The sequence below is a fragment of the Ambystoma mexicanum genome, chromosome 2p, assembly GCF_040938575.1.
Source record: "Ambystoma mexicanum isolate Mex_15411 chromosome 2p, UKY_AmexF1_1, whole genome shotgun sequence".
Lineage (NCBI taxonomy): Eukaryota > Metazoa > Chordata > Amphibia > Caudata > Ambystomatidae > Ambystoma > Ambystoma mexicanum.
Window position 1 is genome coordinate 395,068,960 of NC_090923.1, and position 72,089 is coordinate 395,141,048.

Genomic DNA, 72,089 nt, shown 5'->3' on the forward strand with positions numbered 1-72,089 from the left:
TACTCTTGATACCCTATCTGCTGCTGCTTTTACCCTTTCAGCTTCTCTCTTTTGCTCCTCACTCCGTTCCCTTAATTTTTCCAATTCGTCCTTACCTTCTTTCTTTTTCCTCACTCTCTCTCTTTCCTCCCTCTCAAGTTGTTTGATCAGTTCATTCTGCTCATCCCTTAGTTTTGCTAATCTTTCCTCCAAAATCTCTTCCTTCTGCCGTAGTAGCTCCTTTCCCCTCATTTCACTCTCTCTTGCACTATCCTCGTTTGTTCTCTTTACCGCCTCCCTTTCTTCTCCAGTTAGTGAGCCTCGTAATTTCAATAATATCTGTGCAGCTACCCACTCATCGTTTCCTATCTCTACAGTCTGCTCTTCTCTAATCCTCCCGTCCCCCATTGGTATCTTCCCATGAGCCACATATGGTGGAGGGCTGTATGCCGGGTTTGAGTATCCTTCAGCCGCCCTTAACTGTCCTTCTATTTCTCCTAATTCTCTTAAAGGGTACAACCCTCCTCCCTCTGTTTTCACTCCCGGTGTTATGGGTATCTCATTGCTCGGTTCCTTTTTTATGTCGTCTGATTTGTCAATCTTTTCTCCTCCCTGTCTTTCGTTCCCCGTATTCTTTGTGCTTTTGCACTCCTTTTCCCCACCCGTTCCTTCTTTCTTAATCTCCTTTTCTTCCGGTGTTTCCCCCATAGTGAACATTCCATTTGGTCCTGGTCGAGACCCCTGGAACATCCTCCATAAGTTAAACACCTCCACATGGTTTGCCAACTTCTTCCCCTTGTATGTATTGTGCAGATGGTTTAGTAGTGAATGTTGGGCATATGGATCGAAACTACCATTAGGCGGCCATGGTGTTAACATTTTGTTGTCTGTCCCCTGGGTCCACTCTATGCTGTACTTAATTAACTTCTCCCTATGTGGTGGCAGTGTGGTGCATATGTGTTGTAGTGGGGTAGTGAGGGTGTTCCCCCACCCTCCCGACCCTCTCCCGTATGACATAGTGGCACTCCCCTTGTTACCCTTCCCCTTACTAGCAGTTTACAATATACAACCTTGTATTGCTTACCTCGCCCCGCAAGTGTGGGGACTTACGACAATCCTTTGACAAATTATGCAATAATAATAAATATGATGTTATATTATATTCCTTCCCCTACGGCCCCCTGCGGCCGAAGCGCACGCAGCCCCCTGCGGCTGCGTACCCCTTACGACGATCTTATACAGTCGTCCTGTTTCTCCGTTCTCCTCCCCCTTTTACACTTGCCGTGGCCGGCGTTCTCCGTGCGCAGCCACGCCCCTTTCCCCTTCTCCTCTTTCGATCCACTGGTTTATATTTTATCTCCGTATCAGCTCCTTTATCATGTTTCTCTTCCCCACCACTCTCAAACCCAAAGTTCCTTGTGCTCGCTATATCCTATTAAATCCCTACTGGTGACGTCACCGATTTCTTCGAGCTACTGGTACATTCTTGTTATGTTCTTTAAGTTCAAAATACACTTGCAATCTACCCCGCTAACCCTACAGCTGTCTTCCTGTCTCTCCTGGAACAAGGTAATCTCATCAATAATATAACCGGACTGCGCACGCTGCGTCGCCTCGCGTGTGATACGCCCCTCAACAGGAGGGCTTAACCAGCCAATTATCTTCCGTTTTGGGCAACTATGTAACTAGCTACCGCCCACAGGGAAACGTCATCTACCTATCGAGTTTCTTGCTCGAACAATAGGGAACCTCATCTACTCATTGATCAATAAATGTCAAATCGTAGGAAACCACACACCCCCACCCTCACACGTAGTCGCGACTTAGGCCAATCAGTGTCTTACGAGCGGTCGCATGTGATGTTTTCGTGCTCCGCCCCCCTCTTTCTCGTGACGTAGCCAATTGCTCTCGCACTCGTTTCGCTACCATTCATTCCATTAGCAACACTAAATTGTTTAAACCTTCGCCGCGCATCTGTACAACACCTCCCTCCTCCCTTATTTACTTCCTCCCCCTCCCTCACAATTTCACATTGCTTGTTGTGCGTGTCATGCTCACCAAGTTCTCTCGATGCAGGGCCGCTCGACTGCGTGCACCCCTCCAAGCGGCTCGCCACCTCCCCTCGTCTGGACCACGTCTGGACACTCGCCGACCGCGGGCGGGATACTTCTCAACCGGCTCCCGAGGGCCAATATCCGGATTGCGCTGTCCGGTCCTCTCGCAGCTCCGCGATGGTCCTGTAGTCCTCAGAAGGGGGCAACGGCAGAGGGGGCCGCGCCGCCGGGCCTCCTCGCAACGGGAGTGCCTGGAAAAATTAAAAATAAAAGTCGATCTTAAACAGATCTCAGCAGTGCCTCCAACTTGTCGGGGGGAAATTCTGCCGGGGTCGGCCGGGCCGTCCGCAGACCTCCGGGCAGGGAGGCCCCAACTCCTCCCGTATATCCCAGATGAGATAGAGTATGAGACACACACAAGGAGCAAGGTGACTCTGCTGTTTATTTATGCAAAACGGCAGGGATGGGTCAAGGAGCGTACGCGTTCGTCCTGACACACACACAATCGTGGGGCTCGCAGGCCCTTTTTACTGCATTATGACGCGCTACTTGCGTCACTTCAAAAAGTTAACAAAAAACCTATCGCCACTCTTAATTGGTTGCTCGAGTGGTAGGGTTAGTATAGTACACATATAGAGAATGATATTAGTGGACAAGGTGTAGTCAGGTGATATATGTGGGTTGTCCCTACAATTAGATACATAAGAATTGTTACATGAAGACTCCTGAGGATTGGCTAATGTTACTGACGTCTGAGATAAGAGCCCCATGTTCTGATTGGTGCACCCGTGAGCTTCCCAGCCTGGGACCACCGTTGTTCCCAGCTCTCGGTGTACCTGTGATTGCAACAATGTTTCAATATGGGTACGTGCAGACAATGTGAGGATTTATTCATAGGTGGAAGACTGACCGCTCCCACTGTAGCAGGTGTCCATTGAGCCTTTCAAGTGTATTGGCCTGTGTCTCGTAGCGAGGGACCCAGACGCCTTTTTTCTCCTGGGCTTTGGCATCTCGTCAGGTTCGGCTTGGTCACGTGGGGAGGGACCGTGAAAGAGGCAGAATTCTGCACAATTAATATTGCTTTTCCTACTGCGCGTCTGGTTTAATTTGCCGGCGTGACTTTAACGTTGGGGCGCGGAGTGCGAGGTTGCAACATCGTGCCTTTGATGATTTGTTCTTGGAATGTGAGTTTGCAACATTACGACCTTGGCTGGTTGCTCCACTGGGTTCTTTCTGCAGGATCAGCAACCTGACTCGTGCTTTGTTAATGTCCACAGGAGCTCTTGGTTGAGGCCTACTTGGGCCTGGTGCGTAATTAGTCCGTTTGGTGCATAGGTGCTTTTAGGTTATAATAGCATATATTTCCATGACCAGTATCGTGTTTCCATTATACCTCTTATGGTGTTAATGGGTTTCAAGAGAAGCGTGAGCAAGCGTTATAGATGAGTTCATGATGCGTCTTGCGTGTCTGCATTCTGAAAGCCTATGTAAAAATAATAAAGATGCACGTCCGTGAATATGCCTGTCGCCTACGTCAGAGCACTGAGTATGTTCTTCGTGTAGATTGGTGTGGAAATGTTCAGTGTGTATACTTGTACAGAAGTGCTTCCCGTTGTCTAGGTCGTCATGGCATCTCTAACGACGTGTGGATTTTAGTCTAGCTGATCCGAACCGCAGGTGTCGGCATGGCCAGTGCGGGCTGTTGGGCAGGCAGATGGACACATCCGTATGTTCCTGTACCAGGGTACCTGGTCGTCTGGTAAATGGACAAACTCTTCTCGCGGCGGGTGTCTGGGCCGTGATCCTCTAGGCCAAGCGCGAGAGGTGAAGGACGGGAGCCTGGTCTTCCATTCTCCCACTTCACTAGTGCACTTACGTTGTGGGATGTGAAGAGTCGTTTTCTTCAGTTTGTTGTCTTCCAGGAGAGTGGTTGTTGTCTTTCAGGAAGTTGTTCCTCGCAGCAATTGGGAATTAAGAAAATGAGAGGGTATCTATGGTAATAGCAAAGTAATTGTACTACAAGAAGACATTATTTTGCAATGTAAGAGGAGTTGTTGGAAGAAGAGTTAGTAACATTGGATATGATTACTAGTATGGTTGTAACACTGGTGTGGCTGCAGACGGGTTGCCATCAGAATTGTTTGGCTGCTGGCTTCCCCGTATCACTAGGGCATTACAGGTCATGTTAGTGGAAAACGTTAGTCTCTATTCCTGTGGAGTTGCATAGCACTGTGTGGTAATGGTGACATGGGCGCACTGGCAGCATTGGTAATGGAGCCAGTGGTGCCATGATAAGTATGCCCTATGGGGCTGGAATTTTCAAAGTGTTGGAGTTGTTGTTGCACTATATGTATTAGAAATGGGGCACTGCAAGTCCCAGTATGCAGAGAAAAATCGAGAAGCCAAAAAGCATGCACAGATTAGAAAAGAGAATGGTAGGTAGCAAGTATGCATGTGTGGGAAAGTTAATGAAATTACACACACTGAGTGTTATTGCAGTATGTTGGAGAAATCATTTCCATTTTGTTTCATTTATTTAGTAAATATTACACAAAGCACTGTTGTAAATGTACAGATGTGTTTATTTGTATTATTTGAAATGGTACTGAAATTAATTGTTTTAACTGCATTTGATTTTTCCATTTTTCATTCATGGTACATGCCATGCTTTAGTGACATACATGCAGTTTTCGTTGTGAGTGTGCACTGTGGGAGTTTTACTCCAGCTTTGCTAGTGGGAGAAGTGGTTTCAAAAGTGACAGAATGAAAGAAGAAAATAACAGTTTGTACATTAGAATTGGTGATATGGGCAAGCGTGCATGTCTTGGTAATATATTGAAGTTTCACATAGGATCTGCATTTAAACATGCTTTGGAAATGTTTCAAATGTGTTTTTTTTGTTTCACAAAAAAGACAAATAGAGTGCTGCTGAAATTGCAAATATGTGTTTTGAAAGTGTTATGAAAATCTTCATTTAAAAAAGTTTGCAACTACACATCATTGCCATTTGATGTCAGGAGGTGAGACACACGATATTATGATTTTTGAGAAGGTTAGTGCCAGATAAGTGGTAGGTACACTGTTGATTTGCATTTGTAAAGGAGTTGGAAATGTAATTTTAAAAATATATGCATACCTGTACTTTGTGTTGATAGATGCAGATGTGAATGCATTTTCAAGTAGAAACCTTGGAGAGTTTTACAGTAGTTTTTGATGCAGGTGCTTGTGAAAAACATGAGACCTGTACTCTAAGTGCTGAACTGTACATTTGAGATGACAGAGTTAGATGCAGAGTTCTTGGATGTGATTGGTGGATGGATGTGTGACTGCTTAACAGTAGCCAGTGAGGGAGTGCTGCAAAGATTGTATTGGAAAGGGAAGACTGGCTGCCCTGTGTTTTGAGGTCTGTGGACACTGCTCAAGTCCACAGACAGGGTGTGCCACATCCAGTCTTTTCAGGATGCCTGGCATGGAAAAAAAGGACTGTGGGGATTAGACAATCAGGTGTCTGGTTGTGCTTTATAGGAAGAGAAGGTAATTGTTTTTGTCATTACTGTGTGTAGTGAAGATGTCTGTGGTTGGAGAGATGGAGAGAGTCAGTGTGTGGATGGTGGGATATTGTTTCATGACTAATCTGCATAGGTATACAGAGATATATGGCATTTCTGCCAACCTTGGATTGGAGGGAGTGGAGGCTTTGCGGAGTGGTGTGCCTGGGAGAAATTTGCAGGGTATATTTGCACTTTGTAAAAAATATGGCTGTTTTCAACAGTCCAGATGTCCCTGTGGTGGATTGTAGAGGACTGTATTTGGGGTTTGTTAGTGGAATAACTTTGCAGGCTGCAGTGAAGGAGTTGCTAAAGGCACTAATGCAGCTCTTTCCATGTGCAAAGGTCATAATTTCCCAAATACCACATAGGGCTTAATGGACCTGCCCCAATGTCTTCTGTCCTCAACAAGACACGGGAAGGCATCTTGTCAACCAAAGCAAATCTTCTTTTTTGTGCGCTGTTAGGATGTCATTGTTCCAAAATGGAGGATGGTGCACGTTATTTTTTTGTGATGGCATCACTTTTACCGATTGTGGCAATGCAATCTTTGTTACTAATATTCAAAATGCAATTAGAAAGTTGTTGTAAAATCATGTACAGTGCATTTAGTAGATGAAGCTGTAACAATCTGAAAAGCCGCAAAAACAAATTAAAAAAAGGCTCTTTTCAGAGCCACTACTAAAGAGTAAATACCTTACCTTGTGTTTGATTTCACTCACCACCCCCTCGAATTGGACAATCTGTCCACGGACACTGTGGTAGTCCGCATACAGCATATGCCACATCCCGATCTTTTGAGGATGCCAGTCATGGAAATGGACTGTGCATCCAGGGGATTGGCCAAGCAGGTTTCTGGGTGTGGTTTGCAAAGAGGGAGTGTGGCAGAAGATATGTTTGCTGAGAGGAGGGCAGATGGCTATGGCTGTGTCTTTCAGTAAGCAGAGTGTGTGAATTTTGGTGGAGCCATGGATCCATTGGTTGCAGATTTATGCAGACAAGTGTGGAGTGGGTGAACATCTTGGATTTGATCATGTTGATGTGAAATGGTATGGAGTGTTCAGCATTAAGGGGCTGGACTTGCTCCCATGTTGTGTTCATTTGGTCATGCTCCAACATCCGGACATTATCATTGTTCATTGTGGAGGGAACAGTTTAAGTCATGTAACTGGAATTTCACTGCAGTTTGTAATGAAGGAGACATTTGGCAAAATGATGGAAATGTTCCTGAGCTCTCGCCTAATTTTTTCTCGCATTGCCCAGAGACAGATGTGGCTGCGCTCCAGTTCCTTTGGTCCGCATATGGAGAACGAGTGGCGCAATGTCAACAAGGATGTGTGTGCATTTTTGGGAGATGTTGCCATGACGTCTTTCCATAATGAAAATCTTAAATTTGATATTTCCAATATTTTTCGCAGAGATGGAGTACATCTTACTGATGCTGGCAAATAGGTTTTCCTCAAAAATTTTAAAATGCTTTAAAGCACTTTTGCAGTAGGTGGCACAATAAAAGGATGGCAAAAACACAATGGCCCTCATTACGACCCTGGCGGAAATCGAAAAACGATGGCGGAAATGCAATACCGCCATCGAATAGCGCTCGGTGCGACTATGACCCGTCACCGCAAAGTACGAAGCCATTAGCGACACCGTAGTGAACGCCAACGCTAACTGCACCAAGTACGCGCGCGCGCGCCATGCCAAACCGTAAATACCACCATGGCGCAAGGGTACGCGAATTCCGACCCTAGCGGACAAGTACCTAACGCCATCAAGCACGGCGGAAAGTACCATTCCGCCATGGTGAGAAGTACGGCATCGCGAATCAACCGTAAACGGCCCCACTGAGTGCCTGTACACCGCTCCCTGCCCACAAAGTACAACTCCCCGTAGGTGCAATGAAGTCACAATGCAACCAGTGAAATGTACAAGTCACCCATGCATGCCAACGAACAAAAGATTCACAAGAGGGGCCAATGGGAGCTGCAGGGCACAATGGCACGAATACAGAAGCCATTCCAATGGACATGACCACAGTCCCCCCCCAAGAAACGCACGCAAACACAGGCACCTGTGACCAGCAATATTCCGAAAATCACATCATTCCACCAGTCCACCTGGCTGACCGGCATCTGTCACACAAAACCCAATCCCCCGCCCCTGAGCATGACAACATTCAAACAGTCATATTGGCAGCCCCCATCCCTGACCTCACTGGGCTTCGTAGGCAAACGCGCCCAGCACAGTACCACGCAACTAAACTCCGAAGCTGGAACCCAATGCAGGTCTCCTCACAATACATCGCTCCCCAAATAGGAATATGCCACATCACTCGCAAAGAAGAACGCTACACGGCCCATATCAGAATAGAAATTTAATGCACAACAAAATCACCAAGCCCATACAGCCATTAGGCCATGAACTCCAAAACACATTTCACCATTGTGGGCTGCATCCGCAAGAAATGACCAGCTACTACTTGTGTGACGCCCTGTTCCATCATGGTACACAGAGCCACATTCACGTACGAAAAGGCAACATGGAAGCGCACAGAACCGCAGGGCCGTCCCAATGGGGAGGCACTAGTCCAGCTGAAAGGCCGAAATGTTGCTCCGAGCCACTAGTACTGCGTAAGGGCATGTGGCCCATTGGCGATCGTCCCATAAGATCGTAATGCTGCTCCACTGATTAACACGAAGCAGCAGGTGTCGGGAGTAAAAGCCATCTGCAGGAGTGGCATACAGATGGCAGTGGCAAAAGGGGAGGAGATACCTGTCAACCAAAAGAAAAGAAAAAGAACAGAATGGCCATCAGAACTACATTCGAACAACTCACTTCAATGATCACACTAAATCCACAGCCATATGCATGCTAGCCCACTCCAAAGGATCATCACCACCCCAAAACCACTTGCGACTCATAACCATCTATATCGAGGTGTAAACACCATCACAAACGAGTGTACCTGTGCATGCGTCTGTCAAAACAGAATCCATCAGATGGGAATGTTAACGTGCATGGACACAAGTGTCTGAAGGCGCGTCGAGACAGGGAGGGCTCAACAAGGCCAGATAGACGATGGTCCCACTATGGCAGCCCTGCATCACATAGCGCAGGGGAGGCGGATAGATTCCAAGAAGCCCTGTACATGGCAAACTCTGTATCAAATCATCTGCCCATGCATCCATTCATCATTCCCTCATCCCGGTATAAAAACGCCTGAATATTTATTCACATAACATTAGAAATATCCATTGAGTCTGTGCGTTATGCAGCCTGCAAAATCCACAGTGCCCCAGCCCGTAATTCCAGTGTTGTGAAGTAACATGTATTTGGGAACGTCCGGCCTCATCGCCCACGTCGCTATTGCGCATCCCAAACTATTCATATCAATCATTGCATCCTCGCCATGGCCCCTGTCTCAAGGACATTGAACAATAGAATGTTATATTTGCAGTCAGACCTGTGGGCATCTCCTCGCCGCTAGCTGAAAACCGAAAGCGCCGCCCTTCGAATTCCTCATTTGCAACATCACGTCGAAAAGGTATCTGTGGCCGTTTGAAATCACAAATTAATCCATCTAGTGCGGCTGTGTGTGAAAATGGCAACTGCCTTCACCCACAAATGGGACGCCCCGCCCGTCGGTGCAACTCGGTACAGTGATGCATGAGGGCCCACCGTTACTCGAGTACTACGTTCCACTGACCCTTCACAAGTCTGTTCGCGACTGCAAAGATTGTATGTGAAACAATGGGACCATAGCCGAATGTACATATCAACAAATGTTACACGGCCATCGGGTACAAATACATGATTGCTATAGCAAGATGCCATTACTCGAATTGCAGCGTTGTGTGTGGGACGTGCTCGGCCAAAGGGGAGAGCAGCTTGCACAGGTGGAATGAATCACCACAGGTGGAGGCCATACAGCCTGAAAACACATAAATTGCACACCCAGTCTCCTCCCACAACCACACCCACTCCGAAATGCTACCGGCAGGACTCGCGATGTTGGCCCTGGGGGACCTGATAGCACTGCAAGTACTCCAACTCCAAGAAGAAGACGAACACCAACTACAACCGGCCGCACGGAGGGGACGCAGGAGGAGGAGGAGGCCAAGGCAGGCCAGCAAGGGCCGCCAGCACAGCCACTACCACCACGCAGGCAGCCCGCAATCCCACGCCTCCGAGCACATCCGTTCAACCTCACTGATGAGCAGATCCACACCCTCTACCGTTTGGACCGGGACACCATAACCGCCATTGTGGACATGACACAGGCTGACCTTGTCAGCATGATAGATAGCCCAACCGCCATCCCACCCCTACTGAAGGTGGTGTCTGTACTACACTTCCTGGCCACAGGCCCCTACCAGCACAAAGTCGGACAGTTGCATGGCATTTCTCAGCCACTGTTCTCACGGACACTATTGCAAGTGCTCGATGCCCTCCTGCAGCACGCAGACGACTACATCTCTCTACCACGCTCGGATCAGGAAATTACCAACACAAAAGTGGGATTCCATGCACTTGCCGGCATACCGGGTTGCATTGGTGCCATCGACTGCACCCATGTGGAATTGGTCGTCCCACATGCCATGGAGGCCCAGTACCGCAACCGAAAACAATTTCATTCCCTGAATGTACAAATGGTGTGTGACTCCAACAGGATCATTACACATTGTTGTGCCCGATTCCCTGGATCAACCCATGATTCTATGGTCTTGAGGAACTCTACAATACCACGCTACATGGAGCGACACGCAGGGAACAGATCCTGGCTACTCGGTGAGTCTCATTACATGCATGATAATGTGGGGTATGTGATTCGGCAATGACCTGGCAGGAAGGGGGGGGGGGTGTGCGTACGTAGCAATGGCATTCCACATCATACGTTTATCGTCCACATACAGGTGATGCTGGATATCCACTGAAGAGATGGCTCCTCACACCAGTCCGGAACCCACGGGACCAGCATGAGGAGGACTACAACCATGCCCACTCACGTACCCGTGTAGTCATTGAACAGGCATTCGGCCTACTGAAGACTCGTTTCCGCTGCCTCAGCAGGTCTGGCGGGGCACTCCTGTACCGCCATGAGAAGGTTGCAAAGATGGTCATGGCATGTGTCATGCTCCACAACATGTGCGTACGTAGAAATGTGCCCATGCCCCCTGACGCAGAACTGCAAGCACCTGAAGATGGTCATGATGAGGGTGGGGATGTGGCAGCACCTCAAGGAGTCTGCGAGGCACCGGAGGGCCGTGACATTCGTCAGCATCTCATTGATGCATGCTTCTAGCACTCACGCCTGGTGGCTGATACATGGACACGGTACTCGTGGCACTGTGTGTGTCTGGTACATGCACAATATGGACTGTACGCCTATGATGGCCTAGTACACAAAGATCATTGTCCACACATCTCATTGGTTGATCGTGCACTGTTTATGGCATATGTGATATCATGTTGAACACCCTATCGACCCGCCACCCAAGTGAGCCCAAAACACCCCCTCCACCCTCCTACCTCCCCCCGAACACCAGTGTCCAAAGATGCTCATTGTCAGTGGGCAGTCGCTATTGCAAGCCCCCTCTGCGGGTATCAGGGGCACCCCTGCCTGTGGAGCGCAGGTTCCTCCCAGATCTACGTTGGGGGCTGCCCTGGACGGAACTTGCAACGGATGATGTCTCTGCCTGCTCACGTCCATGCATGTCCCTAAGGGTTTGTGAGAGCTCAGTGAGCACACGGCGCACTGCGGCAAGTTCGGCACATACGTCTTTGGACGTCGCATGCAGTTCCCCCCTCAGGCTCTCGGTGCTTCTCTCCATTTGGACTCTCAGGCTCTCGGTGCTACTCTCCATTTGGACTCTCAGGCTCTCGGTGCTACTCTCCATTTGGACTCTCAGGCTCTCGGTGCTACTCTCCATTTGGACTCTCAGGCTCTCGGTGCTACTCTCCATTTGTGCCCTTAGTGTCTCTGTACTCCTCTCCATTTCTGCCCTAAGTGTCTCAGTTGATGTTTCTATGTCTACCTTAGTGCCCCCACATTCATCGGCATGGTCCTTGAGGAGCGTGGCCAGTTGCTGCTGTTGCACGATTAACTGGTCGAGGGACTGTTGCCTCTGCTGGGCCATGGCCATTTGCGGGGGTGTCACAGAGGGGCTGGTGACCTCATGTTGCCTTGCCACAGGGCTTGTGGGGGATGGCCAGTCGTCGTCTTGTGGGTGCCCCTGCGTGGTATCCTCATGTTGTACGGGATGGGACAGACAGGGGGATTGGGACAGGTCATGGATGGATCTGACTTCGACATCCCCGTCTTCTGTGTCGGAGCATGCTGCCATCAATGGGGTGTCACCTATGGTGCTGCTGCCACCAGAGGCAGTGCCTTCTGTGGCATCCGTTGGGGGGACCTGTGGTGGTGGTGTTGTGGGCATGCTGGCTGCTGGGGTGCCTGTTGATGTTCCCTCCTCTGTGCTGCCACCTGATTTGTGCTGCTGCCGTGTCTTGATGCGTGCAGCTGAGGTGGAGGGTCTTTGGCCGTTGGTCTTGGCCCTCTTTGCAGGTGTGCTGGTAGGGGTGTCCTGATGCTCGTCGTTTGGATCGGACCCTGTGGTGGAGTAAAGGAGGGCGAGGGTTATTAATGGGTCTGTGGGAATTGGAATGGCATTGTATCACATGCATTGGGGTGGTACCTGAGGGTGATTTGGGTCGGGGCCTTGGAGGTGCTTTCATTTGTGTGTGGAGTGAGGGTGCAGTTGTTTGGCAGCCTGCAGTTAGGGTGTGCCTGCTGCACGTGTAGTGGGTGTTTTAGGGGTTTTTAATTATTTATGTATTTATTGTGAGTTTTAAAGTGCGCTATCAGGCCGATGTGTGTGGACGTTCTCCTGGACATGTGTTTCTGTTGCACTATGTGGACACATGGTACTTCACATGATTGGACATTGTGGATTTAGCATTGTTTTATTTGGCCCACCTACCTGAATCTTCGGATGTCTGCACTCCTTTCTCCATCCCTCCGACTCCCTCTATGCTCTCCATTCCAATGGTGGAGGCACAGATTTCTTCCCAGGGGGTCAACTTGATGGGTGATTCAGGACCTCCCCCGGTGGCTGTGGCAATGTTGCGGTTGGCAGAAAGTATGCTACGGACGCGTATCCGCAGGTCGTCCCATCGCTTTCTGCATTGCTGTGGGTTGCGGGGTGCGGTCCCCACCGCACTTACCCGCTGTGCCACCAGAGCCCATATGGCCTTCTTGTTCGCAAGTGCCGTCCTGGTCATTTGCGTGGAGAAGACGACGGCAGCATTCTCCTGGAGGGTCTCTGTTAGCACGGTGAGTTCCTCACGGGAGAAGTGGACCTGCCGCTTGCGGTCGCACGCTTTCTTCGCTACTTTTCCCATTTTTCTTGGTTTCGCTAGGGTGGATGACGGGTTGGGGTGTGTTTCAGGGTAGTGTTTTTAGTGGTTGTGTGGATTTTGTGGTTTTATAGGTGTACGGCGGGATGTTTCCCGTTCCGGGCCCATGTTTTTACTTCCGTTTCCGTATATTTACGGTCACCGTACTTTCCGGTTGGCGCTCACTGCGGTGTCCGCTAAGATGGGTGGCGGTATTGCACCTAGGGCGCCGTACGGCGGCGGTGTGGGCCGTTTTGGGGTCATTTCCGCCATCGCGGACTTTGCACTTCCGCCATGGCGTGGTGCTCGTGCCCGATGGGTCGGAATGGGCCGCACTTTGCTCCTTCGTGCAATGGCGGAAACGCTATTTACGCTGTGGCGGTCCGGTCAGTCACTTTCCGCCAGGGTCGTAATGAGGGCCAATGTCTAAATACATTAAAAGATAAGTTTCAGAGCGACCACTTTCCCACGCAAAAGAGTGCTATGTTTTTGATGCCTAACCCGCCAAAATGTTTCAATGGACTTCTCAGGCTGCGTAGGTGCATGCACCTTTTTTTAGTATTTCTATTTTTGAACTGTGAAAAGTGGTTCTGTAAAAGAACCTTTTTTATAGATTTTTTGTGTTTTATAATTTTTGGGGCTTTTTTTCACAGGCCACACAATGGAGGGAAGAAAAGGGAGGGTAGGTAAGGGGGACCAACCACAGGGAAGAAGGGGCATGTGGAGAGATGAAGATTTTGGGCAGGCTTTACTTAGGTAGGAGACAGTGGGCCTCATTACGAGTCCGGCAGTAACCTGCCGGTTTTTCCGGCTCGGTTACCGCCGGACTCGTATTACTATTCCGCCTGCGTGATTCCTGAAATTACTGGGGCATTACAACCCTGGTGACCCGGGAATTCCGGAGGCAGAATTCGTTAAATCCCCATTCCCATTGAGTCCCATAGGACTCAATGGGAATGGGGACCATGGAATGGGGACCATGGAAACAGCAGCACCATCTCGTGATGTGCCGGTGTTTCCACGTCTGCCTGCAGGCGGGTGGTGTTAAACCCGCCAGGTCAGACCTGGTGGGAATGACACTTCCGCCTGCAGGACTCGAGATCACCCGGTATGGAAACAACAGTGGTGGCGGGTTTAACGCCACCGTTATTTCCATACCGGGTGACTCGTAATGAGGCCCAGTGTTTCTTGTGTTGCCGGACCGCAGGTTCAAAAGCACTTTGAAACTGCTTTCCATTGCAGAGTGGTGTTTCACAGTACATACAGAGCACTGTGACCCTCGAAAAGTAAGGGTAGACTGTGTAAAGTATGGGCCTACGAGGCTTCCGCAGGGTTCCTCTTCCCCACCTACGAGGCTTCTGCAGGGTTCCTCTTCCCCACAGGAGTGTCTTTTGTGGTGGCAGGAGCAGATGATGAGGATGTGACAGTGGATGTCAACCTACTGGCCCCTTCGAAAGTTACAACCTTCTGCACTGCTGCCTTGTGATTTGACCATAGGTGTCACTGCATGGAGATGGTTCCGTAGCTATACAGACCAGGTTTTCCATGACTGAGTACAACTTTGCACTCAGTTCATCTAACCCTGTCTGCATGTGCCTTAGGTACACCCCCCCAACAGTGGTAAAAAGCCTCCACACCCAAGAGTCATGCTGGCAGTTGGTGAGAGGGATTTCTACTACCGCATGTTCTTCCTCCTCTTGATCGCCCTTTGCATCACCACTCTCCAGGCTCTACAGGTGGGTCAGCTGCAGTAGCCATGGATGCCATTCTGTACAGAAGCACAAAAGCAGAAACAGCAATATGCAGCAGGTTCTCACGTCTGGACAGCCAGAAACACAATGAGGAGCAGCAGTAGGTGTGTCCCTTTTAGGGGTACTGTCCGAAGACCACGTGACTGTCTGCAGACAGTTCAATCCCGGGTAGGGCTCAAAAAGTTACAAACAGTCACCAGATCAACCAGGACATGGTCTGGGACCTCTTTAAGAGTGACGTTTCAGCTTTAAAAAAAACATGTATTGGCCAAAAATGCCCTTTTTAACTGTCCAAGGGTATGTACAGTGTCCGCGGATACTCCTGAAGTGCAGCATCAGTGCAGTCACATGATGACGTCCCTAGATATCCGCAGAGAGGATGGCTGACCTACGGACACCTATTGCCTGGGCTACTGTGTGCACATGTGTCCAAGTGTACGTAGGACAGAGATGGGGTGCCCAAACTAATTAAAAGTACGACATGACTTTGCTGACAGCTCCGGACAGGCGCAGTGTTCGGTGACCCATGAGATCAGATGCATATGCATACAAGTGTCTGTAGGACAGAGGTGGGGCCCCCGAAATAATTAAATGTGGGACACGATTTTGCAGACAGATCGGGACAGGCACAATGTTCGGGGACACAACAAGATCAGATGCGCATGCATCCAAGTGTCCGCAGGACAGGGTGCTGCCACCAAACGAATTAAAAGTGTGACACAGCATTGTGGACAGCTCCAGAAAGGCGCAGTGTTCAGGGGCAGAGCGAGAACAGATGCGCCTGCATCCAAGTGTCCGTAGTACAGGTATGGGTACTCCGAGCTAATTAAAAGTGCAACACGTCTTTGCAGACAGATCTGGACAGGCACAATGTTCGGGGGCACAGTGCGATCGGGTGCGCATGCGCCCAGGTGTTCGCAGAACAGGGTCGGTGCCCCTGAACTATTTAAAAATGCAACACAACCTTGCAGATATCTCCGGACTGGTGTGATATTTGGGGGCATCTGCATTTTGATTACGGACATCCCGGTTACTCACGCTGTCCGCGGACTCCAAATGGGCCTTTTCTTTGTTTTAAACACAATCACAAACTAACAGCACACACATACGAATTTATTAGGACAAAAAAATAGATCGGGTAGCAGCATGGGAATCATATATGGGAAATTGGGGTTTTCTACAGACTGTTCACTATGGGAGGAAGGGGTTGAGGTTTCATCATAGTGTCTTTGAATTAAGGAATTTGATGGGAATGATTGGTTGGGGCAGGAGGAATGGGCACAGGTGCAAGTGGGGCAGTGGTCTGTCTTTTCCCATCTTGTTGGTCATTTACCAGTAATTCAGTGCCAGTGTATTCATTTGCACTATGTACTGTTAAAGAAATGAAGATGCTTTAGTACATGTCAAACAATTTACATCACATTTTCTGGTTTAAAAATGGTAAACAATACTTACAAGGCATGTACATACAACAACCTGTAATGTTACAGGAATAAATGTAGTAGACATTACTTTTTGTAAGGGTTTCTTCTGAGAAGCTTGGAGCTGCTTGTGAGTGTGTAGGCAAGGTTGCACTAAGGTAATATTTTTAGATGTACAGTGCATTGGTGCATTCCATTACGTTGTGCAACCTATGAAACTGTACTTCAGGTTTCTTAAGTACAGAATTTGTATGCATACTTCATTTTTGAATGTGCTACATACATTTGTTTTTGTTTAAAGTACATGTGTTTGCTCATAGCAGAATATAATAATGTAAGGTAATCCTTGTAATTTTGGCCAGTGTGAATGCTGTCCGATGGCCGAAGATAGTCACACAGTCCGCGGACACTGTGGGTATCTTGTTAGGGCAGGGGGGTCAGTATGATGCAAGGGACGTGTAGAACACATGAAATTCAGTGAAAAAACCTTGTTAAAGGGACTTTATGGTTAGGGAGCACTAACAGAAACCTATTAAATTCAATGGAAAAGGTTTCTTAAAGGGATACAATGGTTATAAGTAAAATCGTAAAACCCCAGAAATTCATCAGTTATGGTAAAGGAAAGCAATCATAAGTCACGCAACCACTGTGCACTGCTAGGACTAACACCCACGACATGAAAGATGACATGACAATGATCACGTTCTTACAAAGGGTTATTTTTTATAATTTAGGTAACAAGGTGTTATGGGTGATTGTGAAATGTATGCACAAATGTTACAGTGTTCTTTGGAATAGAGGAAGCTATTCATACAAACACATTCATACAAACACATACAACATGGCTGCAGTTTACACTGTAGAAGTTCTTCTAATTTTGCTTTGTGAAATCAGGAAAGATATCCTTGCATAGTTTGTAGTAATGTTAAGCATGGAATACATACGTAACATGGCAAGATCTAGCACATATGTGTCTCAGTTCAAACAATAAATACAAAGAAATAACTTTAGTTGCAGGGATGTTAAGGTGAGTAAATAATGAAACAAACCCCGAAATTCAGCTAAGGCCACCTTAACTTTGTGTCCCATGTGGCACATCCTATTACCAAAATGATGATATCACAGAACACATCATTGATGACATCATTAATGACATGTTGTATGAGAACACAGATGACATTACAAATCACATCACTGGTGACAACACTAATTGCATTGAATATAACTGATGACATAACAAATCGAATTAGAAATAACATAATTTATAGGTTAGCTCATGAAAACTTTGAGCACTAGCTGGTGCCCATTAATATGTTAAATATGTTAAAATATACCATCTGCATAGCTCAGAACCATGGCCACTGGCTATTATTGTGTTGAAGACCATGGCTACTAGCTGGTTAATGTATATAATAACAGTTGACACGGCTGAAAGCCATAGCAAGTGGCAGCTTAGTATTCTATTATACACAGTGGGCACAGCCAGAGGTTATTGCTTATTGCATCTTAATATTGTAAAATATACAGTGGACATGGCCAAAAGATGTACAAATTGTTCAAGGTCAAAGGCCATGGCTAATGGCCCATGTATATGTTAGAATATATAGTCGACACAGCCAAAGATAGTGGCAACTGGCCTGTATTGTCCTAATGTCCATGGCTAGTGCCTGAATAGTTTATATAATTTACAAATCTGTACCACTGATTATGTGTACTACTGGTAAAGGCCAAAATCTATGGTTGGTAGACTGTTAGTGTTTTAAAATATTCATGCAAATGCACTGTCCATAACTAAAGGCCATGACTAGTACCCATTCATGTGTTAAAATATATTTGGCCAAGCACACTAACCTTATAGCCAGTTATCTTTGTAATGTAATTAGTGTTGTCATCAGTGATGTGATTTGTAATGTCAGTTTTCTCATACAACATGTAATTAGTGATGTCATCAGCCATGTGATCAGTGATGTCACCATTGTGGTCCTAGGCTGCGCAACAGGGGGCATGAACTTAAAGTGAGATGAATTTCCGGGGTTTTGTTGCATTGCGTTCTCACCTTAACATTCCTGCAACTAACTTTTTTTCCTTGAATTTATAGTTTTTGTTACAACTTAACTTCTCTGCAACTAAATTTTTTTCCTTGAATTTTAAGGGTTTCGTGGTTCCATTCACAAAGTTGCATATTTTTAAATATTTTTATTTGTAGCCGCAGCTACAGCATCAGCCAATGAATTGCAGGATTTTACGTGCAAACCAAACATGAGCAACGACTGGAGTGCTTTTATTAGCACTAAACTATTGTCCCTGTTACAGTGTAACAGTGGAAATAAACAAACAATTGGGAGATTTGAATTACTGAAATTGCATAAAATAAATGACAATAGATATTGTAATATAATGTTGTAGTCTGTGTTCAATTTTACCTATTTGTGTAACTTAAAAGGCGACCCTTAACAGGGCCATTTCGGGGGACGGAAAGAGGGCGATGGAATAGGGGAGGAAAACACATAACAATGAAACATCGAACAAAGGGAATTAAAATAAAAAGCAACATATACATATATATATATATATATATATATATATATATATATATATATATATATATATTCAGTGAAAAAAACTTTGTTAAAGGGACGTTATGGTTAAGTTGCGCTACTAAAAACCTATGAAATTCAGTGAAAAAACTTTGTTAAAGGGACTTTGCTCACGCCTGCAGCCCAAACCGCTGGACGGATTTACACCAAATTAGCGGCATGAGCGGCGACTTGGTCCCGAAAGCGTGCTTTGCTTTATTTGGTGTAAATCCGTCCAGTAGGTTGACAAAAATGTAAGTGAAAAAAATTAGTGATATCTGTGTTCGCTTCGCGGACACACTTCCCTGTTCGCTCCGCGGACAGGACGGTGATTAGGCCAGCAGCTTGCGTGATGTCCGCGGACATCTGACGTGCTCTCTCATTGGATGCGTGAAAGCGTGCAGTGCGTCTGGCTTCAGAGACGCCCGCCATCTTTGTTCCTCGCATGAGAGGCTTTGTATCCCGCCTGCACAGTAAGTCCCCCACCCCCCGCTCATGCCCCGCTCGTGCCCCGCTCGTCTCTCCCAACCGCCCACCCCCCGCTATTGCCCCGTGTGTCTCTCCCACCCCTGTGTGTCTCTACCACCCGCTGCTCATGTCTGTGTGTTTCTCCCCACCCGCCGCCCGCTCATGTCCGTGTGTCTCTCCCCACCCGCTGGCCACCCCCCGCTCATGTCCGTGTGTCTCTCCCCACCCGCCGCCCACCCCCGCTCATGTCCATGTGTCTCTCCCCACCCGCCGCCCACCCCCCGCTCATGTCCGTATGTCTCTCACCACCTGCCGCCCACCCCCCGCTCATGTCCGTGTGTCTCTCCCCACCCCCGCTCATGTCCGTGTGTCTCACACACCCCGCCGCCCCCCCCCATGTCCGTGTGTCTCTCCCCACCTGCCGCCCACCCCCCGCTCATGTCCGTATGTCTCTCACCACCTGCCGCCCACCCCCCGCTCATGTCCGTGTTTCTCTCCCCACCCCCGCTCATGTCCGTGTGTCTCTCGCCACCCGCCGCCCACCCCCCGCTCATGCCCCGTGTGTCTCCCCCTCCAGCCCACCCCCGCTCATGTCTGTGTGTCTCTCCCCACCCGCCACCCACCCCCCACTCATGTCCAGTGTGTCTCTCTCCATCCCCCCCATCCCCACTCATGCCCCGTGTGTCTCTCCCCCTCCCGCCTACCCCCCACTCATGCCCCATGTGTCTCTCTCTCCTTCCCCCCACCCCCCACTCATGCCCTGTGTGTCTCTCTCCCGTCCCCCCCACCCATGCCCCGTGTGTCTCTCCCCCTCCCGCCTACCCCCCGCTCATGCCCTGTGTGTCTCTCCCCCTCCCGCCCACCCCCCGCTCATGCCCCGCGTGTCTCGCCCCTTCCGCCACCCCCCGCTCATGCCTCGTGTGTCTGTCTCCCTCCCCCCCACCCCCGCTCTTGCCCTGTGTGTCTGTCTCCCTCCTCCCCACCCCCGCTCTTGCCCCGTGTGTCTTTCCACCTCCCGCCCACCCCCGCTCTTGCCCAGTGTGTCTTTCCCCCTCCCGCCCACCCCCGCTCTTGCCCCATATGTCTTTCCCCCTCCCGCCCACCCCCGCTCTTGCCCCGTGTCTCTTTCCAATCTCCCGCCCACCCCCGATCTTGGCCCGTGTCTCTTTCCCCCTCCCGCCCACCCCCGCTCTTGCCCTGTGTCTCTTTCCCCCTCCTGCCCACCCCCGCTCTTGCCCCGTGTCTCTTTCCCCGTCCCGCCCACCCCCGCTCTTGCCCCGTGTCTCTTTCCCCATCCCGCCCACCCCCGCTCTTGCCCCGTGTCTCTTTCCCCGTCCCGCCCACCCCCGCTCTTGCCCCGTGTCTCTTTCCCCCTCCCGCCCACCCCCACTCTTGCCCCGCGTGTCTATCACCCTCCTGTCCACCCCTGCTCTTGCCCCGCACCCCTGCTCTTGCCCCATGTCTCTTTCCCCCTCCCTCCCACCCCCGCTCTTGCCCCGTGTCTCTTTCCCCCTCCCTCCCACCACCGCTCTTGCCCCGTGTCTTTCCCCCTCCTGCCCACCCCCGCTCTTGCCCCGTGTCTTTCCCCCTTCCGCCCATCCCCGCTCTTGCCCCGTGTCTTTCCCCCTCCCGCCCACCCCCGCTCTTGCCCCATGTCTTTCGACCTCCCGCCCACCCCCGCTCTTGCCCCATGTCTTTCTCCCTCCCGCCCCCGCTCTTGCTCCATGTCTTTCACCCTCCTACCCACCCCCGCTCTTGCCCCGTGTCTTTCACCCTCCCGCCCACCCCCGCTCTTTCCCCTTGTGTCTTTCACCCTCCCGCCCACCCCCGCTCCTGCCCCGTGTCTTTCACCATCCCGCCCACCCCCGCTCTTGCCCCTTGTGTCTTTCACCCTCCCGCCCACGCACCGTGTGTCTCTCTCCCTCCCGCCCACCCCCCGCTCATGCCCCGTGTGTCTCTCTCCCTCCCGTCCACCCCCCGCTCATGCCCCGTATGTCTCTCTCCCTCCCGCCCACCCCCCACACATGCCCTGTGTGTCTCTCTCCCTCCCGCCCACCCCCGTGTGTCTCTCTCCCTCCCCCCACCCCCGCTCATGCCCCGTGTGTCTCTCTCCCCTTCCCCCACCCCCCGCTCATGCCCCGTGTCTGTCTCCTGTTCTCTCCACACCCCGCCATGCCCCATGTCTGTGTCCTGTTCCCCCCACCCCCCACTCATGCCCCGTGTTTATCTCCTGTTGCCCCCACACCTCCCGATCATGCCCCGTGTCTGTCTCCTGTTCCCCCCACACGCTCATGCCCCGTGTCTCTCTCTTGTTACCCCCCACCCCCCCGCTCATGCCCCGTGTTTGTCTCCTGTTCTCCCCACCCCCTGCTCATGCCCCGTGTATTTTTCCTGTTCCTCCCACCCCCCGCTCATGCCCCGTGTCTGTCTCCTGTTGCCCCCCACCGCCCCGCTCATGCCCCATGTCTGTTCTCCCCAGCCCCCGCTCATGCCTGTGTCTGTCTCCTGTTCCCCCCACCCCTCGCTCATGCCCCGTGTCTGTCTCCTGTTCCCCCCACCCCCCGCTCATGCCCCGTGTCTCTCTCCTGTTGCCCCCCACCCCCTGCTCATGCCCCGTGTCTGTCTCCTGTACCCCCCCCACCCCCCGCTCATGCTCGTGTCTGTCTCCTGTACCCCCACCCGCTCATCCCCGTGTCTGTCTCCTGTACCCCCCACCTCCCCGCTCATGCCCTGTGTCTCTCTTCTGTTGTCCCCCACCCCCTGCTCATGCCTTGTGTCTGTCTCCTGTACCCCCCCACCCCCTGCTCATGCCCCGTGTCTGTCTCCTATTCCCCCCACCCCCCGCTCATGCCCCATGTCTGTCTCCTCTTGCTCCCATCCATGCCCCGTGTCTGTCTCCTGTTCCCCCCACCCGCTCATGCCCCGTGTCTGCCTCCTGTTCCCCCCACCCGCTCATGCCCCGTGTCTGTCTCCTGTACCCCCCACCCCCCGCTCATGCCCTGTGTCTCTCTTCTGTTGTCCCCCACCCCCTGCTCATGCCTTGTGTCTGTCTCCTGTACCCCCCCACCCCCTGCTCATGCCCCGTGTCTGTCTCCTATTCCCCCCACCCCCGCTCATGCCCCATGTCTGTCTCCTCTTGCTCCCACCCATGCCCCGTGTCTGTCTCCTGTACCCCCCACCCCCCGCTCATGCCCCGTGTCTCTCTCCTGTTGCCCCCCACCCCCCGCTCATGCCCCATGTCTGTCTCCTGTACCCCCCACCGCCCGCTCATGCCCCGTGTCTGTCTCCTGTTGCCCCCCCGCTCACGCCCCGTGTCTGTCTCCGGTTACCCCCACCCACTCATGTCCCGTGTCTCTCTCCTGTTGCCCCCCGCTCCCCGCTCATGCCCCGTGTTTGTCTCCTGTTGCCCCCCACCCCCCTCTCATGCCCCTTGTCTGTCTCCTGTTGCCCCCCCTGCTCATGCCCCATGTCTGTCTCCTGTTCCCCCCACCCGCTCATGCCCCGTGTCTGTCTCCTGTACCCCCCACCCCCCGCTCATGCCCTGTGTCTGTCTCCTGTACCCCCCACCCCCTGCTCATGCCCCGTGTCTGTCTCCTATTCCCCCCACCCCCCGCTCATGCCCCGTGTCTCTCTCCTGTTGCCCCCCACCCCCCGCTCATGCCCCGTGTCTCTCTCCTGTTGCCCCCCACCCCCCGCTCATGCCCCATGTCTGTCTCCTGTACCCCCCACCGCCCGCTCATGCCCCGTGTCTGTCTCCTGTTGCCCCCCCGCTCACGCCCCGTGTCTGTCTCTGGTTACCCCCACCCGCTCATGTCCCGTGTCTCTCTCCTGTTGCCCCCCGCTCATGCCCCGTGTTTGTCTCCTGTTGCCCCCCACCCTCCTCTCATGCCCCTTGTCTGTCTCCTGTTCTCCCCACCCCCCGCTCATGCTCCGTGTCTGTCTCCTGTCCCCCCACCCCCTGCTCATGCCCCGTGTCCGTCTCATGTTGCCCTCACCCCCCGCTCATGCCCCGTGTCTGTCTCCTGTTGCCCCCCACCCCCTGCTCCTGCCCTGTGTCTCTCTCCTGTTGCCCCCCACCCCCGCTCATGCCCCGTGTCTGTCTCTTTTGTTCCCCCCACCCCCTGCTCATGCCCTGTGTCTGTCTCCTGTTCCCCCCACCCCCCACTCATGCCCCGTGTCTCTCTCCTGTTGCCCCCCAACCCCTGCTCATGCCCCGTGTCTGTCTCCTGTACCCCCCCACCCCCGCTCATGCTCGTGTCTGTCTCCTTTACACCCCCACACCCCCCCGCTCATGCCCCATGTCTGTCTCATGTTGCCCCCCTGCTCATGCCCCGTGTCTGTCTCCTGTTCCCCCACCCGATCATGTCCCGTGTCTCTCTCCTGTTGCCCCCACCCCCCGCTCATGCCCCGTGTCTGTCTCCTGTACCCCCCCACCCCTCCGCTCATGCCCTGTGTCTCTCTTCTGTTGCCCCCCACCCCTGCTCATGCCCCGTGTCTGTCTCCTGTACCCCCCACACCCCCCGCTCATGCCCCATGTCTCTCTCCTGCTGCCCCCCACTACCCCGCTCATGCCCCGTGTCTGTCTTCTGTGCCCCCCACCCCCCGCTCATGCCCCGTGTCTGTCTCCTGTTCCCCCACCACCCGCTCATGCCCCGTGTCTGTCTCCTCTTGCTCCCACCCATGCCCCGTGTCTATCTCCTGTTGCCCCCCACCCCCTGCTCATGCCCCGTGTCTGTCTCCTGTTGCCCCCCAACCCCCGCTCATGCCCCGTGTCTCCCTCGTGTTCCCCCCACCCCCGCTCATGCCCCGTGTTTCCCTCGTGTTACCCCCCACCCCCCGCTCATGCTCCGTGTCTCCCTCGTGTTCCCCCCACCCCCTGCTCATGCCCCTTGTCTCTCTCCTTTCCTTCCCACCCCCGCTCATGTCCCGTATGTGCCCTGTACCCCCCGCTCATGCCCTGTGTCTCCCTCGTGTTCCTCCCCACCCCCTGCTCATGCCCCGTGTCTCTCTCGTGTTCCCCCCACCACCGCTCATGCCCTGTGTTTCCATCCTTTTCCCCCCCACCACCTGCTCATGCCCCGTTTGTACCCTGTTCCCTCTCACCCCCCGCTCATGCCCATGTGTCTCCCCTGAGCCCCCCCAACCCCGCTCATGCGCCGTTGTGTTCTTTTTACACCCCGCCTTCCCTTTCCATGGTGGCCATCTTGGTAAAAGATTTTCCTTCCTACACCGAGACGCCGCAGGCGTCCCGGCGTAGGAAGGAAAATCTTTTTGTTTTTTTTACCACCCGGCATTCCCACTTTGAGGACATAAGATGTTAGTGGTCTTCATCTATTGAAAAGGATGTAGTACTAATAAAAACCTTTAAAATTTAGTAAAAACATTTTTTTACAGGGACGTTATGGTTAAGTTGCACGAATAAAAACCTATGAAATTCAATGAAAAAACTTTGTTAAAGGGACGTTATGGTTAAGTTGCGCTACTAAAAACCTATGAAATTCAGTGAAAAAACGTTGTTAAAGGGACATTTGTGATGTCATCTTTGATGTCCTGGGTGTTAGTCTTAGCAGTGCACGGTGGTGGCGCGAGTTATGGTTGCTTAGCTTACCATAACTGGCGAATTTCAAGGGTTTTTTGGTTTTACTTGGAACCATAACGTTCCTTTGACAAAGTTTTTTCACTGAATTTCATAGGTTTTTAGTAGCGCAACTTTACCATAACGTCCCTTTAACAAAGTTTTTTCACTGAATATATATATATATATATATATATATATATATATATATATATATATATATATATATATATATATATATATATATTACATGGCCACGGTAGTGGCCATGTAGTTATGGTTAAGTTGCTGTTTCCATAGGAAGAGCACTTTTTGGGCGGCTTATAACTTCGCTCTCCCTGGACGGATCCTCACCAAAAGTAGTTGGGTCACTCTGAATTTTTTTGCAGTTTGGTGAGGATTCATCCAGGGGGGAAAAAGTTATAGGGGGGGTCCCAAAACTTTTTTTTTTCCCATAGACTGAATGGGACAAAACTTTGCGCACGGCTACAGCCCGAACCGCTGGACGGATTTACACCAAATTTGCGGCAGGAGCAGCGGCCTGGTCCCAAAAGCATGCTTTTGTAAATTTGGTGTAAATCTTTCCAGTATTTTTTTTAAAAATGACCAAAATGTAAGGCAAAAAAATTAGTGATATCTGCGTTCGCTTTGCGGACGGACTTCCCTGTTCGCTCCGCGGACAGCACCCCGATTGGGCCATGGCCTTGCGTCATGTCCGCGGACATGCGACGTGTTCGCTGATTGGACGGCGAGGGGCGTGGAGCGCGTCAGATTTTCTGTGGCGCCCGCCATCTTGTATTCACAGTCGACCGTGTACAGCGCAGTGAAACGTGGATACAAAATTGTATTTAGTGCCGTGTGTTGGTGTGTAAGAGTGTTTGGGGAGGGTGGGGGAGTACGAGATAGGTTCAATGTTTTGTTTTTTTATGTGCTAGACCTTTTTGTTGCGTTCGATTTGTCCGCGGAGAACACGGCTGTTCTGACATTTTGTAAATGAACTAAATGGTGGGGTGTTTAGATGACGGAGTATGTGTCATTTTTGTTCGCAAGGAAGGTAAAAATGTCATTGATGACATCACTGATGACATCAAATGGCTGGCTCTCCCTTTTTATCCTTTACTGACATATCGAAGCCACATAGTTTTCTTCAGTAACAGTCAGGAAGTAAAAATTGAAAAGGTACTATATTTGTAGACTTAGGGTCCTGTCACATCATATGAAACATATACATAGCGGAAGATACAGGCTTGAAAGAGAGCAATCCTTTCTGTGCATGAAGATAATCATTATGGTTATCAGCACTTTCTCATAGTTTTATTTTTATTACTCTACCTTCCCTCTATATACTCATATTTGTATACATTATACTCACTCTCCATAGAGTGAATGGGAAAAAAATTTTGCTCACGCATACAGCCCAAACCGCTGGACGGATTTCACCAAATTTGGACCAGGAGCAGCGGCTTGGTCCCGAAAGCGTACTTTTGCAAATTTGGTGAAAATCCGTCCAGTAGTTTTTTTTAAAATGACCAAAAAGTAGGTCAAAAAAATTAGTGATATCTGTGTTTCGGTTTGCGGATACACTTCCCTGTTCGCTCTGCGGAAAGTGTCCTGATTGGCCAATCGTCTTGCGTGATGTTCGCGGACATGCAAAGTGTTCGCTGATTGGACGGCGTGGAGCGTGAAGCGCGTCAGATTTTTCGGTAGCGCCCGCCATCTTGCATTCGCGGACGTCCCCGGACAGTGCGGTGAAACTTTGTTCAAAATGTGTATTTTGTAGAGTGTGTTGGTGTGTAGGAGTGTTTGGGGAGGGTGGGAGTGTATGAGATAGGATGAAAGTTGTGTTTTTTATGTGTTAGACGTTCTTTTTGTGTTCGATTTGTTTGCGGCCATCACGGGTGTTCTGAAATGTTCTAAATAAACTGACTAGGGGGTGTTCTAAGGAGTCAATATGTGTCCGTTTTGTTCGCAAGCAAAGTGAAACTGTTCTAAGAACACTCGCGGTGTCCGGGGAGTGTTCTTAGGTGGTGTCCTGAGGACGCTGTCCGTATTGTTCTCTGTCAAGTTGAATGTGTTCTAAGAACACGCGCGGTGTCCTGAAATGTTCGCAAATAAACAAAATGGGGGTGTTCTGAAGACGTTTTTGAGAACACTCCCGGTGTCCTGAAATGTTTGTAGGGGTTGTTCTGAGGACGCTATCCGTATTGTTCTCTGTCAAGTTGAATGTGTTCTAAGAACACTCGCGGTGTCCTGAAATGTTCGCAAATAAACAAAATGGGGGTGTTCTGAAGACGCTTCTAAGAACACTTGCGGTGTCCGGGGAGTGTTCGTAGGGGGTGTCCTGAGGACGCTGTCCGTATTGTTCTCTGTCAAGTTGAATGTGTCCTAAGAACACTTGCGGTGTCCTGAAATGTTCGCAAATAAACAAAATGGGGGTGTTCTGAAGACGCTTCTAAGAACACTCGCGGTGTCCGGGGAGTGTTCGTAGGGGGTGTCCTGAGGACGCTGTCCGTATTGTTCTCTGTCAAGTTGAATGTGTCCTAAGAACACTTGCGGTGTACTGAAATGTTCGCAAATAAACAAGATGGTGGTGTTCTAAAGAGGCTTCTAAGAACACTCGCGGTGTCCGGGGAGTGTTCGTAGGGGGTGTCCTGAGGACGCTTTCCGTATTGTTCTCTGTCAAGTTGAATGTGTCCTAAGAACACTCGCGGTGTCCTGAAATGTTCAAAAATAAACAAAATGGGGGTGTTCTGAAGACGCTTCTAAGAACACTCGCGGTGTCCGGGGAGTGTTCTTAGGGGGTGTCCTGAGGACGCTGTCCGTATTGTTCTTTGTCAAGTTGAATGTGTCCTAAGAACACTCGCGGTGTCCTGAAATGTTCGCAAATAAACAAGATGGTGGTGTTCTGAAGACGCTTCTTAGAACACTCCCGGTGTCCGGGGAGTGTTTGTAGGGGGTGTCCTGAGGACGCTGTCCGTATTGTTCTTTGTCAAGTTGAATGTGTCCTAAGAACACTCGCAGTGTCCTGAAATGTTCGCAAATAAACAAGATGGTGGTGTTCTGAAGACGCTTCTAAGAACACTCCCGGTGTCCTGGAATGTTCGTAGGTGGTGTCCTTAGGACGCTGTCCGTATTGTTTGTTGTTAAGTTGAAAGTGTTGTAAGAACTATCGCGTTGTTCTGAAATGTTCGTAGGGGGTGTCCTGAAAACGGTGTCCGTATTGTTCGCTGGCAAGTTCAAAGTGTTCTAAGAACATTCACATTGTTTGCGGACATTAAAAGTTTCCCATAGATCATAGTTGAAATGTTTGACTCTATGGATGTGATATGCTGCGGTGGTTGTTGCCAGGGCATAGAGTCTTGGGTGCATGGCCATTTGGCCATGCACCCAAGACTGTATGCCCTGGCAACAACCACCGCAGCATATCACATTCATATTTGCTTATAACTTTGGGTGAAAAACAAATGTATAAGGAACAAGGAACAAGGAACAAGGAACAAATGTATAAGGTATTAGATACTATGGATGTGATATGCTGCTATGGTTGTCCTTATTATTGTATACTTGCTGTTTGGTCTAGTAATGGGAGTCCATGTTTTTCTTCTTCATTTCTGTGATAAAAGAAAATAGCATGTTAGTATTAGTATTTTGTAATGACTTATTACATTGTATAAGCAATATACTTTTATTTTTTTTCGACCCTCATATTTAATAGAGTACAAATCAGAGTACTGTGCAATTTGCTCAGTTTCTGTATTTGTTGCTAAAATCATTGGGTCTGTGGGAGAAAGAAAAATCCATGTTGGATTAAAAAAAAAACCTTTTTCTGTTATGCTACAGTTTATTTGTTTGTTTGTTTTCAGTGTTCACTTGTTGTTTCTGGCGAATGCTTTATACTTTGCTTTGTTGTATTTTTTTTGGAGCTGTAACAGATTCTTCATTTGTTTTGATATAAAATTTTGGAGCAGTTAGATACCAATTGGCGTATTCTAACTGTCTATTTTTTTTAATATATTTTAGTGGTTTTGATTTATCTATTTGGATATTGTTAAATTTTGGGACAGTTAGATACCAATTGGCGTATTCTAACTGTGTATTTTTTGGCCTAATTTAGTGGTATTCATTTATCTGATTAGTTGTTGTAGAATCTTTGAGCTGATAGATAGCTTTTGGAGTATTCTAACAGTTTATATTATTTTAACACAAATTTATAATTTTGGGACAGTTAGATACCAATTGGCGTATTCTAACTGTGTATTTTTTGGTCTAATTTAGTGGTATTCATTTATCTGATTAGTTGTTGTAGAATCTTTGAGCAGTTAGATAGCTTTTGGAGTATTCTAACAGTTTATATTTTTGTAACACAAATTTACTTAAAGGTTTAAATACAGTTTATTTATCAAATTTTGGTTTTAAATACATCAAATAAGCGTTTGTAAGATTTGCTGGTATTCTCTGCTTTAGAGTAATGGTACTATCATTACATTCAAACCATCCACATTTCTTTTTTATATATGCAGTGTAGTGCCCTGAATTGGTTGTGGCTCCTGCGTGGTAGATTATACCTATTGTTGTGAAGGTTTTCTTACCAAGTGATATTTGACCATGTGTGAATCCAGTCAGCTTGCAGTTGTTTTTGGTACCATCTGCATTGTAACGTAGAAGCATTAGTATTACGTATTTACTATGTGTTTGTATTACTAACGTGGAGCGATTATCTGAATTGCAGGTAGAGCATAATCTACCATGGTTTGCATTTTGTACAAGTTGCTGAAATGGAATGGATTCACAATTTGGTATTGATATATATAGATGAAGCGTTCATTGGGGATTTCTTCTGGTGTCACATTGTTGCAGAGAGTGCATGTATGTTTCCACATGTATGAAATCTGAAAGATTTCATTTATAGGTATGTTTTTGTTTTCCAGTACTTGTAGTAAGTACATTAGAAATTCTTGTGGATCTTCCTGTGAGTTTATAGTGAATTTCACCATTCCAGCACAGTAGTCCAATTGTCGTCTTATTCCAAAAACACTATACGTGTTGTCAGGATTGTTTGCTGCATTTCTGTGAAGTACTAACATTTGCAAACACAATGGGTCTGTACTGTGTAAGTAAATGTTGTCAACAATTGGTGGTAATTGAAATAAAATATTCATTGCTACATTTGCATAGCAACTTACACCAACTATATTTGAGAATTTAAATGGTCCAGGTAGTTCTGTATCTAACTGCTTTTTTTGGAGTTTGTCTTCCTTCTTTAAAGAAGTACCTTGTTTACTTTCTCTAATTGATTCTTTTTTGTTTGTGGTACTTGATGAAGTATTAGTTTCTTTTACTCTCTTTGGAGGATTTGCAGTGACGTCCTGTTGCATTTCTGTTTGATTTAGTTTTCTTTTACAACGTTTTAGTTTTTGTGGAACAGAATATGAGGGTAATTCATAGAATTTCGCAGAAAAGTGTCGCAAGCGGCTGGCGCAGAGTGTCCGCGTGCGATTGTCTGCGCCAGGCATGTGCGCCAAAACCGATTTCCGCGCACAGCGTATTCATGGATTTTAGGCTCCCAAACCAGCCGTGGCGCAGAGAATCGCAGCGACCCTGCAGCAGCGCCAGTAACGCCCCCAAGAACGCCCTCGCGCAAGGAAAAGCCATCAAAATCGCTAAATCATCGCAAAGGGCTGCGCTAACCCTGGACCACTTTACCGGGCTGGCAAACAGCAAACGCCAAGCGGGGAACGTGTATTTCAGGGGTGCGCGGGAAGATCCACACGCGTTTGGCCCCGTGCAAGCAGGGTACGTGTATTCCAGGGGTGCGCGGGAAGTTCCACACGCGATTTCAGCAGGTTACGTGTATTTCAGGGGTGCGCGGGAAGTTCCACACGCGATTTCAGCAGGGTACGTGTATTCCAGGGGTGCGCGGGAAGTTCCACACGCGATTGGGCCAGTGCGAGCAGGGTACGTGTATTCCATGGGTGCGCGGGAAGTACCACACGCGATTTCAGCAGGGTACGTGTATTCCAGGAGTGCGCGGGAAGTTCCACACGCGATTCCAGCAGGGTACGTGTATTTCAGGGGTGCGCGGGAAGTTCCACACGCGATTGGCCCAGTGCGAGCAGGGTACGTGTATTCCATGGGTGCGCGGGAAGTTCCACACGCGATTTCAGCAGGGTACGTGTATTCCAGGGGTGCGCGGGAAGTTCCACACGCGATTTCAGCAGGGTACGTGTATTTCAGGGGTGCGCGGGAAGTTCCACACGCGATTGGCCCAGTGCGAGCAGGGTACGTGTATTCCATGGGTGCGCGGGAAGTTCAACACGCGATTTCAGCAGGGTACATGTATTTCAGGGGTGCGCGGGAAGTTCCACACGCAATTGGCCCAGTGCGAGCAGGGTACGTGTATTCCATGGGTGCGCGGGAAGTTCCACATGCGATTTCAGCAGGGTATGTGTATTTCAGGGGTGCACGGGAAGTTCCACATGCGATTTCAGCAGGGTACATGTATTTCAGGGGTTCTGGGGAGTACTGCACGTGAATTGGCCGTGTGGGTCCTCCCAGGTGTACGCTCCACAACCTCCATGGCCCCTGCAGGCAGCCCACACCACGGGGGACTACCCTGCACCCCTGCTCATGTCCCGCAGGCAGCCCATCCACCATGGGCATGCCCCCCAGCCAACCCACATGTCACCTTGCACTACTGATCAACAATGTATGTCTCCCACCACCCCCACCCCCCAGCAGTGCAGGGGCAGCCTCCACCAGGCCCCCACTCATGTCTCCCACCACCCCCACCACCCAGCGACCAGGGGCACCCTCCACCAGACCCCCGCTCACGTCTCCCACCACCCCCACCACCCAGCCACCAGGGGCACCCTCCACCAGGCCCCCACCCATGTCTCCCACCACCCCCACCCCCCAGCAGTGCAGGGGCACCCTCCACCAGGCCCCCACTCATGTCTCCCACCACCCCCACCCCCCAGCAGTGCAGGGGCACCCTCCACCAGGCCCCCACTCATGTCTCCCACCACCCCCACCACCCAGCCACCAGGGGCAGCCTCCACCAGGCCCCCACTCATGACAAGCCACCACCCCCACCCCCCAGCCACCAGGGGCAGCCTCCACCAGGCCCCCACCCATGTCTCCCACCACCCCCATCCCCCAGCAGTGCAGGGGCACCCTCCACCAGGCCCCCACTCATGTCTCCCACCACCCCCACCCCCCAGCCACCAGGGGCAGCCTCCACCAGGCCCCCACTCATGTCTCCCACCACCCCACCACCCAGCCACCAGGGGCACCCTCCACCAGGCCCCCACTCATGTCTCCCACCACCCCCACCCCCCAGCCACCAGGGGCAGCCTCCACCAGGCCCCCACCCATGTCTACCACCACCCCCACCCCCCAGCCACCAGGGGCAGCCTCCACCAGGCCCCCACTCATGTCTCCCACCACCCCCACCCGCCAGCAGTGCAGGGGCACCCTCCACCAGGCCCCCACTCATGTCTCCCACCACCCCCACCCCCCAGCAGTGCAGGGGCAGCCTCCACCAGGCCCACACTCATGTCTCCCACCACCCCCACCACCAAGCCACCAGGGGCAGCCTCCACCAGGCCCCCACTCATGTCTCCCACCACCCCCACCCCCCAGCCACCAGGGGCAGCCTCCACCAGGCCCCCACTCATGTCTCCCACCACCCCCACCCCCCAGCTACCAGGGGCACCCTCCACCAGGCCCCCACTCATGTCTCCCACCACCCCCACCCCCCAGCAGTGCAGGGGCACCCTCCACCAGGCCCACACTCATGTCTCCCACCACCCCCACCCCCCAGCCACCAGGGGCAGCCTCCACCAGGCCCCCACTCATGTCTCCCACCACCCCCACCCCCCAGCCACCAGGGGCACCCTCCACCAGGCCCCCACTCATGTCTCCCACCACCCCCACCCCCCAGCAGTGCAGGGGCACCCTCCACCAGGCCCACACTCATGTCTCCCACCACCCCCACCACCCAGCCACCAGGGGCACCCTCCACCAGACCCCCGCTCACGTCTCCCACCACCCCCACCCCCCAGCCACCAGGGGCAGCCTCCACCAGGCCCCCACCCATGTCTCCCACCACACCCATCTCCCAGCAGTGCAGGGGCACCCTCCACCAGGCCCCCACTCATGTCTCCCACCACCCCCACCCCCCAGCCACCAGGGGCAGCCTCCACCAGGCCCCCACTCATGTCTCCCACCACCCCACCACCCAGCCACCAGGGGCACCCTCCACCAGGCCCCCACTCATGTCTCCCACCACCCCCACCCCCCAGCCACCAGGGGCAGCCTCCACCAGGCCCCCACCCATGTCTACCACCACCCCCACCCCCCAGCCACCAGGGGCAGCCTCCACCAGGCCCCCACTCATGTCTCCCACCACCCCCACCCGCCAGCAGTGCAGGGGCACCCTCCACCAGGCCCCCACTCATGTCTCCCACCATCCCCACCCCCAGCAGTGCAGGGGCAGCCTCCACCAGGCCCACACTCATGTCTCCCACCACCCCCACCACCAAGCCACCAGGGGCAGCCTCCACCAGGCCCCCACTCATGTCTCCCACCACCCCCACCCCCCAGCCACCAGGGGCAGCCTCCACCAGGCCCCCACTCATGTCTCCCACCAACCCCACCCCCCAGCCACCAGGGGCACCCTCCACCAGGCCCCCACTCATGTCTCCCACCACCCCCACCCCCCAGCAGTGCAGGGGCACCCTCCACCAGGCCCACACTCATGTCTCCCACCACCCCCACCCCCCAGCAACCAGGGGCAGCCTCCACCAGGCCCCCACTCATGTCTCCCACCACCCACACCCCCCAGCAGTGCAGGGGCACCCTCCACCAGGCCCACACTCATGTCTCCCACCACCCCCACCACCCAGCCACCAGGGGCACCCTCCACCAGACCCCCGCTCACGTCTCCCACCACCCCCACCACCCAGCCACCAGGGGCACCCTCCACCAGGCCCCCACTCATGTCTCCCACCACCCCCACCCCCCAGCAGTGCAGGGGCACCCTCCACCAGGCCCCCACTCATGTCTCCCACCACCCCCACCCCCCAGCAGTGCAGGGGCAGCCTCCACCAGGCCCACACTCATGTCTCCCACCACCCCCGCCACCCAGCCACCAGGGGCAGCCTCCACCAGGCCCCCACCCATGTCTCCCACCACCCCCACCCCCCAGCCACCAGGGGCAGCCTCCACCAGGCCCCCACTCATGTCTCCCACCACCCCACCACCCAGCCACCAGGGGCACCCTCCACCAGGCCCCCACTCATGTCTCCCACCACCCCCACCCCCCAGCCACCAGGGGCAGCCTCCACCAGGCCCCCACCCATGTCTACCACCACCCCCACCCCCCAGCCACCAGGGGGAGCCTCCACCAGGCCCCCACTCATGTCTCCCACCACCCCCACCCCCCAGCAGTGCAGGGGCACCCTCCACCAGGCCCCCACTCATGTCTCCCACCACCCCCACCCCCCAGCAGTGCAGGGGCAGCCTCCACCAGGCCCACACTCATGTCTCCCACCACCCCCACCACCAAGCCACCAGGGGCAGCCTCCACCAGGCCCCCACTCATGTCTCCCACCACCCCCACCCCCCAGCCACCAGGGGCAGCCTCCACCAGGCCCCCACTCATGTCTCCCACCACCCCCACCCCCCAGCCACCAGGGGCACCCTCCACCAGGCCCCCACTCATGTCTCCCACCCCCCCACCCCCCAGCAGTGCAGGGGCACCCTCCACCAGGCCCACACTCATGTCTCCCACCACCCCCACCACCCAGCCACCAGGGGCAGCCTCCACCAGGCACCCACTCATGTCTCCCACCACCCCCACACCCCAGCCACCAGGGGCAGCCTCCACCAGGCCCCCACTCATGTCTCCCACCACCCCCACCCCCCAGCAGTGCAGGGGCACCCTCCAACAGGCCCCCACTCATGTCTCCCACCACCCCCACCCCCCAGCAGTGCAGGGGCAGCCTCCACCAGGCCCACACTCATGTCTCCCACCACCCCCACCCCCAGCCACCAGGGGCAGCCTCCACCAGGCCCCCACTCATGTCTCCCACCACCCCCACCCCCAGCCACCAGGGGCAGCCTCCACCAGGCCCCCACTCATGTCTCCCACCACCCCCACCCCCCAGCCACCAGGGGCAGCCTCCACCAGGCCCCCACTCATGTCTCCCACCACCCAGCCACCAGGGGCACCCTCCACCAGGCCCCCACTCATGTCTCCCACCACCCCCACCACCCAGCCACCAGGGGCACCCTCCACCAGGCCCCCACTCATGTCTCCCACCACCCCCACCCCCCAGCCACCAGGGGCAGCCTCCACCAGGCCCCCACCCATGTCTCCCACCACCCCCACCCCCCAGCAGTGCAGGGGCACCCTCCACCAGGCCCCCACTCATGTCTCCCACCACCCCCACCCCCCAGCAGTGCAGGGGCACCCTCCACCAGGCCCACACTCATGTCTCCCACCACCCCCACCCCCCAGCAGTGCAGGGGCACCCTCCACCAGGCCCACACTCATGTCTCCCACCACCCAGCCACCAGGGGCAGCCTCCACCAGGCCCCCACTCATGTCTCCCACCACCCCCACCCCCCAGCAGTGCAGGGGCACCCTCCACCAGGCCCACACTCATGTCTCCCACCACCCCCACCCCCCAGCCACCAGGGGCAGCCTCCACCAGGCCCCCACTCATGTCTCCCACCACCCCCACCCCCCAGCCACCAGGGGCACCCTCCACCAGGCCCCCACTCATGTCTCCCACCACCCCCACCCCCCAGCAGTGCAGGGGCACCCTCCACCAGGCCCACACTCATGTCTCCCACCACCCCCACCACCCAGCCACCAGGGGCACCCTCCACCAGACCCCCGCTCACGTCTCCCACCACCCCCACCACCCAGCCACCAGGGGCACCCTCCACCAGGCCCCCACTCATGTCTCCCACCACCCCCACCCCCCAGCAGTGCAGGGGCACCCTCCACCAGGCCCCCACTCATGTCTCCCACCACCCCCACCCCCCAGCAGTGCAGGGGCAGCCTCCACCAGGCCCACACTCATGTCTCCCACCACCCCCACCACCCAGCCACCAGGGGCAGCCTCCACCAGGCCCCCACCCATGTCTCCCACCACCCCCACCCCCCAGCCACCAGGGGCAGCCTCCACCAGGCCCCCACTCATGTCTCCCACCACCCCACCACCCAGCCACCAGGGGCACCCTCCACCAGGCCCCCACTCATGTCTCCCACCACCCCCACCCCCCAGCCACCAGGGGCAGCCTCCACCAGGCCCCCACCCATGTCTACCACCACCCCCACCCCCCAGCCACCAGGGGGAGCCTCCACCAGGCCCCCACTCATGTCTCCCACCACCCCCACCCCCCAGCAGTGCAGGGGCACCCTCCACCAGGCCCCCAATCATGTCTCCCACCACCCCCACCCCCCAGCAGTGCAGGGGCAGCCTCCACCAGGCCCACACTCATGTCTCCCACCACCCCCACCACCAAGCCACCAGGGGCAGCCTCCACCAGGCCCCCACTCATGTCTCCCACCACCCCCACCCCCCAGCCACCAGGGGCAGCCTCCACCAGGCCCCCACTCATGTCTCCCACCACCCCCACCCCCCAGCCACCAGGGGCACCCTCCACCAGGCCCCCACTCATGTCTCCCACCCTCCCACCCCCCAGCAGTGCAGGGGCACCCTCCACCAGGCCCACACTCATGTCTCCCACCACCCCACCACCCAGCCACCAGGGGCAGCCTCCACCAGGCACCCACTCATGTCTCCCACCACCCCCACACCCCAGCCACCAGGGGCAGCCTCCACCAGGCCCCCACTCATGTCTCCCACCACCCCACCCCCAGCAGTGCAGGGGCACCCTCCAACAGGCCCCCACTCATGTCTCCCACCACCCCCACCCCCCAGCAGTGCAGGGGCAGCCTCCACCAGGCCCACACTCATGTCTCCCACCACCCCCACCCCCCAGCCACCAGGGGCAGCCTCCACCAGACCCCCACTCATGTCTCCCACCACCCCCACCCCCAGCCACCAGGGGCAGCCTCCACCAGGCCCCCACTCATGTCTCCCACCACCCCCACCCCCCAGCCACCAGGGGCAGCCTCCACCAGGCCCCCACTCATGTCTCCCACCACCCAGCCACCAGGGGCACCCTCCACCAGGCCCCCACTCATGTCTCCCACCACCCCCACCACCCAGCCACCAGGGGCACCCTCCACCAGGCCCCCACTCATGTCTCCCACCACCCCCACCCCCCAGCCACCAGGGGCAGCCTCCACCAGGCCCCCACCCATGTCTCCCACCACCCCCACCCCCCAGCAGTGCAGGGGCACCCTCCACCAGGCCCAAACTCATGTCTCCCACCACCCCCACCACCCAGCAGTGCAGGGGCACCCTCCACCAGGCCCACACTCATGTCTCCCACCACCCCCACCCCCCAGCAGTGCAGGGGCACCCTCCACCAGGCCCACACTCATGTCTCCCACCACCCAGCCACCAGGGGCAGCCTCCACCAGGCCCCTACTCATGTCTCCCACAACCCCCACCCCCCAGCCACCAGGGGCAGCCTCCACCAGGCCCCCACTCATGTCTCCCACCACCCCCACCCCCCAGCAGTGCAGGGGCACCCTCCACCAGGCCCCCACTCATGTCTCCCACCACCCCCACCCCCCAGCAGTGCAGGGGCAGCCTCCACCAGTCCCACACTCATGTCTCCCACCACCCTCACCACCCAGCCACCAGGGGCAGCCTCCACCAGGCCCCCACTCATGTCTCCCACCGCCCCCACCCCCCAGCCACCAGGGGCAGCCTCCACCAGGTCCCCACTCATGTCTCCCACCACCCCCACCACCCAGCCACCAGGGGCACCCTCCACCAGGCCCCCAATCATGTCTCCCACCACCCCCACCCCCCAGCCAACAGGGCCGGCATCCACCAGGCCCCCACTCATGTCTCCCACCACCCCCACCACCCAGCCACCAGGGGCAGCCTCCACCAGGCCCCCACTCATGTCTCCCACCACCCCCACACCCCAGCCACCAGGGGCAGCCTCCACCAGGCCCCCACTCATGTCTCCCACCACCCCCACCCCCCAGCAGTGCAGGGGCACCCTCCACAAGGCCCCCACTCATGTCTCCCACCACCCCCACCCCCCAGCAGTGCAGGGGCAGCCTCCACCAGGCCCACACTCATGTCTCCCACCACCCCCACCCCCCAGCCACCAGGGGCAGCCTCCACCAGGCCCCCACTCATGTCTCCCACCACCCCCAGCCCCCAGCCACCAGGGGCAGCCTCCACCAGGCCCCCCCTCATGTCTCCCACCACCCCCACCCCCCAGCCACCAGGGGCAGCCTCCACCAGGCCCCCACTCATGTCTCCCACCACCCAGCCACCAGGGGCACCCTCCACCAGGCCCCCACTCATGTCTCCCACCACCCAGCCACCAGGGGCACCCTCCACCAGGCCCCCACTCATGTCTCCCACCACCCCCACCCCCCAGCCACCAGGGGCAGCCTCCACCAGGCCCCCACCCATGTCTCCCACCACCCCCACCCCCCAGCAGTGCAGGGGCACCCTCCACCAGGCCCCCACTCATGTCTCCCACCACCCCCACCCCCCAGCAGTGCAGGGGCACCCTCCACCAGGCCCACACTCATGGCTCCCACCATCCCCGCCCCCAGCAGTGCAGGGGCACCCTCCACCAGGACCCTACTCATGTCTCCCACAACCCCCACCCCCCAGCCACCAGGGGCAGCCTCCACCAGGCCCCCACTCATGTCTCCCACCACCCCCACCCCCAAGCAGTGCAGGGGCACACTCCACCAGGCCCCCACTCATGTCTCCCACCACCCCCACCCCCCAGCAGTGCAGGGGCAGCCTCCACCAGGCCCACACTCATGTCTCCCACCACCCTCACCACCCAGCCACCAGGGGCAGCCTCCACCAGGCCCCCACTCATGTCTCCCACCGCCCCCACCCCCCAGCCACCAGGGGCAGCCTCCACCAGGCCCCCACTCATGTCTCCCACCACCCCCACCCCCCAGCCACCAGGGGCTCCCTCCACCAGGCCCCCAATCATGTCTCCCACCACCCCCACCCCCAGCCACCAGGGGCAGCCTCCACCAGGCCCCCACTCATGTCTCCCACCACCCCCACCACCCAGCCACCAGGGGCACCCTCCACCAGCCCCCCACCCATGTCTCCCACCACCCCCACCCCCCAGCAGTGCAGGGGCACCCTCCACCAGGCCCCCACTCATGTCTCCCACCACCCCCATCCCCCCAGCAGTGCAGGGGCACCCTCCACCAGGCCCACACTCATGTCTCCCACCACCCCCACCACCCAGCCACCAGGGGCAGCCTCCACCAGGCCCCCACTCATGTCTCCCACCACCCCCACCCCCCAGCCACCAGGGGCAGCCTCCACCAGGCCCCCACTCATGTCTCCCACCACCCCCACCCCCCAGCAGTGCAGGGGCAGCCTCCACCAGGCCCACACTCATGTCTCCCACCACCCTCACCACCCAGCCACCAGGGGCAGCCTCCACCAGGCCCCCACTCATGTCTCCCACCGCCCCCACCCCCCAGCCACCAGGGGCAGCCTCCACCAGGCCCCCACTCATGTATCCCACCACCCCCACCCCCCAGCCACCAGGGGCTCCCTCCACCAGGCCCCCAATCATGTCTCCCACCACCCCCACCCCCCAGCCACCAGGGGCAGCCTCCACCAGGCCCCCACTCATGTCTCCCACCACCCCCACCACCCAGCCACCAGGGGCACCTTCCACCAGCCCCCCACCCATGTCTCCCACCACCCCCACCCCCCAGCAGTGCAGGGGCACCCTCCACCAGGCCCCCACTCATGTCTCCCACCACCCCCATCCCCCCAGCAGTGCAGGGGCACCCTCCACCAGGCCCACACTCATGTCTCCCACCACCCCCACCACCCAGCCACCAGGGGCAGCCTCCACCAGGCCCCCACTCATGTCTCCCACCACCCCCACCCCCCAGCCACCAGGGGCAGCCTCCACCAGGCCCCCACTCATGTCTCCCACCACCCCCACCCCCCAGCAGTGCAGGGGCACCCTCCACCAGGCCCCCACTCATGTCTCCCACCACCCCCACCCCCCAGCAGTGCAGGGGCAGTCTCCACCAGGCCCCCACTCATGTCTCCCACCACCCCCACCCCCCAGCCACCAGGGGCAGCCTCCACCAGGCCCCCACTCATGTCTCACACCACCCCCACCACCCAGCCACCAGGGCACCCTCCACCAGGCCCCCACCCATGTCTCCCACCACCCCCACCCCCCAGCAGTGCAGGGGCACCCTCCACCAGGCCCCCACTCATGTCTCCCACCACCCCCACCCCCCAGCAGTGCAGGGGCAGCCTCCACCAGGCCCCCACTCATGTCTCCGACCACCCCCACCACCCAGCCACCAGGGGCAGCCTCCACCAGGCCCCCACTCATGTCTCCCACCACCCCCACCCCCCAGCAGTGCAGGGGGCACCCTCCACCAGGCCCACACTCATGTCTCCCACCACCCCCACCCCCCAGCAGTGCAGGGGCAGCCTCCACCAGGCCCACACTCATGTCTCCCACCACCCCCAACCCCCAGCAGTGCAGGGGCAGCCTCCACCAGGCCCACACTCATGTCTCCCACCACCCCCACCCCCCAGCCACCAGGGGCAGCCTCCACCAGGCCCCCACTCATGTCTCCCACCACCCCCACCCCCCAGCAGTGCAGGGGCACCCTCCACCAGGCCCCCACTCATGTCTCCCACCACCCCACCCCCCAGCAGTTCAGGGGCAGCCTCCACCAGGCCCACACTCATGTCTCCCACCACCCCCACCACCAAGCCACCAGGGGCAGCCTCCACCAGGCCCCCACTCATGTCTCCCACCACCCCCACCCCCAGCCACCAGGGGCAGCCTCCACCAGGCCCCCACTCATGTCTCCCACCACCCCCACCCCCAGCCACCAGGGGCACCCTCCACCAGGCCCCCACTCATGTCTCCCACCACCCCCACCCCCCAGCAGTGCAGGGGCACCCTCCACCAGGCCCACACTCATGTCTCCCACCACCCCCACCACCCAGCCACCAGGGGCAGCCTCCACCAGGCCCCCACTCATGTCTCCCACCACCCCCACCCCCCAGCAGTGCAGGGGCAGCCTCCACCAGGCCCCCACTCATGTCTCCCACCACCCCCACCACCCAGCCACCAGGGGCACCCTCCACCAGGCCCCCACTCATGTCTCCCACCACCCTTACCACCCAGCCACCAGGGCACCCTCCACCAGGCCCCCACTCATGTCTCCCACCACCCTTACCACCCAGCCACCAGGGGCACCCTCCACCAGGCCCCCACTCATGTCTCCCACCACCCCCACCCCCCAGCCACCAGGGGCAGCCTCCACCAGGCCCCCACCCATGTCTCCCACCACCCCCACCCCCCAGCAGTGCAGGGGCACCCTCCACCAGGCCCCCACTCATGTCTCCCACCACCCCCACCCCCCAGCAGTGCAGGGGCACCCTCCACCAGGCCCCCACTCATGTCTCCCACCACCCCCACATCCCAGCCACCAGGGGCAGCCTCCACCAGGCCCCCACTCATGTCTCCCACCACCCCCACCCCCCAGCAGTGCAGGGGCACCCTCCACCAGGGCCCCCACTCATGTCTCCCACCACCCCCACCCCCCAGCAGTGCAGGGGCAGCCTCCACCAGGCCCACACTCATGTCTCCCACCACCCCCACCCCCAGCCACCAGGGGCAGCCTCCACCAGGCCCCCACTCATGTCTCCCACCACCCCCACCCCCCAGCCACCAGGGGCAGCCTCCACCAGGCCCGCACTCATGTCTCCCCACCACCCCCACCCCCCAGCCACCAGGGGCAGCCTCCACCAGGCCCCCACTCATGTCTCCCACCCCCCCCACCCCCCAGCAGTGCAGGGGCACCCTCCACCAGGCCCCCACTCATGTCTCCACCACCCCCACCACCCAGCCACCAGGGGCACCCTCCACCAGGCCCCCACTCATGTCTCCCACCACCCCCACCCCCCAGCCACCAGGGGCAGCCTCCACCAGGCCCTCACCCATGTCTCCCACCACCCCCACCCCCCAGCAGTGCAGGGGCACCCTCCACCAGGCCCCCACTCATGTCTCCCACCACCCCCACCCCCCAGCAGTGCAGGGGAACCCTCCACCAGGCCCACACTCATGTCTCCCACCACCCAGCCACCAGAGGCAGCCTCCACCAGGCCCCTACTCATGTCTCCCACAACCCCACCCCCCAGCCACCAGGGGCAGCCTCCACCAGGCCCCCACTCATGTCTCCCACCACCCCCACCCCCCAGCAGTGCAGGGGCACCCTCCACCAGGCCCCCACTCATGTCTCCCACCACCCCCACCCCCAGCAGTGCAGGGGCAGCCTCCACCAGGCCCACACTCATGTCTCCCACCACCCTCACCACCCAGCCACCAGGGGGCAGCCTCCACCAGGCCCCCACTCATGTCTCCCACCGCCCCCACCCCCCAGCCACCAGGGGCAGCCTCCACCAGGCCCCCACTCATGTCTCCCACCACGCCCACCCCCCAGCCACCAGGGGCACCCTCCACCAGGCCCCCACTCATGTCTCCCACCACCCCCACCCCCAGCCACCAGGGGCAGCCTCCACCAGGCCCCCACTCATGTCTCCCACCACCCCCACCACCAGCCACCAGGGGCACCCTCCAACCAGCCCCCCACCCATGTCTCCCACCACCCCCACCCCCCAGCAGTGCAGGGGAACCCTCCACCAGGCCCCCACTCATGTCTCACACCACCCCCACCCCCCAGCAGTGCAGGGGCACCCTCCACCAGGCCCACACTCATGTCTCCCACCACCCCCACCACCCAGCCACCAGGGGCAGCCTCCACCAGGCCCCCACTCATGTCTCCCACCACCCCCACCCCCCAGCCACCAGGGGTAGCCTCCACCAGGCCCCCACTCATGTCTCCCACCGACCCCACCCCCCAGCAGTGCAGGGGCACCCTCCACCAGGCCCCCACTCATGTCTCCCACCACCCCCACCCCCCAGCAGTGCAGGGGCAGTCTCCACCAGGCCCCCACTCATGTCTCCCACCACCCCCACCCCCAGCCACCAGGGGCAGCCTCCACCAGGCCCCCACTCATGTCTCCCACCCACCCCCACCACCCAGCCACCAGGGGCACCCTCCACCAGGCCCCCACCCATGTCTCCCACCGCCCCCACCCCCCAGCCACCAGGGGCAGCCTCCACCAGGCCCCCACTCATGTATCCCACCACCCCCACCACCCAGCCACCAGGGGCTCCCTCCACCAGGCCCCCAATCATGTCTCCCACCACCCCCACCCCCAGCCACCAGGGGCAGCCTCCACCAGGCCCCCACTCATGTCTCCCACCGCCCCCACCCCCCAGCCACCAGGGGCAGCCTCCACCAGGCCCCCACTCATGTATCCCACCACCCCCACCCCCCAGCCACCAGGGGCTCCCTCCACCAGGCCCCCAATCATGTCTCCCACCGCCCCCACCCCCCAGCCACCAGGGGCAGCCTCCACCAGGCCCCCACTCATGTATCCCACCACCCCCACCCCCCAGCCACCAGGGGCTCCCTCCACCAGGCCCCCAATCATGTCTCCCACCACCCCCACCCCCCAGCCACCAGGGGCAGCCTCCACCAGGCCCCCACTCATGTCTCCCACCACCCCACCACCCAGCCACCAGGGGCACCCTCCACCAGCCCCCCACCCATGTCTCCCACCACCCCCACCCCCCAGCAGTGCAGGGGCACCGTCCACCAGGCCCCCACTCATGTCTCCCACCACCCCCATCCCCCCAGCAGTGCAGGGGCACCCTCCACCAGGCCCACACTCATGTCTCCCACCACCCCCACCACCCAGCCACCAGGGGCAGCCTCCACCAGGCCCCCACTCATGTCTCCCACCACCCCCACCCCCCAGCCACCAGGGGCAGCCTCCACCAGGCCCCCACTCATGTCTCCCACCACCCCCACCCCCCAGCAGTGCAGGGGCACCCTCCACCAGGCCCCCACTCATGTCTCCCACCACCCCCACCCCCCAGCAGTGCAGGGCAGTCTCCACCAGGCCCCCACTCATGTCTCCCACCACCCCCACCCCCCAGCCACCAGGGGCAGCCTCCACCAGGCCCCCACTCATGTCTCACACCACCCCCACCACCCAGCCACCAGGGGCACCCTCCACCAGGCCCCCACCCATGTCTCCCACCACCCCCACCCCCCAGCAGTGCAGGGGCACCCTCCACCAGGCCCCCACTCATGTCTCCCACCACCCCCACCCCCCAGCAGTGCAGGGGCAGCCTCCACCAGGCCCCCACTCATGTCTCCGACCACCCCCACCACCCAGCCACCAGGGCAGCCTCCACCAGGCCCCCACTCATGTCTCCCACCACCCCCACCCCCCAGCAGTGCAGGGGCACCCTCCACCAGGCCCACACTCATGTCTCCCACCACCCCCACCCCCCAGCAGTGCAGGGGCAGCCTCCACCAGGCCCACACTCATGTCTCCCACCACCCCCAACCCCCAGCAGTGCAGGGGCAGCCTCCACCAGGCCCACACTCATGTCTCCCACCACCCCCACCCCCCAGCCACCAGGGGCAGCCTCCACCAGGCCCCCACTCATGTCTCCCACCACCCCCACCCCCCAGCAGTGCAGGGGCACCCTCCACCAGGCCCCCACTCATGTCTCCCACCACCCCACCCCCCAGCAGTTCAGGGGCAGCCTCCACCAGGCCCACACTCATGTCTCCGACCACCCCCACCACCCAGCCACCAGGGGCAGCCTCCACCAGGCCCCCACTCATGTCTCCGACCACCCCCACCACCCAGCCACCAGGGGCAGCCTCCACCAGGCCCCCACTCATGTCTCCCACCACCCCCACCCCCCAGCAGTGCAGGGGCACCCTCCACCAGGCCCACACTCATGTCTCCCACCACCCCCACCCCCCAGCAGTGCAGGGGCAGCCTCCACCAGGCCACACTCATGTCTCCCACCACCCCCAACCCCCAGCAGTGCAGGGGCAGCCTCCACCAGGCCCACACTCATGTCTCCCACCACCCCCACCCCCCAGCCACCAGGGGCAGCCTCCACCAGGCCCCCACTCATGTCTCCCACCACCCCCACCACCCAGCCACCAGGGGCACCCTCCACCAGGCCCCCACCCATGTCTCCCACCGCCCCCACCCCCCAGCCACCAGGGGCAGCCTCCACCAGGCCCCCACTCATGTATCCCACCACCCCCACCCCCCAGCCACCAGGGGCTCCCTCCACCAGGCCCCCAATCATGTCTCCCACCACCCCCACCCCCCATCCACCAGGGGCAGCCTCCACCAGGCCCCCACTCATGTCTCCCACCGCCCCCACCCCCCAGCCACCAGGGGCAGCCTCCACCAGGCCCCCACTCATGTATCCCACCACCCCCACCCCCCAGCCACCAGGGGCTCCCTCCACCAGGCCCCCAATCATGTCTCCCACCGCCCCCACCCCCCAGCCACCAGGGGCAGCCTCCACCAGGCCCCCACTCATGTATCCCACCACCCCCACCCCCCAGCCACCAGGGGCTCCCTCCACCAGGCCCCCAATCATGTCTCCCACCACCCCCACCCCCCAGCCACCAGGGGCAGCCTCCACCAGGCCCCCACTCATGTCTCCCACCACCCCCACCACCCAGCCACCAGGGGCACCCTCCACCAGCCCCCCACCCATGTCTCCCACCACCCCCACCCCCCAGCAGTGCAGGGGCACCCTCCACCAGGCCCCCACTCATGTCTCCCACCACCCCCATCCCCCCAGCAGTGCAGGTGCACCCTCCACCAGGCCCACACTCATGTCTCCCACCACCCCCACCACCCAGCCACCAGGGGCAGCCTCCACCAGGCCCCCACTCATGTCTCCCACCACCCCCACCCCCCAGCAGTGCAGGGGCACCCTCCACCAGGCCCCCACTCATGTCTCCCACCACCCCCACCCCCCAGCAGTGCAGGGGCAGTCTCCACCAGGCCCCCACTCATGTCTCCCACCACCCCCACCCCCCAGCCACCAGGGGCAGCCTCCACCAGGCCCCCACTCATGTCTCACACCACCCCCACCACCCAGCCACCAGGGGCACCCTCCACCAGGCCCCCACCCATGTCTCCCACCACCCCACCCCCCAGCAGTGCAGGGGCACCCTCCACCAGGCCCCCACTCATGTCTCCCACCACCCCCACCCCCCAGCAGTGCAGGGGCAGCCTCCACCAGGCCCCCACTCATGTCTCCGACCACCCCCACCACCCAGCCACCAGGGGCAGCCTCCACCAGGCCCCACTCATGTCTCCCACCACCCCCACCCCCCAGCAGTGCAGGGGCACCCTCCACCAGGCCCACACTCATGTCTCCCACCACCCCCACCCCCCAGCAGTGCAGGGGCAGCCTCCACCAGGCCCACACTCATGTCTCCCACCACCCCCAACCCCCAGCAGTGCAGGGGCAGCCTCCACCAGGCCCACACTCATGTCTCCCACCACCCCCACCCCCCAGCCACCAGGGGCAGCCTCCACCAGGCCCCCACTCATGTCTCCCACCACCCCCACCCCCCAGCAGTACAGGGGCACCCTCCACCAGGCCCCCACTCATGTCTCCCACCACCCCACCCCCAGCAGTTCAGGGGCAGCCTCCACCAGGCCCACACTCATGTCTCCCACCACCCCCACCACCAAGCCACCAGGGGCAGCCTCCACCAGGCCCCCACTCATGTCTCCCACCACCCCCACCCCCCAGCCACCAGGGGCAGCCTCCACCAGGCCCCCACTCATGTCTCCCACCACCCCCACCCCCCAGCCACCAGGGGCACCCTCCACCAGGCCCCCACTCATGTCTCCCACCACCCCCACCCCCCAGCAGTGCAGGGGCACCCTCCACCAGGCCCACACTCATGTCTCCCACCACCCCCACCACCCAGCCACCAGGGGCAGCCTCCACCAGGCCCCCACTCATGTCTCCCACCACCCCCACCCCCCAGCAGTGCAGGGGCACCCTCCACCAGGCCCCCACTCATGTCTCCCACCACCCCCACCACCCAGCCACCAGGGGCACCTCCACCAGGCCCCCACTCATGTCTCCCACCACCCTTACCACCCAGCCACCAGGGGCACCCTCCACCAGGCCCCCACTCATGTCTCCCACCACCCTTACCACCCTTACCACCCAGCCACCAGGGGGCACCCTCCACCAGGCCCCCACTCATGTCTCCCACCACCCCCACCCCCAGCCACCAGGGGCAGCCTCCACCAGGCCCCCACCCATGTCTCCCACCACCCCCACCCCCCAGCAGTGCAGGGGCACCCTCCACCAGGCCCCCACTCATGTCTCCCACCACCCCCACCCCCCAGCAGTGCAGGGGCACCCTCCACCAGGCCCCCACTCATGTCTCCCACCACCCCCACACCCCAGCCACCAGGGGCAGCCTCCACCAGGCCCCCACTCATGTCTCCCACCACCCCCACCCCCCAGCAGTGCAGGGGCACCCTCCACCAGGCCCCCACTCATGTCTCCCACCACCCCCACCCCCCAGCAGTGCAGGGGCAGCCTCCACCAGGCCCACACTCATGTCTCCCACCACCCCCCAGCCACCAGGGGCAGCCTCCACCAGGCCCCCACTCATGTCTCCCACCACCCCCACCCCCAGCCACCAGGGGCAGCCTCCACCAGGCCCCCACTCATGTCTCCCACACCCCCACCCCCCAGCCACCAGGGGCACCCTCCACCAGGCCCCCACTCATGTCTCCCACCACCCCCACCACCCAGCCACCAGGGGCACCCTCCACCAGGCCCCACTCATGTCTCCCACCACCCCCACCCCCCAGCCACCAGGGGCAGCCTCCACCAGGCCCTCACCCATGTCTCCCACCACCCCCACCCCCCAGCAGTGCAGGGGCACCCTCCACCAGGCCCCCACTCATGTCTCCCACCACCCCCACCCCCCAGCAGTGCAGGGGAACCCTCCACCAGGCCCACACTCATGTCTCCCACCACCCAGCCACCAGAGGCAGCCTCCACCAGGCCCCTACTCATGTCTCCCACAACCCCCACCCCCCAGCCACCAGGGGCAGCCTCCACCAGGCCCCCACTCATGTCTCCCACCACCCCCACCCCCCAGCAGTGCAGGGGCACCCTCCACCAGGCCCCCACTCATGTCTCCCACCACCCCCACCCCCAGCAGTGCAGGGGGCAGCCTCCACCAGGCCCACACTCATGTCTCCCACCACCCTCACCACCCAGCCACCAGGGGCAGCCTCCACTAGGCCCCCACTCATGTCTCCCACCGCCCCCACCCCCCAGCCACCAGGGGCAGCCTCCACCAGGCCCCACTCATGTCTCCCACCACCCCCACCCCCCAGCCACCAGGGGCACCCTCCACCAGGCCCCCACTCATGTCTCCCACCACCCCCACCCCCCAGCCACCAGGGGCAGCCTCCACCAGGCCCCCACTCATGTCTCCCACCACCCCCACCACCCAGCCACCAGGGCACCCTCCAACCAGCCCCCCACCCATGTCTCCCACCACCCCCACCCCCCAGCAGTGCAGGGGAACCCTCCACCAGGCCCCCACTCATGTCTCACACCACCCCCACCCCCCAGCAGTGCAGGGGCACCCTCCACCAGGCCCACACTCATGTCTCCCACCACCCCCACCACCCAGCCACCAGGGGCAGCCTCCACCAGGCCCCCACTCATGTCTCCCACCACCCCCACCCCCCCAGCCACCAGGGGTAGCCTCCACCAGGCCCCCACTCATGTCTCCCACCGACCCCACCCCCCAGCAGTGCAGGGGCACCCTCCACCAGGCCCCCACTCATGTCTCCCACCACCCCCACCCCCCAGCAGTGCAGGGGCAGTCTCCACCAGGCCCCACTCATGTCTCCCACCACCCCCACACCCCAGCCACCAGGGGCAGCCTCCACCAGGCCCCCACTCATGTCTCCCACCACCCCCACCACCCAGCCACCAGGGCACCCTCCACCAGGCCCCCACCCATGTCTCCCACCACCCCCACCCCCCAGCAGTGCAGGGGCACCCTCCACCAGGCCCCCACTCATGTCTCCCACCACCCCCACCCCCCAGCAGTGCAGGGGCAGCCTCCACCAGGCCCCCACTCATGTCTCCCACCACCCCCACCACCCCAGCCACCAGGGGCAGCCTCCACCAGGCCCCCACTCATGTCTCCCACCACCCCCACCCCCCAGCAGTGCAGGGGCACCCTCCACCAGGCCCCCACTCATGTCTCCCACCACCCCCAACCCCCAGCAGTGCAGGGGCAGGCTCCACCAGGCCCACACTCATGTCTCCCACCACCCCCACCACCCAGCACCAGGGGCAGCCTCCACCAGGCCCCCACTCATGTCTCCCACCACCCCCACCCCCCAGCCACCAGGGGCACCCTCCACCAGGCCCCCACTCATGTCTCCCATCACCCCCACCCCCCAGCCACCAGGGGCAGCCTCCACCAGGCCCCCACTCATGTCTCCCACCACCCCCAGCCACCAGGGGCAGCCTCCACCAGGCCCCCACTCATGTCTCCCACCACCCCCACCCCCCAGCCACCAGGGGCAGCCTCCACCAGGCCCCCACTCATGTCTCCCACCACCCCCACCCCCCAGCCACCAGGGGCAGCCTCCACCAGGCCCCCACTGATGTCTCCCACCACCCCCACCACCCAGCCACCAGGGGCACCCTCCACCAGGCCCCCACTCATGTCTCCCACCACCCCCACCACCCAGCCACCAGGGGCACCCTCCACCAGGCCCCCACTCATGTCTCCCACCACCCCCACCACCCAGCCACCAGGGGCACCCTCCACCAGGCCCCCACTCATGTCTCCCACCACCAATCCCCCCACCCCCAGCCACCAGGGGCAGCCTCCACCAGGCCCCCACTCATGTCTCCCACCACCCCCACCCCCCAGCCACCAGGGGCAGCCTCCACCAGGCCCCCACTCATGTCTCCCACCACCCCCACCCCCCAGCCACCAGGGGCAGCCTCCACCAGGCCCCCACTGATGTCTCCCACCACCCCCACCACCCAGCCACCAGGGGCACCCTCCACCAGGCCCCCACTCATGTCTCCCACCACCCCACCACCCAGCCACCAGGGGCACCCTCCACCAGGCCCCCACTCATGTCTCCCACCACCCCCACCCCCCAGCCACCAGGGGCACCCTCCACCAGGCCCACACTCATGTCTCCCACCACCCAGCCACCAGAGACAGCCTCCACCAGGCCCTACTCATGTCTCCCACAACCCCCATCCCCCAGCCACCAGGGGCAGCCTCCACCAGGCCCCCACTCATGTCTCCCACCACCCCCACCCCCCAGCAGTGCAGGGGCACCCTCCACCAGGCCCCCACTCATGTCTCCCACCACCCCCACCCCCCAGCAGTGCAGGGGCAGCCTCCACCAGGCCCACACTCATGTCTCCCACCACCCTCACCACCCAGCCACCAGGGGCAGCCTCCACCAGGCCCCCACTCATGTCTCCCACCGCCCCCACCCCCCAGCCACCAGGGGCAGCCTCCACCAGGCCCCCACTCATGTCTCCCACCACCCCCACCCCCCAGCCACCAGGGGCACCCTCCACCAGGCCCCTACTCATGTCTCCCACCACCCCACCCCCCAGCCACCAGGGGCAGCCTCCACCAGGCCCCCACTCATGTCTCCCACCACCCCCACCCCCCAGCAGTGCAGGGGAACCCTCCACCAGGCCCCCACTCATATCTCACACCACCCCCACCCCCCAGCAGTGCAGGGGCACCCTCCACCAGGCCCACACTCATGTCTCCCACCACCCCCACCCCCAGCAGTGCAGGGGCACCCTCCACCAGGCCCACACTCATGTCTCCCACCACCCCCACCACCCAGCCACCAGGGCAGCCTCCACCAGGCCCCCACTCATGTCTCCCACCACCCCCACCCCCCAGCCACCAGGGGTAGCCTCCACCAGGCCCCCACTCATGTCTCCCACCACCCCCACCCCCCAGCAGTGCAGGGGCACCCTCCACCAGGCCCCCACTCATGTCTCCCACCACCCCACCCCCCAGCAGTGCAGGGGCAGTCTCCACCAGGCCCCCACTCATGTCTCCCACCACCCCCACCCCCCAGCCACCAGGGGCAGCCTCCACCAGGCCCCCACTCATGTCTCCCACCACCCCCACCACCCAGCCACCAGGGGCACCCTCCACCAGCCCCCACCCATGTCTCCCACCACCCCCACCCCCAGCAGTGCAGGGGCACCCTCCACCAGGCCCCCACTCATGTCTCCCACCACCCCCCACCCCCCAGCAGTGCAGGGGCAGCCTCCACCAGGCCCCCACTCATGTCTCCCACCACCCCCACCACCCAGCCACCAGGGGCAGCCTCCACCAGGCCTCCACTCATGTCTCCCACCACCCCCACCCCCAGCAGTGCAGGGGCACCCTCCACCAGGCCCCCACTCATGTCTCCCACCACCCCCAACCCCCAGCAGTGCAGGGGCAGGCTCCACCAGGCCCACACTCATGTCTCCCACCACCCCCACCACCCAGCCACCAGGGGCAGCCTCCACCAGGCCCCCACTCATGTCTCCCACCACCCCCACCCCCCAGCCACCAGGGGCAGCCTCCACCAGGCCCCCACTCATGTCTCCCACCACCCCCACCCCCCAGCCACCAGGGGCACCCTCCACCAGGCCCCCACTCATGTCTCCCATCACCCCCACCCCCCAGCCACCAGGAGCAGCCTCCACCAGGCCCCCACTCATGTCTCCCACCACCCCCACCACCCAGCCACCAGGGGCACCCTCCACCAGGCCCCCACCCATGTCTCCCACCACCCCTACCCCCCAGCAGTGCAGGGGCACCCTCCACCAGGCCCCCACGCATGTCTCCCACCACCCCAACCCCCCAGCCACCATGGTCAGCCCCCACCAGGCCCCCACTCATATCCCCCTGCCATTCCCACCCCCAGCCACCATGGGCAGCCCCCACCAGGCCCCACTCATGTCCCCTATCACCCCCCACCACCCAGCCACCAGGGAGCCTCCACCAGGCCCCCACTAATGTCTCCCACCACCCCCACCACCCAGCCACCAGGGGCAGCCTCCACCAGGCCCCCACTCATGTCTCCCACAACCCCCACCCCCCAGCAGGTGCAGGGGCACCCTCCACCAGGCCCCCACTCATGTCTCCCACCACCCTAACCCCCCAGCAGTGCAGGGGCAGCCTCCACCAGGCCCCCACTCATGTCTCCCACCACCCCCACCACCCAGCCACCAGGGGCAGCCTCCACCAGGCCCCCACTCATGTCTCCCACCACCCCCACCCCCCAGCCACCAGGGGCAGCCTCCACCAGGCCCCCACTCATGTCTCCCACCACCCCCACCCCCCAGCCACCAGGGGTACCCTCCACCAGGCCCCCACTCATGTCTCCCACCACCCCCACCCCCCAGCAGTGCAGGGGCACCCTCCACCAGGCCCCCACTCATGTCTCCCACCACCCCCACCCCCCAGCAGTGCAGGGGCACCCTCCACCAGGCCCCCACTCATGTCTCCCACCACCCCCACCCCCCAGCAGTGCAGGGGCAGCCTCCACCAGGCCCCCACTCATGTCTCCCACCACCCCCACCACCCAGCCACCAGGGGCAGCCTCCATCAGGCCCCCACTCATGTCTCCCACCACCCCCACCCCCCAGCCACCAGGGGCAGCCTCCACCAGGCCCCCACTCATGTCTCCCACCACCCCCACCCCCCAGCAGTGCAGGGGCAGCCTCCACCAGGCCCCCACTCATGTCTCCCACCACCCCCACCCCCCAGCAGTGCAGGGGCACCCTCCACCAGGCCCCCACTCATGTCTCCCACCACCCCCACCCCCCAGCAGTGCAGGGGCAGCCTCCACCAGGCCCCCACTCATGTCTCCCACCACCCCCACCACCCAGCCACCAGGGGTAGCCTCCACCAGGCCCCCACTCATGTCTCCCACCACCCCCACCCCCCAGCAGTGCAGGGGCACCCTCCACCAGGCCCCCACTCATGTCTCCCACCACCCCCACCCCCCAGCAGTGCAGGGGCACCCTCCACCAGGTCCCCACTCATGTCTCCCACCACCCCCACCCCCCAGCAGTGCAGGAGCACCCTCCACCAGGCCCCCACTCATGTCTCCCACCACCCCCACCCCCAAGCCACCAGGGGCAGCCTCCACCAGGCCCCCACTCATGTCTCCCACCACCCCCACCACCCAGCCACCAGGGGCACCCTCCACCAGGCCCCCACCCATGTCTCCACCACCCCCACCCCCCAGCACTGCAGGGGCACCCTCCACCAGGCCCCCACTCATGTCCCCCTGCCACACCCACCCCCCAGCCACCATGGGCAGCCCCCACCAGGCCCCCACTCATGTCTCCCACCACCCCCACCCCCCAGCAGTGCAGGGGCACCCTCCACCAGGCCCACACTCATGTCTCCCACCAGCCCCACCCCCCAGCAGTGCAGGGGCACCCTCCACCAGGCCCCCACTCATGTCTCCCACAACCCCCACCCCCCAGCATCCAGGGGCAGCCTCCACCAGGCCCCCACTCATGTCTCCCACCACCCCCACCCCCCAGCAGTGCAGGGGCACCCTCCACCAGGCCCCCACTCATGTCTCCCACCACCCCCACCCCCCAGCAGTGCAGGGCACCCTCCACCAGGCCCCCACTCATGTCTCCCACCACCCCCAGCCCCCAGCACTGCAGGGGCACCCTCCACCAGGCCCCCAGGTCCTCACAATCACCAACCATGTGCGTAATGGTCAGCCTCCACAGCCAAAAGCCCCTACCAAGTAACCCATTCACCCACATGGAAATGGAAATTACATGTTACACCCCCAATGTTCATAAAGCTAATGAACCCATGTCCGTCACACACAATGGTTGCAATTGAATGGGAAAACACCCAACATGACATGCATGAAACCAATGAGATGATACCACACAGTGAAGTATGAAAACAAAATTGTATTAAAAAAAATAAGAATGCAAAAGAAGTGAAACAAACTACAATGGCAATGAAAAAAAGATAAGCTGCATGTCCGTTTAAAAAAATAAAAACACCAAATCCGAATCCAAAAAAATGCTGTCCAAAGTCAAATGAAAAATAAAATCAATCCAATGAAGAACTATGTACAATACTTCCAAGGGTCCATGAGCCCAACTGAACAAAGGAAACCTACAAAAAACCCTAACTAAAATGCAACTATATACAAAAAGTCGAGCAGTGTCCGTCGACTCCAAATCATAAGAACAAACAAAGGAAAGCTAAAACTAAAGAACTATATACAAAGGCGGCGGGCAAGTCCAGCGGCTCGCTCCGTGGTGTTCCGGGCCAGGGCATCATCGAACTCCTGTTCGATGTCCCGGAGGCGGTCCTGTTCCATGGCCCCGAGGGTCCGCAGGGACTACGCCGTGTCCTCCTTCAACCCCCTGCGGATTGCCTCGAGGCACTCGGCCCGCCTCAGGGCCCTCCGCATGGAGTTCTCCGCCCTGACCATTGTGAGCCGCGCCTCTTCCGCCCGCCGCCGCTCCGCATCTATGGCGTGGCCCAACCGCTGCCACACGGAAGACACTCTCTGCCCTGGGTCCTCCTGCCCTCCGGCCGATGCCTGCCCCTCCGATGTCAAAGGCCCCGAGCCTTCATGGCTCCCACCATGTTGCTGCTGCTGCTCTGCCTCTGCCCGTGCACTGCCTCCTGCTGCCTGCACATCCTCCGCCGGCTGGGGTGCAGTCGTAGATGTGGCCACCCCTGCTGGACGTCCGACTCCCGACTGTGGCAGGGATGCCTCCTCCACCAGCCTGGCCGCACCGTCAGAGGCAGCTCCACAGGGCACCCAGGTGACTGATGGGTGGGAAGATGGCACAGAGGACGACTGGCGCGTAGGGGGTCCAGTTGAGGAGGGGGTCGGAGCAAGCCACATCAGACGGAGGAATCCGGCCTGGGTGACCTGTCCCAGCAGGCTGACGTGGTCAACGAGCCATTCGAGATGACGTGCAGTCTCTCCATGAAAAGACTGCAGGTCACCTCGCATGGCCCGTTGACGTAACGCCACACCAGCCAGGACAGGCTCAACCCGGACCTGGATAGCCACGTCCGCAGGCAGAGGAAGGCCAGTTGACGTCAGCTCATCCCCTGCCTGAAAACGGGTCTGGACGTAGGCATCCCTGCTGGTGCAAGATGATGCAGGGACAGGATCGGGGACAGGATTGCACACAGGCACCTCCGCGGCGGCCTGTGCTGCCTCCTGTCCCTGGTCCTGCACTGCACCACTAGCACCAGTGGGATCCCCACCTCCAGACCCCGTCTCGGGTGCTTGCACGGCCTCCTCCTCCACCAAACCCCCCACCAACCTGGATGACTCTGTGTCATCTTCCTCTGTTGGGCCCTGTGGGGTCCCAGCTGCCCCTTCTGCTGCCGAGGAGTCCAACTCCAACCCCCGCCTCTTGGACCTCCCCCCGGCAGCTGCGGCCTGGGACGCGGCACCGGACTCCTCACTCCCCGACGAGATGACAACACGGGAGGGGAGCCGGGCCTTGCGTCTCCGGCTGGCGGTGGGATCCCCGCCGCTGTGCTCCACAGCACCTTCTCCGCCCTCTTCATCAGTTGACGCTGCAGACAGGGATAAACAAAACACAGGCATCAGGGCACTGTACAATGGACACATACACACATGACAGTTGCACATGAGTGGCATTGGCAAACCTCAGACATGTCATCACAATCCCCAACACACATGTCATTACAACTCGAACACATGAGCCATACCACAGCCATACCGCAACTGCCACCACCATCCCTACACATACAACAGCATGAGCAGCCAAAGGTGAGCCCGACATCACATGCAACACAGGAAGTGCACCAAACATGTACACACACCACCACACTTGCATGCATGTGTACACCTCTGCCAAGTGTCGCAGTGTTCAGACGGGCATCCATGTCACATCTGCCAATCAGGCTTCCACATACCGCTGTCACATGCATCCATGTTGCATCACTGTTGCACCCTTGTCAAATACACACACATGCACATGTACACAGTGCTGATACATGCAGCCGAAAACAACATACATGCGTGACATCACGGACATGTCTACTTACATACACATTCATCCAAACATGTGTGCCCACACAACTGCATTTGGCATGCAAGCCAACACACACAAGCACCATCCATGTCTCACACATTACAGCCCTCACATGTGCCAGCCCCACGGCCCTGTACACCCCCACCCATACTCGACCCCATACAAACAGATGTGCAACCTGCACACTACCGAATAATCACCACACGCACTGCTCACAATCAGGATGCATGTACACTCACCGCTCGACTCCAGACAGGTCTGCTTCTCTAGGACCTGGACGTGGAGCGCTGGGGATATGCGTTCCAGGACCCTCATCTGTTCTTCCGACAAGTGGCCCCGGTGCCCCTTGGCATCCGCTGCCTTCAAGAGGCGCCGGGCCTTGTTCAGGGTCCTGGACCTGAAGTCCTCCCAGCGCTTCCTGACATGTTGTAAGTCGCGGACTGTCACCCCCTCCGCGTTGATGGCAGTCACAATGTCAGTCCAGATCCGAGTCCGTCCTTCCTTGTCGGCGCGGGAACTTCCGAAGAGGGCATCATACTGCCCCAGGACTTGCTCCACCAGGACACCAACTTCGGTGGCACTGAAGCTGGTGCCCCTCTGCCTCTCTGGCCGGGGGTTGTCAGTGGTCACAGATGGTGTTTGCCCCGACATGACAACCCCAGAGGCAGGAGTGGGTGGGCAACTGGGTCCTGGGGCTGGGCTGTGGAGCGATGGAATCCCAGTCGGGAGTCTTCGGTTCCAGCAGGGGTGGTCACAGCAACAGCACCCCCGGCTGATGTGCAGGCAGCAAATGGCAGTGCACGTGGGCAGCAGGCAGTCAGGCAGCAGCAGATGACAGGTGGGAGTGTGCTCGGGGCTCTGGGGGGCAGTAGTTAGGCCTTCTGGGCAGGAGCGTGGTCTTCCGTGTGCATACGCGTGGCCAGCTTGATACGGAGTGATTTGGCACGTGAAAAATCTGCACGTCAGCATGTAATTCGAGGAAAGGCCCTTAGCGTGTAAGTGCGTAAGCACGCATATGCATTTTCATTGGACAGAAGGCCCCTCAAGCGCAAGCGCCCCTGTGACGTGATGCGTACAGACGTGCATGCGCATTTCAGCGCGCGTGAAAAAATGCACGTCCGCGTGTAATACGAGGAAAGGGCCATGCGCGTATGCACGGCAGCACGCATATGCGATGTCATTGGACCAAAGGCCCTTAGCGCGTAAAGGCGTCGCCAGCGTATGAGCGTCTATGAAGTCACGTGCACGTAGAATTGGGCACACGTTTGTTTTTTTTTTTGTTTTTTTTTTATTATTGAATATAGTTGTATTACAGCAACTTTTTCAATTTTATACATGTTACAAAAATCCATTCTTTCATAAGTAAAAAAAATAAAACAAGCATTTACAATTACAATTACAACCATCTTCCAAATCAAATTTCACAATTTAAGAGTGTTGGCTTAACATGATGTATATCAATCATTCCAGGTTTAGAGATTTTAAAAAATTGATGGTAGCAATCCTTATGCCCATACATTCAGTTGCAGCCAGAGCGACCCATCTGTTACTTGGGTCTATTTGTGCAAAATACTCAAAATATTTGGCAAAGTGAATGTTTCTTAAACTCGAAAGTTTAGGGGCTGTGCACTCCAATAATAAATGTTGCAAGGTTTCAACAATTGTTGTGTTTTGACAAAACCTGCACCAATTGAAGTCTGATGTGATTTGTCTCCTTCTTACTTTAACTTCCCTAGTAGGCCAGATATTAAACCCAGCCTCAGGATATCAGATCTAATAGCAGAGGAAGGAGATAAGCACAAATACGAGGCAATGTCTTTATAAGCTTTAGGTCCAAATATTGCAGGATCAAAATCTTTATAGGTTAAACACTTTACTTGGGTCTCAATCCAGTCCATCATGTGGACTTTCTTCTTTGCTCTCTCTGGATGATCTAATAAAAGGCTCAGTGAAATATCGGCCTTTACCATAATAGAGAGAACATTTGAGGACCACTGTTTGGGGAACATTTCTGCTGAGTTTAGTATGTAACTGGAGATAGACGACAAGGCAGAATTGTCCTGTGTTGAAAGCAAACATTTACGAAATAATGCGCATAAGCGCCAATTATGTTGGGCAATTAATGAAATTAAGCCCAATTCATAACGCATCATCACCCCAGGAATGCATTGCGGTAAATGCAGAATGGCTCGCCAAAATTTGGATTCTAAGTGATTAAGAAATCCTGTTGGTAAGATTTGCGTTTCCATACCATAAAGAATAGTTGGGGCAACATTTTGATTCCAAAACAGAAGGGCTGCTTTGAGTGAGAATTTGCCATACTTGTATACAATTATTCGGGTCTGACAAATTGCCATAGTTAGCTTCTGTTTAATTTTATTCAGCTGTGAGTCTTATGTAGGACAACCATCAAAAATAACACCCAAATAAACATAATTTGGAACTATCTTTATGGGAATTGTCTCAATTTGCCACTCTAACAAATGCTTGCGTAAACCTTTAGGGATAAACGTAACAATCTGTGTTTTGGCAGTATTTACAAGTAATTCATTTTCTTTGAAATAGCTACAAAGTACTGACAGAAGATTACGTAGGCCACTAGGTGTTTTTGACACAAGGACAAGATCATCTGCATACCATAATGCACTAATTTTAACACCATTTAGCATTGGAGCGTCAGCCGCTATTTTAGTAAAGATCCAACGAGCATCATTAATAAAAAAGTTGAACAAGGCTGACGCTAAGCTGCATCCTTGTTTTAACCTTCTATACGTATGAACAGGGGATGATAAAAGACTTTCAGCGTTTAATCTTACAAAGATCTTAGTTTTTGAATGCAATGCGAAAATGATGTCTATAAGAGTAGAGGGACACTCCGCTTTGATTAACTTGTTAATAAGTTTAGGTCTTGAAACCGAATCAAAGGCAGAATGTAAATCCACAAATGCAAAATATCTAGGCTGTCTCTTACACTGGGCTTGTTGTCGAATAGCATTTAAAGTAAGTAAGTTAACACTAGTACCCAGACCAGCCACAAAACCAGTTTGTGCTGGGTCACGTTGACAGGCTGCAGATGCCCAGAGATTGAAATCTCTTAATACTAACTTGGTAAACAACTTCCCAGGAGCGTCCAATAACGCTATCGGGCGATAGCTTTTAGCGTCCATGCGATCACCCTTCTTATAAATCGGGATAATCACGGATGAGCGCCGAGAGTCTGGTAAACATTTGGTTTGTAAAATGTGATGAAATGCATTGTTAAGAATTAGAGCCCATTCATTTATGTTTTGTTTAAACATCCAGTTGGTAAGTCCGTCAAGGCCTGCTGCTCTTGACGAGGACGCTGTTTTAATGAGGGACTGGATGATATTTTCAGTACATTGCAGCTCCCAACATCTTGCAGAACTGCCATTATAAATGTAGCTACTCATCTTAGGATCGTCATATAAAGTGTTGAAGTGTTTAATCCACACAGCTTCATGAACACCATTGAGTTGGAAGTACGCTTGTGGAGCTGTGCTACATTTATTTAGCAGTTCCCAGATCAAACCAGAGTTTTTATTACAACATGTTTGTAAAAACCTTTCACTATCTAGTTGGTATAGTGCGGCTTTCCTTGACCGTGCCCAATTTCGATATTTTGTATTGACAGACCTGACCGCTTTAATTTGTTCAAGTAGTGGTAATTTTCGAAGTTTTCTGATCTCTTTGCGATGGGCTTTCTTTCTCTCATGGAGAGCCATATCAAACCCATGAACATGACTTCTCGGAGGCCTGTTGTGAACAGGCTGGATATTTGCAAAGGTACTTAGAACATCTATATAGGACGTAGCCCCTTGTGCTCTTTGATTGTTTAGTAAAATTGCTTCATTCAAAGCCAACAATTTATTCGTAGACCACTTAAATCGATTTTTTACCATTATTTACTGTCAAGGTTTGTTTATAATAACGTGCGTTTTTTAGGCAATCGGGCGCTGGGACTGACCAAGATAGAGCTAGCAGATGATGGTCGCTAGTTGTTTGTTTTACAACGACAAATTTAGAGGCATTCATAAAGATATTGTTAGATATGAAAACATAGTCAATTGTGGATTTTGAATTACCTCGCTCCCAGGTGTTCATTGAGGGGATATCTCCTATAATTGTGCCATTTGCCATTTTTAAGTCTAGATCTTTCATAAAAGACATCCACCGTACTCCATTGTGATTTTTACTCGTTGGATTATGCTCGACACATGAAAAGTTTAGATCACCCATTACAAGAATTCCAGATATATTGCCCTGAATAGAGATCAATTCAAAAAGAGACGACAGAGCTGTGTAAAAATTTTCATCAGTGATGCCTACAGGGTTTCTGTACACATTAATAAGGGCATATGTGCGCTTCTGAAAGGAAATTTTAACCAATTGTATGTATTTATTTGGCGCTCGCCAGGGGGAGATTTTATAACCCTTGCTTACTTTCACCGCAACCAATAGGCCGGCAGTGGGTCTACCTTTGCCACTATGTTCAGCTGGAAGGAGACTGAGCTCATGGTCATCCCAGACGGGCGGCTTTAGTAACCATGTTTCTTGTAATGCTACAATATCATATATATTCAATTGATTATTTGATGTCCATTGCAAATGGGAGGAGCCTCGGGTATTCCAGCAAGCTAGTGAGATTTCAGTAAGAGGCGAATTTATTAGTGGTTATGAGTTATGATTGACAGAAGCCGACAAGCCTGTGCGTAAGTCATTGGTACAGAAGTTACAACCACATGCTAATTGTGGTTTGAATTTTGAAGAATCTTTGTTGCTTAACTCATTAGAGGGTTGGCGTGCTGGATCTTGAGCTAACAAGAAACCAAGATTGAATAATTCCATTCTTGCATTCCAAAGAGTATTGCGGACTAATCCAGATTTAATCCATAATCTTACTACGGAGAGATTCTTATCACACAAGAACTCTATTTGATTTATGTCAGAAGAAGCAATAGCATCCAAACCTTCAATATCTCCAAAGATATTGAGGACACTAGCCCGACATAAATCATATTTTGGGTAGGACCCGTCGCGACACTTCAAAATTAAAGTATGAAACAAGCTGAACTTCTTTGACAATGCAGTACTAACATCATCCGTGTGATGGTTGTTAATAGCTTTGCCAGTTTCTGAGTTCATTCTAATGTTTTCTTTTGCAATATCTTGTTTACAACAACTACTCCACCCCAGCTCTCACACACCCAGCCAGGACAGTGTTGGTCCTAGTCCATCCTGCTGACATTCCCCCTGACACCATTACACTTGAGCAAATGCCTGCACCAACTCCCATGCTGAGTGTGCAATCCCACACTCCTGATACAGAGTCCACCAGGGCTCCTGCCCCTAGTGTCCAGAGCGGCGCAGGACACTCAGGATCACCACCACCTTCCAAGCGGAAGAGGAAGAGTGCTCGTCCGGCACAGGCTGATGCCCCAGACACGGCTACACAGTCCGGCCCGTCGAGGAAGCCCAGCTTCACGGATGATGAACTGAATGCACTTGTCGAGTATGTGTCCGCACATGATAACGAGATGGTCATTGTTGCAGGATCCAAGACCACACCTGCACAACGCCAGGCACACTGGCAGACCGTTGCGGACATCGTAAGTGCCCTTGGAATCGTGAGGCGCACAGCCAATGATTGCTATAAGCGCTGGAATGACCTAAAGCGCAGGGCAAAGAGTAAGCTGGCCTCAAGTCATGCCGCAACTCTAGTGACTGGAGGTGGGTCTCCAGTAGTAGACATGGAACTCACTCCACATGAGTCAGTCGCTGGGACCTACGTCACGGAGGAACAGATCCAAGGCGTGGGAGATCTGCCTGATTACGAGGCATTGTCCGGTGAGTGCACATGCATGTGTGTGTCATCCATGTGCATGGTGTGTGTGTGAGGGCTTCTGTTTGTGTGCCAGGTGAGAGTGTGTGCGCCTGAGTCGTATGGGTCAGCCATGTGCTTCATGCAATACATCCTGCGCAGCTGCATTTGGCCATAGCAGTATCCCTTCTGCCAACAGTAGACATCTAGCCCAACTGCACGCCAGTTGCCCTTGAAGTGTCACCTTGCCACAACATTGTTGCTTATTTTTCACTGTTCATTCAGTCAGATTGTTTGCATTCCACCACTTTTACTAGGCATTTCGCAGTCCTCTAGTCACATGTCTGACATGGCTATGGTAAAGTGGAGTGACTTTGTTACCTGGATATCATTTGTTCACACATGTCCCTGTGCAATTGGACCATTTTGGACTGGCAGCTCCAGGTGAAAAATCTGACCTGTTTGAATTAGAAAAGCTATTACATGCGGGAACTGGACTGAATGAATAGGTGCTGCCCTCCTCTCCATCTTCACTCAATAGCAATGGTACATGCCATCTGTGTGATGGCATGTGTGTTTCACCTGGCAATCACAGGCCAATGTGTGATGCCACTGCCAGGCAGCATGCAGAAAATGTGTTCATCTTCCATCTTGGTGTCATCAATGTGTGCCATTTGCCTCCCCTTCATACGCAGTGAGGGTGCATGCATGGGAGGGTTTTAGTCATGTGGGACATGTGTCAATCAAGTACTGGTTCTCTTGCTTCTCAGCCCTCATTGTGTGCCATGGTGCTAATGCCTGTTTCCATTTCTTTGTTTTTATGTCTTTGCAGGGGAAGACACACCTGATACTGCTGGGGTTGTGGAGATGGTGCAGACCCAGGAGGGGTCCGAGGGCCGACCAACCACCAGTGAGGGACGTGGTGTGGTGGTGGGTGAGAACCCACAAGTGCTGCAGGTCGTGCTCTCAAGGGGTGTCTCTGGCTGCACCTCCCCCGAGCTGTACTCAGGTGTTGATTCGGATGATGAGACCTACGTGCCGTCGCAGGTGAGTGTTCCAGGGAGGGATTCTGTTCTGTCCCACCCACCTGCACCAGGGTCAGAACCCTCAATGGGGATGTCAGTGTTGGCAGCTACGCCTTTGGTGGTTACGGATGCAGGGTCACACTCCGCGACATCTGATCCTGTTCCTGGGCCAGCAGATCAGAGGGGGAATGCAGTCCTGCAGCCTCAGGCAGTGCCGGCACAGCAAGGCGCAGTTCGCCTTGCCCCAGACAGGTGTGGTGCCCGCCGACGTGGTGGCCGTACGCCACCTGGCAATACCGCATGGGAGCAATCCATTTACGGTATGGCTACCCAACAGGCAGCATCATCCGAGATGATGGCTCAGGCCATGGATAGGGTGGCCACTTCCATTGTCCCCCCTGAAAGGCTGATGGAGCGACTACAGCAGGCAACCGACTCCATCTGCCAGTCACACAGGGAGGACATGTTGGCGTCCAACAGGGACAGGCGGGCGGCACTGGCGACTCTGCAGGAGGCCATCTCCATAGAGTCCCAGGGCCACAGGGAAGCCCTGAGGCAGGAGCTCCTTCACCTCAGGACGACTCTTGTTGAGCTTGAGGCTTCAACACACCAAAGGACAGAACAGCAGCTGGAGCATCTCACCCGTACGCTCTCAGCTGAGATGCAGGCAACGAGGGCGGAGGTCCGGGCATCCCGTGAGTTGTTGCATGGGGACCTCCGCACACTCATCCTCCAGAACGAGACCTACCACACCCGCATGCTTGCAGCCATGGAGGAGCAGACTAGGGCCTTGCGTGGGCTGCCTCCCATAGTGCAACCACCTCTGGATGCAGCTGCACAGGGTGATAATAGCGACAGCAGTGATACTCCCACAATAGGGTATTGAGCCCATGGAGGTGTTTTTTTTTTCCCAGGATCCACACAGGTGGGTTTTGGTGTGACCTCCTAGGTGGCCTCCCCAACCCCCCCGGGCCCATCAATGGCCATTTTTTATTTTTTTTTATTTTTATTTTTATTTTTATTTTTATTTTTCCCTATTTTTTTGGGACAATTTGTTGCTTTCCGTGGTTCCTGTGGGCATACACTGCATTGTGGCTGGGCACATGCAGGCTTGTCATGTATTTGGTTCAGATGCTTGGGTTTGAGTCACACACACCCCTCCTGCTTCCCGTTTCCATGGGCTTGCAAAGGGTGTGCCCAAGTGACATTGGACTCCCACTACATGTGTGGGTAGTCTAGTCAATACTGTGTATACATTCCTAGTGCATATTGCTGTTGGGTTGTACACTGCATGTTGCATTGATGTGTAACTCATCATCTGTGTCTACCTCCCAATTTGCAGGTCCCTTCCTCATGTCTACACAAGGCCCTCTAGTTTGGAGATGGGGTCCATGTTGGCAGCAGTGCACCTACAACTCTACATGGCGCCAACACTGCACAGTTGGTAGTGGTGGGAGTGCAGGCATTTCCAGGTGGTGAGACTACTAATTTATTACATTTGTGATGTCATGTTAATGGTAGTACCTGCTCAGGTTTGTTGTTGGTCCTGCATTACTGTGAGCATTTCAGGTGTTGCAAGTTTCAATTAGGGACACTGTACATTGTGACACTAGTGTCATGTTGTGGGGATTACTTTGTTTACCTGCAAATAGCATGACATGGCACGGTGTGTCGTGTGGCGGTGCTGGGGATGGGTTGGCTGACATGGCACTGTCCTCTTGTTGCATTTTGCAAGTGGGTATTCATTTTAGCTGCTTGAATGTGTTTCTTCACAAAACTGCATTGGTGGTGTCTGTCTGGGTAGGGATGCACACATTGTAACACTGCCAGGTGAACAATCTCAGGCTGATATGGTTTTCACGGTTGATTCTCCAGACATTCAGGATCAGTGTCAGGTTGAGTCATCATTGATTGTCAGATGGAATGTGCCAGGGCAGCGTGCACTCCACAGGGGTGTGATTTCTATGTGAAGTAATTAGCCACTAGCTGTGTACGGGCTGCCTCCCCCCGTGCCCTTCCCCCCCATGCGCAGCGGCTGTGCATGTGGTTGGGGATGTGGGGCCACCATCATGTCCACGGCCAGGCCCCGGCGTGTTGCAACGTTGTGCAGGACACATGCTGCCACTATGATCCTGCACACTACTGGGGGAGCGTACAACAGCTGCCCGCCAGAACGGTCAAGGGAGCGAAAGCGTGACTTTAGCACTCCGAATGTGCGCTCCACTATGCCCCGGGTTGTAATGTGGGCTGTGTTATATCTTACCTGGGGTGGCGTGGTGGGGTTCCGAATTGGCGTCATCATGTGGGGGCTGAGAAGGTAGGCACTGTCCCCTGTGGAGGTGGTGATTGGTATCATTGGTGGGGTTGTGACCTTGTTCAGTATCTGACATGCATGCATGTGCAGTGGCATTCATACTCACCAAGCAGCCATGTATCGCCATGCCGCCCAGCTTCTACGTCCCGGCTTAGGGTGGACATTCGGTAAATGAAGCTGTCGTGGGTGGAGCCGGGATAGTTGGCATATACTGAGGTGATGATTCCCTTGGCATTACATACTACCTGCACGTTGATGGAATGCCAGTGCTTGCGGTTCCTATAGATGTGCTCTGATGCCCTGGGGGGACGTAGAGCCACATGGGTGCAGTCGATGGCACCTAGCACTTTGGGGAATCGTGCCACACCGTAAAAATCCAGGGCGGCAGCATGCCTTTCTGCAGGTGTTCTGGGCAGGTATATGTGCCTGCAGACTGATGGGCGTGCAGTGATGATGTCAAGACCTCGTGTAGGCAGCGTGACTGGGTGGCCTGTGATACCCCACCCACTATGGCACTTGTCCGTTGAAATGATCCAGTGGCTAAGAAGTGCAGTACATTGAGGACCTTCTCCAGGGGGCTGAGTGCTTGGGAGCACAGGGTGGGTGATGTGAGGTCATCCTCCCACTCACTCACCAGGTCCAGTATTATGTGTGGTGGAAACCTGTACCTCCCATACACCTGGTCATCAGGCATCCCGAAAAGGCTGGTTCTGGGTGTGAATATTCTGGCTCTGACTATCCTCCTCCTCCTCCTTTGGTAGCCCACGCCCACTGCTGCTAGGAACGGTATGTTCATCCTGGGTCTGAGCTTGTTATTTTGTTAGCGCGCAAATTTATGCGTTGCGCGTGTTGTAGGCGAGCGTGTGACCCGCGCACCCCTGAAATCCAGTACCCAGTCCAATAGCGTGTGGAAATTCCCGCGCAACCCGATATACAGGTGCGCTGACGTACTTGCGTGTGTAAGTGCCCGCGCACCCCTGATATACACGTACATAGGCCAATCGCGTGTACGCGCACTTTTGTCCAATTACACGCAATGACACTCTGGCGTGCTGTCCAATTACACGCGATGACACTCTGACGTGCAGTCTTTCCACGTGTGCTCTGTCATCACGTGCTGTGTGGGAAACACCCGTGCGGGTCACGTCACAGACGTGCTTACGCGCTGAGGGCCTTTGGTCCAATAGAATCGCGTATGCGTGCTGACGCGCTTACGCGCTAAGGGCCTTTCCTCGAATTTCACGCTGACGTGCAGGATTTTCACGTGCCAAATCACTCCGTATCAAGCTGGCCACGCGAAAACACACGGAAGACCACGCTCCTGCCCAGAAGGCTGAATTACTGCCCCCCAGTGCCCCGAGCAGCCTCCCACGTGCCATCTGCTGCTGCCTGCCTGCCTGCCGCCACCGTGCCCTGCCATTTGGTGCCTGCACATCAGCCATCTGCAGGGGTCCAGTTGCTGTGTCCACCCCTGCTGGAACTGAAGACTCCCGACTGGGATTACATCGCTCCACAGCCCAGCCCCAGGACCCAGTTGCCCACCCACACCTGCCTCTGGGGTTGCCATGTCGGGCACTTCCACATCTGGCACCAGTGGCAACCCCAGGCCAGAGGGGCAGAGGGGCACCAGCTTAACTGCCACCGAAGTTGGTGTCCTGGTGGAGCATGTCCTGGGGCAGTATGATGCCCTCTTTGGATCGTCCCGCGCCAGCAAGGAAGGACGGGAGAGGATCTGGGCCGACTGTGTGGTTGCCATCAACGCGGAGGGGTGGCAACCCGCGACGTCCAGAAGATCAAGAAGCGCTGGGAGGACTTGAGGTCCAGGACCCTCGTGAAGGCCCGGCGCCTCGTGGAGGGGGGCCGGGGCCGCATGAGTTCCATCCAGATGAGGGTCCTGGAGCGCGTACGCCCAGGGCTCCACGCCCAGATCCTTGAGAGGGAGACCCGTCTGGAGTTGAGCGTTAAGTGTCCAAGCATTGCTGTGTGAGACAGGGCATGTTGCGGTGTGCTGGCTGTCTGATACTTGCCTGTATGTGTGACATAGGCCATGTATGCATGTATGTGTGCAGGGACATCATGGTAATGCATGTGCGACCAGTGATGTGTGAACCACATGGTTGTTGCATGTGTTTAAATGCCACATGGGGAGCCCTATGCAGATTTTAGACATGAGAGCATGCCAGTCTCTGTTCCTGGACATGGGTGGGGGTGAGGGATGGGTGCTGATGGCAGGTACATATATGGTAGCCATGTCTTTGTGCCTGACCTGCGTGTCTGTGTCTTGTGCATGCCATGGATGCATGACACATGTGTGTGACAATGCACAGATTCACTGATGCAGCCTAGTTACCCTTGTATCCGCTGTGATGGGGTGTATGGGGCCAGATGGATGTGACTGAGGTGAAGTGTGTGCATGTGATAGGCATGACCCATGATGCATGTGAGTTCCATATCATTGTATGTTTCAAGAGTCCATTGGACATATATGGAAATGTCCATGGCATGCACCATGCCTGTTACTGTGTGTGTTTTGCCTGGACTGACCCATGTGTTGTGGAGGGACATGATGGAAGTGTACTTTGACAGTGGTACTCATCTGCTATTGCTTCCTGTCTAGGGGACCATTGTACAGTACCCTGATGCTTGTGTTCTTTGTCTCCCTCTACGCAGCGGCTAGTGAAGAAGAGGGCGGAGACGGCGCTGTGGAGCAAGGCGGCGGGGATGCCCCCACGGCTGCAGCGGAAGGGGTGGGTGAGCCCCAACAGGGGCCTGCTACGGTGGAAGACGGTGAGGAGCCATCCAGGTTGGTGGTTTCCACAGAGGAGGAGGAGGCCGCCACAGGGGCACACATGGGGCCTGGTGGGGGCATCCCTGCTGGTGCAAGTGGTGCAGTCCAGGGCCAGGGGCAGGAGGCAGCACAGGTCACCGTGGAGGGGCCTGTGCATGTCGCTGTCCCTGACCCTGTGAGTGCACCACCATGCACCAGAAGGGTTGCCCCGTCCCAGGCCCGTCCGCAGGTAGAGGGGATGTCCATGTCACCTGACTCCCCTCCACCTACGGACGAGGGGACCCGTGTCCGTATGGAGAAGGTCCTGATTGGGGTTGCGATGCGCGCGGGTACAATTCGTGATGACGTGCGTGCTTCCCGGGAGGAGCACGCACATCATCACGAAGAGCACCGTGCCGACGTGGCCCAATTGGGATCTTCCATGTTTGGGGGTTTCCTGCATGTGTCGGCCAATCTGGCGGCCCTCTCCTCCTCTGTGGTGGCTATACGCCAGTCGTTCTCCTTGCCGTCTTCCGGCCCAGATGCCACCAGGGCCCCCTGTGGACCTGCCCTGACCTATGCAGCCAGCTCGGTGGGGATCCCATCCCTGCCACAGTCGGGAGTCGGAGGTCAAGCAGGGGTGGACACCACAGCAACTGTACCCCAACAGATGGAGGATGTGCCGGCATCATCAGACAGGGCACGTGCACGACGGCGTCTGTGGATTCCATCAGCCTGGATGCCGTCGTGCTGGCAGAGGCAGTTGCGTCGGAGGCAGCAGCAGAGTCAATGTGGGAGGCATCATGGCTCGGGGCCTTCAACATCGGAGGGGCAGGCATCGGCCGGAGGGCAGGAGGACCCAGGACAGGAAGTGTCTTCCGTCTGGCTGCGGTTGGGCCAGCAGATAGGTGCGGAGCGGCGGCGGGCGGAAGAGGAGCGGCTCACGATGGTCAGGGCGGAAAACTCAATGTGGAGGGCCCTGAGGCGGGCCGAGTGCCTCGAGGCAAACCGCAGGGGGTTGGAGGAGCAGATGGCGTCGTCCCTGCGGACCCTCGGGGCCATGGAACAGGACCGCCTCCGGGACATAGACGAGGAGTTTGATGATGCCCTGGCCCGGAACACTACGGAGTGAGCCGCTGGACTTGCCCGCCGCCTTTGCATATAGTTCTTTAGTTTTAGGTTTCCTTTGTTTATTCTTATGATTTGGAGTCGACGGACACAGCTCCACTTTTTGTATATAGTTGCTTTTTTGTTAGGGTTTTTAGTAGGTTTCCTTTGTTCAGTTGGGCTCATGGACCCTTGGATATTGTGTACATAGTTCTTCATTGGATTGTTTTATTTTTTAATTTTATTTTTTCTTCTCCATGGAGCAATGGTGTTTGGATTTTTTTTCTGTCGGATTGATTTCATTTTTAATGTGACTTTGAAGTACATTTGTTTTGGATTTTGTGTTTTTCATTTTTTGGGACGGACATGCAAATTTTCTTTTTTTCATTGGCATTGTAGTTTGTTTCATTTCATTTGCATTCATATTTTTTAAATACATTTTTGTTTTCATACTTCACTGTGTGGTATCATCTCATTGGTTTCATGCATGTCATGTTGGGTGTTTTCAAATTCATTTGCAACCATTGTGTGTGACAAACATGGGTTCATTTGCTTTATGTACGTTGGGGGTGTAACATGTAATTTTCATTTCCATGTGGGTGAATGGGTTACTTGGTAGGGCCTTTTGGCTGTGGAGGCTGACCATTACGCACATGGTTGGTGATTGTGAGGACCTGGGTGCAGGGGGACATGAGTGGGGGCCTGGTGGAGGGTGCCCCTGCAGTGCTGGGGGGTGGGGGTGGTGGGAGACATGAGTGGGGGCCTGGTGGAGGGTGCCCCTGCACTGCTGAGGGGTGGGGGTGGTGGGAGACATGAGTGGGGGCCTGGTGGAGGGTGCCCCTGCACTGCTTGGGGGTGGGGGTGGTGGGAGACATGAGTGGGGGCCTGGTGGAGGCTGCCCCTGGATGCTGGGGGTTGGGGGTGGTGGGAGACATGAGTGGGGGCCTGGTGGAGGGTGCCCCTGCACTGCTGGGGGGTGGGGGTGGTGGGAGACATGAGTGTAGGCCTGGTGGAGGGTGCCCCTGCACTGCTGGGGGGTGGGGGTGGTGGGAGACATGAGTGGGGGCCTGGTGGGGTCTGCCCATGGTGGCTGGGGGGTGGGGGTGGCAGGGGGACATGAGTGGGGGCCTGGTGGAGGGTGCCCCTGCAGTGCTGGGGGGTGGGGGTGGTGGGAGACATGAGTGGGGGCCTGGTGGAGGGTGCCCCTGCACTGCTGGGGGGTGGGGGTGGTGGGAGACATGAGTGGTTGCCTGGTGGAGGCTGCCCCTGGATGCTGGGGGGTGGGGGTGGTGGGAGACATGAGTGGGGGCCTGGTGAAGGGTGCCCCTGCACTGCTGGGGGGTGGGGGTGGTGGGAGACATGAGTGTGGGCCTGGTGGAGGGTGCCCCTGCACTGCTGGGGGGTGGGGGTGGTGGGAGACATGAGTGGGGGCCTGGTGGGGGCTGCCCATGGTGGCTGGGGGGTGGAGGTGGGTGGGAGACATGAGTGGGGGCCTGGTGGGGGCTGCCCATGGTGGCTGGGGGGTGGGGGTGGGTGGGAGACATGAGTGGGGGCCTGGTGGGGGCTGCCCATAGTGGCTGGGGGTGGCAGGGGGACATGAATGGGGGCCTGGTGGGGGCTGCCCGTTGGTGGCTGGGGGGTGGGGGTGGTGGGAGACATGAGTGGGGGCCTGGTGGAGGGTGCCCCTGCACTGCTGGGGGGTGGGGGTGGTGGGAGACATGAGTGGGGGCCTGGTGGGGGCTGCCCATGGTGGCTGGGGGGTGGGGGTGGGTGGGAGACATGAGTGGGGGCCTGGTGGAGGCTGCCCCTGGTGGCGGGGGGGTGGGGGTGATAGGGGCCATGAGTGGGGGCCTGGTGGAGGGTGCCCCTGGATGCTGGGGGGTGGGGGTGCAGGGGGACATGAGTGGGGGCCTGGTGGAGGGTGCCCCTGGTGGCTGGGGGGTGGGGGTGGTGGGAGACATGAGTGTGGGCCTGGTGGAGGGTGCCCCTGCAGTGCTGGGGGGTGGGGGTGGTGGGAGACATGAGTGGGGGCCTGGTGGAGGGTGCCCCTGCACTGCTGGGTGGTGGGGGTGGTGGGAGACATGAGTGGGTGCCTGGTGGAGGCTCCCCCTGGTGGCGGGGGGTGGGGGTGATAGGGGCCATGAGTGGGGGCCTGGTGGAGGGTGCCCCTGGATGCTGGGGAGTGGGGGTGCAGGGGGACATGAGTGGGGGCCTGATGGAGGGTGCCCCTGCACTGCTGGGGGGTGGGGGTGATAGGGGACATGAGTGGGGGCCTGGTGGGTCTACCCATGGTGGTGGGGGGTGGGGGTGGCAGGGGGACATGAGTGGGGGCCTGGTGGGGGCTGCCCATGGTGGCTGGGGGGTGGGGGTGGTGGGAGACATGAGTGGGGGCCTGGTGGAGGGTGCCCCTGCACTGCTGGGGGATGGGGGTGGTGGGAGACATGGGTGGGGGCCTGGTGGAGGGTGCCCCTGGTGGCTGGGTGGTGGGGGTGGTGGGAGACATGAGTGGGGGCCTGGTGGAGGGTGCCCCTGCACTGCTGGGGGGTGGGGGTGGTGGGAGACATGAGTGGGGGCCTGGTGGAGGCTGCCCCTGCACTGCTGGGGGGTGGGGGTGGTGGGAGACATGAGTGGGGGCCTGGTGGAGGGTGCCCCTGCAGTGCTGGGGGGTGGGGGTGGTGGGAGACATGAGTGGGGGCCTGGTGGAGGGTGCCCCTAGATGCTGGGGGATGGGGGTGCAGGGGGACATGAGTGGGGGCCTGGTGGAGGGTGCCCCTGGATGCTGGGGGGTGGGGGTGGGTGGGAGACATGAGTGGGGGCCTGGTGGGGGCTGCCCATGGTGGCTGGGGGGTGGGGGTGGCAGGGGGACATGAGTGGGGGCCTGGTGGGGGCTGCCCATGGTGGCTGGGGGGTGGGGCTGGTGGGAGACATGGGTGGGGGCCTGGTGGAGGATGCCCCTGGATGCTGGGGGGTGGGGGTGGTGGGAGACATGAGTGAGAGCCTGGTGGAGGGTGCCCCTGCAGTGCTGGGGGGTGGGGGT